Source organism: Monodelphis domestica, chromosome 6 (assembly GCF_027887165.1).
Source record: "Monodelphis domestica isolate mMonDom1 chromosome 6, mMonDom1.pri, whole genome shotgun sequence".
NCBI lineage: Eukaryota > Metazoa > Chordata > Mammalia > Didelphimorphia > Didelphidae > Monodelphis > Monodelphis domestica.
Genome location: NC_077232.1, coordinates 239,965,465 through 240,037,553, shown reverse-complemented (window position 1 = coordinate 240,037,553; position 72,089 = coordinate 239,965,465).

Genomic DNA, 72,089 nt, shown 5'->3' with positions numbered 1-72,089 from the left:
AAAGAAGAAAGCGATGAAGTTCAAATGCAGATTCAAACACACCATTTTTCATTCTATTTCTTCCATGATTTTTTTCAGTTAGAGTAAAATATCTTATTTCACATGATGAACAAGCATTATACATTTTATTATATGATAATGTGAATTGTATTATATGATATTATATGTACAGCCTATTTCACATTACATGACTTCTTGGGAATTTGGAGGACTAGGGGGAGAGGGGAAAAAAGAATAAGACAGATTTTTAGACATAGCTAATGTGAAAATTTGGTTCTCTTGTATGAGTATATTTATTATAATTTGTAACAAATCATGTATGATGCTATTATGTTATGTTATATTGATAAAATAAAAATAAAAAACTGTTAAGTGAAAATGTAAAAAAGGGAAAAAACTACCTCGGTTTACATTTACATTAATTTTCTTAAGACTCAGCAAACTCTCTGCAAGCTAATTGTAATAAAACTAATACCTTGTATCTTAGCCCTTAAGTTTAGAACAAAAGGATAATTATATCTGATATTATTGATTTAAGGGTCATGATTTGATTAACATGTGTTCATCATCTTCATACATAGCTATCACTAATAGATCTTTCACTGTCAAGCATTGTTCTAGACACTTTTTGATGATTTTCTCATTTGATTGTAAGTACAACACCTGGTATTAAGTGATATTATTTGCCCTATTTTCCATATTGGGAAACAGAGACAAACAGTTGATAAATTACTTTCCAAGGACACATAGCTAATAAGTGTTATGGCTGGATCAAAGGGCAGAAGTCATTTAAAGTCCAAATTGCCTTCTAGAATGGTTGGATTGATAATTCACACTCTTAAAAAATAATCAATAGGAAATTTATAGAGACTGGAAAGTTGAATTGAATATTGATTCTAAAAGTCTTTTTACTGACATGCAAATGAACTTAGGTGAAGAAAACTCCTCATAGAAAACCAAGTACATTACTTCTCCCCAGGTAGTATATTTCTGTGATTATTATGCATTTCTCCAGCAGCAAAATTTTGGTGATCTTCTTTTGATTCTCTCTCACAGAATTGAAGTACTATTTCTTTTTAGTACTATTAGGTGTAATCATTAATAGTAAAATGACTATATTCACAGAGTAATGAGAATTGAATTAGATAAAAACTAATTCTTCAGTGTCTTCTCCCAGAGATCTAGTCTTGACTCCAAGATGTTAATTTTTTAAAAATCTGTAACTTGTGGATGAAAATATAGATTAACTTGTTTATTAAATCTGAAAATGACAAAGTCAGAAGGAATAACTAACATTATATGGCAGAGTTTGGATTATATAATAACTTAATATGTTAAAATAATAGAATGAATATCATAGGATCTATTTATTATGATGTATACCAACTCAGAAATTCAAGGCAGTAGAAGGGTGGATAGATGAAAATTTGTCAGAAAAAGGTTTGGATGTCTTAGTGAACTGAATATATAAGAGAAAATGAGAGTGAGACATGTAAGCCAAAAAAATCAACCAACTAACAAATGAAAAATTAGCCCAATCTTACACTTCATTAAGAAAGGATTAGTGTTCAGGGAAAGGGTAGCAAAGATCTCAGGTTTTCCTGCCCTTGACAGATTGCATAGGGAAGTGAATTCAGATTGGATCAGGTAATTAGTGAAAGATTTATCAAATGAGAAATTTCCAAAACAGGATTATTAGCAGTTTGAAGAGACTATAAGGCATGATATAGAGTGATCCATTAAAGGGATTTGGAACACATAACCGAGAATAAAATAAGTATTTGCACGGTAGTCATGAAGAAAACAAGATTTGGCCCACAGAGAGTAAAACTAGGAGCCCTGGATTAGTATCTATCATAAATCAAGAAATGGACAGCACCACAAACTCCATTTAGTCCAAATCCTTTATTTTATGATAAAAAAAAAACTGAGACATTGGATGGTTAAATGAATTGCCCAGTGTGACACTGGTAGTATAAAGAAGTTATTAGACCCTGAGTCTGCTGACTCTAGAATAAATGTTCTTTACACAGTGAGATATTGAAGTTGAGAAAAAAATATCAAATTTAGAGTCAATGTCAGAAAAGGGAAAAAAAAAACCTTCCTAATAGTTGCAACAATCCCAAAGTGAAATGGGCTATCAACAATGTACCAATATTTTCCCCATTTATAACAATCTTCAGAGGTCAAATGTCCACCATTCAAAAATATCAAAGAAGAGATTTAGTCTCTGATACAGATGAGACTCATTCACCTCTCAACACTCTTCTTGCTCTGTGACATTAAGACAAGTTTAAAATATACCCCCAAAGAACTGCAATGACTTTCGTGTGAAATAAATATGCAATTGATATTTGAAGGGAATAAATATTAAATTCCAAGAATGCTCCTGGTTAACAGTGTGACAAATACTAACAAGATCCTTTTTTGAAATCGAAAGAAGCAACTTTGAATATAAAATAGACTTTTTTACTAAAATGAAAGCTTTTAAAATTCAATCCTTGAAGGGTGATTATGATTTTATCAAGTCCTTATTAACATGCAGAGTGCCATAAGCAAAATGGCACTATTAGTCCCAGGAGCAAACTTTGAGATAATGATACACATGTTGTTACTTGTGATGTTATTGTAAGAAACATAAATACTTATATGGGGGAGAGGAGACAGGCAGAGAAGGGGAGCTCCATTTGCTCATTCAAAAACTTGGGCAACTGTAGTTCTATAACATTATGTTGCAATTAAATATTTTAATAAATTAAGAATATAGCATGCTAATTATCCTTTATCCACTGAAAATGAACTAACCGAGAAACAAACAAAAATTTTAAAGCAATATAGATAATGAGTAGAGATCTGGTCTGAGTCAACATCATCTCTTTTGTGTGCTGCCTAGATAAAAAATGTCTTCCCTTTTAGTAGAATCACTTACCTTCTCAGTAACTTTGATAACTTTCTCTGAAAGGCAAATTCTAATATTTATTCTCAGAGGGAATTCGGCTATACAATAGCTTTTTATAACAATGAAACAAAAGAACTGATACCCATTTATTTGCCCCCAAAGGGTAAAAATATCCAAGTATGTCTTTTCACTTGATTATTCAAAAATACCTTGTTACCCTGATTGTATTAGTCATAGTATACTAATCTCAATATTTTTCAACATCTTTGAATTGTATTGTATTGTGTTCCTCAATCAATTTAAAAAGAAATGTGTTGATCTGGTTCAATTATTAGGATATTCTAATGTTTTAGCTCTGCTATACTATAGCCTTTTTATTTTCGTTCATCTAGACATAACCTGTGTCTATATTTCTTGGATTGGCTTACCTTTTCTATACTTTTTTCCAGGACTACCAAGATTTGGAATTTTTCCTTAATTTCCTCCAAATTTGCAATTAGAAAGATACCGAATAGAAAATGACTAGAAATGCATATTTTCCCTCTGAATTTCCCCCTCAAATGGAGCTAGGTCCATTTGATTCAATAACATATCACAAAATCTTCAACAATATATATATATATATATATATATATATTCATTTTTGGAGTAATTTACTCTTTAGAATTATCCTACAATTACTTAATAAAATTAGCTCTTAAGAAAACAGAAATTTTTATATCTAAAAGTCTTATAAGTAATAAACTTATAAGGACCCTTTTGAGAGATTTCAATGAATTTATTTGCATGATAAATAATGATTTTGAACATAAACTACAAAAACAAAACTGCTGCATGAAACTTGCCAATATGAAAATGAAATATTTAAGTAGCTAAATATCTTCTACAATAAGTTATAGTGGTGATTTGGGAAATATCATCTACAAGATAGAGCACTGCTATTGATTTTTTTTCACAGTATCAAAAGTTTCTTATTGCTAAATCAATATGGTACTTTAAAAGCCATTTAGAATATTTTGGGCAGCATACTCTGAAACAGATCCCATCAACCTCATATTATTGCCACTGTAAATTTGTTTATACATATTGAATTTCTTAGTATGCTATGGACAACAGATACCCATAACTAATAAAAACTCACATAGAATATCTAAACCACTAGTGTGGACCATATGGCAGTACAATAAAGACAAATAATATGATAATGTAGTAAGATTAAACAGCCACACTCAATTAACAGTGAATTCTCATCCCCATCAAAAGAATTTAAATCCTTTGACTACATAATCACAATGTTGTCAATAAGGGGTTCATCACTAGAAAATAACTTGTGGTATATCCATATTTCATTTTGCAGATGAGGAAACTAAGGCATAATGAGATGAAATTACATTTCTGTAATAGTACACTGATCAAAAGTCACAAAAATGGGATTTGAACCCATCATTGAATTCCAAATAAAATAGTCTTTTTGCTAAAGCACATTGACCCATTCTAACGCAGAAAGTGGAGTCCTAACTTAGATGATTATTAAATTATAGAATATCATATAAATTATATACAAAATATTAAAAGCTATTTTATTCATGTAACCTTAAGTGGTGGCAACAAAATGATGCATTCAGAAATTCAGAGCTTCCATGGATATATTAATAATCCATCTATTTTAAAGAAACTAATACATAATAAAAGCTCCATTTATAGTAAATTAAAAAACATAAAATTATCCCAGTTTGAACTGAGATTAGCAACTTTGCAGTGTTTGCCTAGAAAACATATGCCAAGAAAAATAATTTTGATCTAGGCATGTGGAAGACTTCGCCAGTCAAACTTTTATTGGTAATATGCATACATGCTAATGATTGAAGTGGAGTTATACTATATTCTGCTATTTTTCTATAGTTATTTCATTTAATTTGAATCACTTTTGTATTTTAAAAATTATCTTCCAGATTATATGTTGAAGTAGTTTTTAATGAATATTTTCTGACTTTTTGTGATCCATGGTCTCTCCCTCCCTCCTATGTCCCCTTCCTAAGAGGGCAGGTAATATAACAAAAGTTATACATGTATTATCATACAGTACATGTTTTCAGGTTCATTATGTTGTGAAACAAGATATATGTTGCTTAAACTAGAGAAAAATTCATGAAATAAATAAATGAAGAATACTATTTTTCAACCTGCATTCAGTTTCTGTCCCTTTCTCCTATGGTAGTAGATAGCTTTCCCTCATGTGTTCACTTTAGCAAAACCCTGATTATAAGCTATTCCCTTTTCTTCCTTTTAAATCTCTTGTCAAGATCTCCTCTTCAAATCTAGAGTTAATTTTTCTTATGACTAATATCACCTTAAATTTAATCTCCTTATTATCCTATTTTTCCCTCCCATGGATCCCTCCTATATCCCTGTTAAATTGATAATATTTTCTGCGCCAAACTTTGTGTGTGCTTGGTCAGAGGGAAAGGGGAAATTGGGCATGCATGCATCATCAGTACTTTACTTTCCTCTGGTCAATTTAGATGAAGGGTTGATTTGGGTTTCTTTTTGTTGTAAGCCTATCTTCCAAAGCTCTCATTTCTTTTAAACTATTAGCTAAATTTCATTGGGGAATTGTCATAAATGTTGGGAATAAATTGTACTTTATTTTGAGGTTCCATTTGTAAATATTTGTGAAGCTATCTTCTTCTGGGTTTGTGCGTTAGGTGTCCTGGGAATCATAATTGTTCTTTGTCATTCTTGCTAGTCATTATTTTATATTGGAACGTGTGGCCTTTATTATCAAAAGTACTTCTGCTACATTCTTTTGTATTTTATCACTGTTTTCTTCAAGGATTATAGCATTGCTTTGGACCTAGAAGTTGTCAACTTTGTGAAGGTCCTTTGTAGTCAGTTCAGAATGACAGTCTGATTGCTGCTCTTTTGTGCTCTCAAAATTTCAGACCCTAGATGTGGAAAAATAAGGAGATTAATGCACTATTGGAACCATAAACCAATTCAAGCAATTTGGAATTATGACCAGAGAGTAATAAAACTGTGCATACCCTTAGGCCAGGCAATACCACTGTTGGGTTTGTTTCCCAGGGAGATCAGGCAAATAAAGCAAAGAACCTTATATGTTCCAAAATATTTAGAGCAGTTCTCTTTATCATGGCAAAGAAATGGAAATCAAGAGGAAGTCCATCAATTAAGGAATGACTAAAGAAACTGTAGTATATGAATATAATAGAATACTTTTGCAGTAGAAGAAATGATTAGTTGGTTAAATGATTCATTTTTAGAGTTAATTTTACGCCTTAACCTTCTATCATGTATTGGCTCTAAGGGAAAAGAGTGATAAGGACTAAGCAATGGGGATAAAGTAACTTACATAGGTTCACATAGCTAGGAAGTATGAGATCAAATTGGAACCCAGGACTTTCCAATTTGTTTTCAATACACTGAGCCACCTAACTTCCTTCTGAGCAGGTTAATTAAAAAAGTGTTTTTGGAAAGACCTACATGACAAAATGAAGAGCAAAATGAGAACCAAGAGAACACTATATACAGGTAAAGAATTAACATTTGAAGAATAAGTTGTGAATGTCCACTTCCAGAGAAAGAACAAATAGAAACATGAAAGACATAATTTATATGTTGTTAGTAGTCTCTCGGTAACCGAGGATGACGATTGTCTTTGTGCGTTTTTATCTATGATAGATAAGTGTGCACAAAAACACTTGTGCGTGAAGGAGATTTAAGTAGAAAAGTTAATGCAGAGAGACAGTCCCACTCTCTCGGCATTGGAAGCCAGGGTCCAGTGGCATGAAAAATCTGGAGACTTCCTCAGCTGCATTGGACGGCCGTGTTGTCTTTTGTGCTCCAACATGCCCTAAGCACTCCACAGTGCTTTGCTGCGTCGCCATCTCAGCCGTTGAACCTACTTATTGGTTTCTTCTGTCTGTTTGGCTGAAGCAGTCTTCATATTCTAGGTGAGCAAAGCCTTAGTTCACCAGGGGTCGATGACCCGATGGCTACCCTCACAAGTTTTAGCCTGCCTGTCCATTGCTCGGGGTGTGGCTGCTGCTGCATGCTAGCAGCTATTGGGAGCCACAAGTGAGAGCTGGGTGTAAGGTGGGGGTCAGAGGCTGGAGAGCTGCCCTAGAAGGGCACGACAAGCCCTCCATATCAGAGATACTACCCCTCCCTGAACATCCCATACACCCCCATAATTTATATACACATATGTATTCACACACAATACATACATATAAATATATACCTTATATATTTTGGGGGTTGAGGAATCCCTTCTATGGTATGGAGAAGGGAAGGAGGGGATGCACTATCTGAGAATTTTAATGTAACCAAAAAACAAATGAATTAACAAATCATAATCCCTAAAAATATCTAGACCTTGTATTTTAAATAGACAATACAGTTGCAGAATTGCCCTGCTGGTTGGCTGAAAAACTCAGCAGGTGCAGAGTAACTCTACATCTGACTTGTCCTTGTTTTGGGACTCTGGATGAGCTCCAAACATACTCTGGGGAAACTTTTTTTTTCTTTTTTGCTCTATTATGGACCCCAGCCTAAGTTGGAAATTTGCTCTTAGAGATCATCAATTGCAGACCTCATACTGAATCCTGAATCCTGAATCCCTACTCAGAGACTATAAGATCACACTTCTAGCATAGTCCAGGACAGAATTCCATGGCTCACTCCTGGTTAGGCAGCTTTGTCCTGCTGGTACAATCCATATCTCAAACCTGAGGTTTGAGTCCACAATAGAGATCACTGGGGAAAACTCATGTTTTTAGCTGACCTGAAACTAGGGCTGAACTTTCTCTTTATTCATGGTGCACTTTGCCCCAATTTTGTTAGAAAACAGAAAAACAAAAAACAAGAAAAAAACTTCAGGTCTGAACTCCTGATCACAAACTGCAAGGAACCTTATTATATCATTAGCCTAAGATTATGCTTCAGTTAGCAATTTTGGTTCAACTCTGTTGCACACTTACTGTCTTGTTACTTCCTTGGGGTCAAATTGTGAAAAAGTGAGTTCTATCCCATGCTTTGGTTTACATTATCATAATGGTTGTAGATATGGTGTTACAGAAGTGAGTAAAGCCCAAGTTAAGGTTCAGTAGAGGATGAAATTTTTGGCAGATACAGAGAAATATAATCTTTATTTGATTGATGCTCTACTTTTCAGTGCAATATAAACTAAATAAAGAATATAAACTAAATTCACTGGATATTTCTAGCATGAAAAATAAGTGCTAAATTTTTAATATTATGGTCATAATACAATATAATTTTCCTTCCTACATGGGCATGACATGGTATACATATAATGTGATTATATGATCACAAAATTTGATATTATGACAAACAAACCAGAAATTATACAATCAAATAAATGGTATGCCTTAGAGACTGTTCAATATCCTTGGGAAGTTATATATTTAATACCCAACATTTCTGTTATTCAAAGAGCACTTTGAACTCCACTTTTGAAGTTGATTTCAGATATTGTTGAACATTTTCTTTTCTTTATTTTTTAGTCACAAATATCCTGAATCCTGACAAAAATATTTTTCCTTTGAGAGTTAATCTAGTATTTGGAAACCACTGAGTTATTTGAAAATAAATACAGTCAATAAAGTGCAATCAAGTTGAGTATGTCCATTCTTTTTTTTTTTTTAAATATATTTTATTTGATCATTTCCAAGCATTATTCGTTAAAGACATAGATCATTTTCTTTTCCTCCCCCCCACCCCCCATAGCCGACGCGTAAGTCCACTGGGCATTAGATGTTTTCTTGATTTGAACCCATTGCTTTGTTGATAGTATTTGCATTAGAGTGTTCATTTAAAGTCTATCCTCTGTCAGGTCCCCTCAACCTCTGTATTCAGGCAGTTGCTTTTTCTCAGTGTTTCCACTCCCATAGTTTATCCTTTGCTTATGAATGGTGTTTTTTTTCTCCTGGATCCCTGAAAGTTGTTCAGGGACATTACACCGCCCCTAATGGAGAAGTCCATTACGTTCGATTATACCACAGTGTATTAGTCTCTGTGTACAATGTTCTCCTGTTTCTGCTCCTCTCGCTCTGCATCACTTCCTGGAGGTTGTTCCAGTCTCCATGGAACTTCTCCACTTTATTATTCCTTTGAGCACAATAGTACTCCATCACCAACATATACCACAGTTTGTTCAGCCATTCCCCAATTGATGGGCATCCCCTCGTTTTCCAGTTTTGGGCCACCACAAAGAGCGCAGCTATGAATATTTTTGTACAAGTCTTTGTGTCCATTATCTCTTTGGGGTACAGACCCAGCAGTGCTATGGCTGGCTCAAAGGGTAGATATTCTTTTGTCGCCCTTTGGGCATAGTTCCAAATTGCCCTCCAAAATGGTTGGATCAGTTCACAACTCCACCAGCAATGAATTAATGTCCCTACTTTGCCACATCCCCTCCAGCATTCATTACTTTCCTTTGCTGTTATGTTAGCCAATCTGCTAGGTGTGAGGTGATACCTCAGAGTTGTTTTGATTTGCATCTCTCTGATTATAAGAGATGTAGAACACTTCTTCATGTGCTTGTTAATAGTTTTGATTTCTTTATCTGAGAACTGCCTATCCATTTCCCTTGCCCATTTATCAATTGGAGAATGGCTTGATTTTTTGTACAATTGATTTAGCTCATTATAAATATGAGTAATTAAACCTTTGTCAGAGGTTTCTATGAAGATTTTTTCCCAATTTGTTGTTTCCCTTCTGATTTTAGTTATATTGGTTTTGTTTGTACAAAAGCTTTTTAGTTTGATGTAGTCAAAATTATTTATTTTACATTTTGTGATTCTTTCTATATCTTGCTTGGTTTTAAAGCCTTTCCCCTCCCAAAGGTCTGACATGTATACTATTCTGTGTTTACCCAATTTACTTATGGTTTCCTTCTTTATGTTTAAGTCACTCACCCATTTTGAATTTATCTTGGTGTAGGGTGTGAGGTGTTGATCTATTCCTAGTCTCTCCCACACTGTCTTCCAATTTTCCCAGCAGTTTTTATCGAATAGTGGATTTTTGTCCCAAAAGCTGGGATCTTTGGGTTTATCGTATACTGTCTTGCTGAGGTCGTTTTCCCCCAGTCTATTCCACTGATCTTCCTTTCTGTTTCTTAGCCAGTACCAAATTGTTTTGATGACTGCTGCTTTGTAATATAGTTTGAGGTCTGGGACTGCAAGGCCCCCATCATATGTGTTTTTTTTCATTATTTCCCTGGATATCCTTGATCTTTTGTTCTTCCAAATGAACTTTGTTATGGTTTTTTCTAAATCAGTGAAGAAGTATTTTGGTAGTTCAATGGGTATGGCACTAAATAGATAAATAAGTTTGGGTAGGATGGTCATTTTTATTATATTGGCTCGTCCTATCCATGAGCAGTTAATGTTTTTCCAATTGTTCAAGTCTAGTTTTAGTTGTGTGGCGAGTGTTTTGTAGTTGTGTTCATATAGTTCCTGTGTTTGTCTTGGGAGATAGATTCCTAGGTATTTTATTTTGTCTAAGGTGATTTTGAATGGGATTTCTCTTTCTAGTTCTTGCTGCTGAGCTGTGTTGGAGATATATAGAAAAGCTGATGATTTATGTGGGTTTATTTTGTATCCTGCAACTTTGCTAAAGTTGTTGATTATTTCAATTAGCTTTTTGGTTGAATCTCTAGGATTCTTTAAGTAGACCATCATGTCATCCGCAAAGAGTGATAACTTGGTCTCCTCCTTGCCTATTCTGATACCTTCAATTTCTTTATCTTCTCTAATTGCTACTGCTAGTGTTTCTAGTACAATGTCAAATAGTAGAGGTGATAATGGGCATCCTTGTTTCACTCCTGATCTTATTGGGAATGCATCTAGTTTATCCCCATTGCAGATGATATTAGCTGTTGGTTTTAGATATATACTGTTTATTATTTTTAGGAATGACCCTTCTATTCCTATGCTTTCTAGTGTTTTTAATAGGAATGGGTGTTGTATTTTATCAAAGGCTTTTTCTGCATCTATTGAGATAATCATGTGGTTCTTGCTAGTTTGCTTGTTGATGTGGTCAATTATGTGGATGGTTTTCCTAATGTTGAACCAGCCCTGCATCCCTGGTATGAATCCTACTTGATCATGGTGAATGATCCTTCTGATCACTTGCTGGAGTCTTTTTGCTAGTATCCATTTAAAATTTTTGCATCTATATTCATTAGGGAGATTGGTCTATAGTTTTCTTTCTCTGTTTTTGACCTGCCTGGTTTTGGAATCAGTACCATGTTTGTGTCGTAAAAGGAGTTTGGTAGAACTCCCTCTTTGCTTATTATGTCAAATAGTTTGTATAGTATTGGGGTTAACTGTTCTCTGAATGTTTGATAGAATTCACAGGTGAATCCATCAGGCCCTGGGGATTTTTTCTTAGGAAGTTCTTTGATGGCTTGATGGATTTCAATTTCTGATATGGGATTATTTAGGAATTCTATTTCCTCTTCTGTTAGTCTAGGCAGTTTGTATTTTTGTATATATTCATCCATTTCTCCTAAATTGGTGTATTTATTGCCATATAATTGGGCAAAGTAATTTCTAATGATTGCTTTAATTTCCTCCTCATTGGAGGTGCTGTCCCCCTTTTCATCTTTAATGCTGTGAATTTGCTTTTCTTCCTTCCTTTTTTAAATTAGATTGACCAGTACTTTGTCTATTTTGTTTGTTTTTTCAAAGTACCAGCTTCTTGTCTTATTTATTAAATCAATAGTTCTATCACTTTAGATTTTATTAATTTCTCCCTTAATTTTTAGGATTTCTAATTTGGTTTTCTGCTGGGGGTTTTTAATTTGATCGCTTTCGAGTTTTTTCAATTGCATTTCCAATTGATTGATCTCTGCTCTCCCTTGTTTGTTAATATGAGCTTTCAGGGATATGAATTTGCCTCTGATTACCGCTTTGGCTGCATCCCAAAAGGTTTGAAAGGATGTTTCGCCATTGTCATTTTCCTTGATGAAATTATTAATTGTTTCTATGATTTCTTCTTTAGCTAAACGGTTTTGGAGTATCATATTGTTTAATTTCCAATTGGTTTTAGATTTGGTTTTCCATGTACCATTACTAATCATTATTTTTATTGCCTTGTGATCTGAGAAGGCTGCATTCATTATTTCTGCTTTTTTGCATTTGTGTGCTATGTTTCTGTGACCTAATGTATGGTCAATTTTTGTGAATGTGCCATGTGGTGCTGAGAAGAAGGTGTATTCCTTTTTATCCCTATTTATTTTTCTCCATATGTCTATTAATTCTAATTTTTCTAAGATTTCATTCACTTCTTTTACCTCTTTCTTATTTATTTTTTGATTAGATTTATCTAAATTTGATAATGGTTGGTTTAAGTCTCCCACTAGTATGGTTTTATTGTCTATTTCTTTCTTCAATTCTCCTAGTTTCTCCATTAGAAATTTGGGTGCTATATTATTTGGTGCATACATGTTGATTAATGATATTTCCTCATTGTCTAGAGTCCCTTTTAACAAAATATAATTACCTTCCCTATCCCTTTTGATCAGGTCTATTTTTGCATTGGCTTTATCAGATATCATGATTACCACTCCTGCCTTCTTTCTATCAGTTGAGGCCCAGAAGGTCTTACTCCATCCTTTAATTCTGACCTTGTGGGTGTCAACCCCCCTCATGTGTGTTTCTTGAAGACAATATATGGTAGGGTTTTGGATTCTAATCCATTCTTCTATTCGTCTACGTTTTATGGGTGAGTTCATCCCATTCACGTTCAAAGTTATGATTGTCATTTGTGGACTCCCTGGCATTTTGATTGCCTTCCCTAATTCTAACCTTTTCTTCTTCGGCTCTACCTTTTAGTCCAGTGATTTACTTTGAATCAGTCCCCCTTGTCCCCTCCCTTGATGTTTCCCTTTTTAGTCCCTCCCTTTTTGTTCCCTCCCCCTCCCCCCTCTCTTTCCCTCCCTTTTTGTTCTCCCTCTCCCCCTCCCCCCCTTGGTTTTCCCTTCTCCTTACCCTTGTTGGGTAAGATAGAATTCAAGATCCCAATGGATCTGGATGTTTTTCCCTCTCAGAGTTGATTTCCCTGAGATTGAGGTTTAAGTAACCCCCCCCCCCCCCTCTCTTCCTCTCCTTCTTATAGGAGTTTTCTTCCCCTCCCCTTCCCCTGTGAATCTTTGTGTGAGAACCATTATTCTATTTGGTCTTTCTTTACCCCCTATTTATACATTACATTTTCCCCACATATTAGTATACATAGGTTGATATAAATGTAGTCCTTATAGAAGAGAGTTTGAGTAAAAGAAGATAACATTTTTCCCCTTTCCTTAATATTTACCTTTTCAGGTATTCCTTGCTCTTTCATTTTCGGTATCAAACTTTCCACAGAGCTCTGGTCTTTTCTTTGCAAAAAGTTGGAAGTCTTCTATTTTGTTGAATGCCCATACTTTCCCTTGGAAGTATATAGTCAGTTATGCTGGGTAGCTGATTCTTGGTTGGAGACCCAGCTCTCTGGCCTTTCTGAAGATCATGTTCCATGCCTTACGATCATTCAGAGTAGAACTTGCAAGGTCTTGTGTGACCCTGATTGGCATTCCTTTATATCTAAATTGTCTTTTTCTGGCTTCCTGTAGGATTTTTTCTTTTGTTTGATAGCTTTGGAATTTGGCAATTACATTCCTGGGAGTTGTCTTTTGGGGATTTAGTGTAGAATGTGTTCTGTGAGCTCTGTCAGTGGATGTATTGCCCCCTTGTTCTAGAATCTCTGGGCAATTTTCTTTGATTCTATCTTGTATCACCATGTCCAGTTTGGTGTTTATTTCTGGCTTTTCTGGGAGTCCAATTATTCTTAAATTTTCTCTTCTCCCCCTGTTTTCCAGATCTATCACCTTGTCGGTGAGATATTTTATGTTCTCTTCTAATTTCTTGTTGTTTTGGCTTTGCTTTATTAGTTCTTGCTTTAAAGCCTGGTTTTCTTTTACAGTTTGGTCAAACTGGTTTTGTAGATGCGTGAATTTCTTTTGCATCATTTCCCACTTTTCCTCCCAGAGGGCTTCCATCTTTTTGGTCCTTTCTGATTCAAATTCTTCATGGGTTTGTGGAGAGTTTCTATTTCCTTTGGAGGATTTTGGAGAATTTTCTTGTATATCTTCTTCTATCTGCTCGGTATTTTGTATTTTGGCTCCATAGAATGTGTCCAGAGTCGCCCCTTTCTTCTTATTTTTCTTGGTATTTTGGGGCTTCGGTGCTTCTGTGGAGTTTGTCATCTCTGAACGTGGAGGATTGGCTTTTCTTGTCTTTGTCTGGTGATCAGAGGCTTTAGTCCTGGGCAGATGTTGGTTCTATGAGCGTTCCCTGGGTTAAACTGAATATGCCTCACTGGAACTGGAATGGAAGGGTCTGACCACGAGGCCACACTCTCCCCCTGGCTCGATTTCTGGAAGTTGCCTTCAGAATCGCTGGCCGTGAGGCTGTTTCGTCGGCCTGCGGTGGGATGGGCTGCCGCTTCCCCAAGCTCCGAGAGCACAGACTTTCACTGAGACTTGGATAGCAGGATCCAGCCCGTGAGGCTGTCTTGCCCGCCCTGAGGGTTGCTGTTGTTTTGACCAGCTCTCTGCAGCGGAGGCCCCAGGCAGTAACTTTCACCCGGACCGACCGGCTCTCTGCAGCGGAAGCCCCAGGCAGTAACTTTCACCCGGACTGGGACTTGGGTAGAAGACCCTGAGGGTTGTTGTTCCTCAGACCCTGCTCTCTGAGCCCGGCGCGGCTGCCGCTTCCGGGAGCCTTGGACTCTGCACTCCTACCCCTGAGGTCCGAGGGATCTCGGGTTCTGGCTTTTAAGGGGAGCCGTACCTTTTGAACCGGGTCCAGGTCCAGGAGGAGGGTTCCCAGGGTCTGTGCTGTTGATCGTTTTGAATTTCGGCGCCTTAGGAGCTTCTAGTTTGAGATCGGTCGGGAAGGGTTTTCTGGAGATCTGAACTTCAGCTTTCTCTAAGCCGCCATCTTAACCGGAAGTCCGAGTATGTCCATTCTTAAGAAAGTAAGGGACATGATTTCCTTGCTTGTTAGAAATCTGAATAGTGACACATGAAATGTTCTAAATAGTTTGACCAATGAAAGCATCATTGAAATCAATATTTTCCAGTGTTAAATTTAATCTTCACATCTTATATTTTGATCTCATTTGATTAAAAATTTATGTCAAATCACAAACAATTCTTATATGCCTTCTTTCTAATAAATTATATGTTAAACAGAATAGGGAAGGAAAGGAAGCAGGAAAAGGCAAGGTTTAGATGTATATAATCTGATATAGACTATGGCACAAAATGGTCCATCATAAATTATTGCAAAATATATTGCCAGAAAGTTAATATTAAAATCACCATATCCAGCAATATCACATCATTTCTGTCACTAATATTTCTACAACTATGAGAATTTGCTTCAAATGGATAAGCTAAAAAGGATTACTATTTATAATGGCCCTTATTACAATGGAAAGAAGGGAAGAAGTAGGTGAAAAATTATTAAATTCCTACTCTGTATCATAATTTGTACTAAATATTTATAGATATTTATTTTGATTCAAACAACACAGAGAGAACCACTTTTCAGTTCAGGAAAATGAGGTAGGTAGAAATCAAGTGCCATGACCATTGTCACGAAGCCAGTACAAGAAACTGAATTTGAACTCAAAAGTTCTTGACTCCTGGTCCAGCACTCCATCAACGATTACATCTGGTAACCTCACAATCATAACTTCAGTCAAAATATAGAGGCTGATGAATGTAATGAGGTATTAAGGAAGATACAGAAGATGCTTCACATGAATGTATGAAAGTTATTTAAAAATGTTTCTAGGCTAATTTGCTAAAGTGAATGTATGTCACCTATAATTTTCATCTTCCTTTATAAGGAACATGGTTTGATACTTAAAATTTGATTTGATTTGTTAGTGTCATTCATTATTTCTTTTTATTTTTTCACAAAACAGCAGATAGAATATTGAAAGGGACAATGGAAATTGAGAATCACCTCAATAACAAGAAGCTTGAGATTCCCCAAGCTTGCTTTCTCCAAGGTCAAAACCTATTAAACATGCAGGTTACTCCCTCATCTTCAGGTTTTCTCTGCATAGTAACAAATTAAAAGATGTCCTCTATGGATAAAATTGGTTTTGAAGCTGTTACCAGTGAAATCTATGATGTTTACAGAGCTTGTGGGTCTAGGAGAGAAGATGCTTTGAAATCTATTAGGTTTATATATATATATATATATATATATATATATATATATAATTAATTTTTTTAATTCTTTTCTCTTTTGAGTTACAAATTTTCCTTTTCCCTCTCACACCTCCCACACTCACTAAGAAGGCAAACAAAATTATATTAATTATATTTTAAAAAGGAGAAGGAAAGAGAGCAGGAGAATGAGAGAGAGAGGGATGGGGAAGGAAGGAAGGAAGGTAGGAAGAAAGGAAGGAAGGAAGGAAGGAAGGAAGGAAGGAAGGAAGGAAGGAAGGAAGGAAGGAAGGAAGGTAAGAGAGCTACATTTCAATTGCTATTCAAAGGTTATTGGTCCTCTCTCTGGAAGGTCAATAGCACTTCTTTTCTATCATGAGCCCTTTCAAATTATCTTGGGTCATTTTATTGATTAGTGTAGCCAAGTCTTTCCCTTTACAACACTGCTGTTACTGTGTACAATGATTTTTTGGTTCCTCTCAGTTAATTGTGTGTCATCCCATATAGGTCTTGTTATATTATATTTTTCCTGAAAATACTCATCTCATAATTTCATATAACACAATATCACTTATTGCAATGTAAAAATTAAATTTAATGTAAAATAATAAAAATGTTATTTTTAAGGGATTTATTAATGATCATTAGAAATCAAGGAATAAAGAGGAAACAAAATTAAGACTACATGCCCATGATTGATTACCAATTCAAAATCCCAATCCCCACCATCGAGCCAAGATGCCAAAAAGGCCAGGACCCTCCTTGTCCCCTCCTAATATCCCCTGTCTACAGGAAATACATGACAACAGGAAGTCAGTAGGCTCCCGGGAAATGTAGTTCTTTTTTTTGGGGGGGGTAACAGATTTTCAATTATACATTCCCCCATGAGATCCTTGGAAGATTGGTCTCTCCAATGGATCTTGTAAGCATAACCAACTTTTAAATTTCAATAATTTGGGGATAAAAGGAAAAGATAACAAAACCAATGATTGCTAGGTACATTGACAAAAAGCCAGTTAGGGGGCAGTCCCCTTCAGAGTATACATACAAAACAAATGCCCTCAACCTGACACAGTTCAAATCACCACATTCCAAAGTTCACTCTGGATCTTCTGGTGCAGCATGTGGTGAGTAAAGGTATCTTCATGGTGCCTTCTCTGAACAGTTCATTTTCTGTATTCAGAGAGGTAGCATGTTTCTTTACCTAAAATTACTCTCAAAAGGAACTTACGAATAATAAAGCTTTTTTATGGTCTTAAAAAAAAGGAACTTACACTTTGCAATTAAAAAAAATAATAATTATACAACCAAATGGGAGCAGAATTAAGACAAGGTAAGAAGAAAAGTATTTCCCAGAGGTGATCAATAGTGTCAAATTCCAAAGAATGGTCAAGAAGGATGAGAGATCATTGGTAACTCTGGAGAGGAATTATAATTGAATGATGAGGTCAGTTTACAGGTCTAATATTCATACTGCTCAGTCAAATAGTATATACAAATTTATGGCATTTGACACAAAATTCAAAATTGTACTTCAGAATGAATAGATTAATTAAAAGTTCTAATGGCAGTTTTTTAATCTTCTTACTTTCCTTCAATCTCTCCAGGACTGATCATTTCTAATATGTGGGTAATGTTTCCCAGAATTGTACTCATTTAAATTTCTCTAATCAATTGTGACAATTTTTCATATAATTATACATAACTTTAGATGTATTCTTCTGAAAGCAGCCAAGACTTATCCTTTGACCATTTGTCAATTGGAGAATTGCTCTTATTTTTATTAATGTGGTTAAGTTCCCTATTTATTTTTTTAAATGAGACCTTTATCAGAGATAGTTGCTCTTTCAGTAACTTTCAGTTGCCTCAGCAACATCAGTTTCAGTGATGCAGACATACACTTTTAATGTTTATATACATGGCTACTTGCAATATTTTGGTTTTGATCCTGTAGTATTGGTTATATATTCCTGGGAACTTGGGAGCTTGGGAGATTTGCAGATTTGGGGAACTCTTTCAGGAGATGATACATTCTTTCCTTTAGATCAGAGAAATTGAAACAGTTTTCTTTTATAATTTCTTGATATATGATTTCAAGGATCTTTTTTATTGTGGCTTTCAGTTCATGAACTGATTCTTAAATTTTCTTTCTATAACCTGTTTTCCAGGTCAATTGTGTAGCTTATGAGATATTTCACATTTTCTTTTATGTTTTAATTATTTTAACTTTATTGTTTCTTGACTGCTTATGAAGTCATTAGCTTTCAGTTATCCAAATCTGTTTTTTAGGACTTAATTTTGTCCATGAGTTTTTGGAACTCTTTTTTCCCCCATTTGACCACTCCTACTTTTTAAACAGTTTTATTTTCTTCAGAAAAATTTTGTGTCTCTTTTACATTAGACTAAGTCATTGTTGTAGAGTGTTATTTTCATTAATATCTGTGTTCTTCTTTTGCCAAGTTGTTAATTCTCTTTTCACAAAATTCTTCCATCACTTTCATTTCTTTCCCCAATTTTTCCCTCTACAATTAACAAATCTTTTTAAAATATTTCCAGGAATTCTTCTTGGGATTATGATTAAGGAGTATTTGTCTTTGAGGCTTTTATTGTAGCTATTTCCACAATGCTGTTCACTTCTGCATTTTATCTTTGTCTTCACTGACACCATAGTAGTTTTTAGTTCATTTTTTTCTGGTTGCTCAATTTTTTTCCAGCCTGTTCCTTAGGTTTTAATTTAATTTTAATTTTTAAAAAAAATATTTCCATGTTTACTTGTATTATTTTTAGGGTTATGATATGATATTATATTACATGAAATATTCCCTTCATGCTTCCTCCCCTCCTAGAGCCAACAAGCAATTCCACTGGGTTATCACTCAATACCTATTTCCATATTATTCATTTTTGCTATACAGCAAGCTTTTAAAGTCAAAACCCCAATTCATATACCCATATATACAAGGGATAATTAATAAGTCATATGTTTTCCTTTTCTGTTTATAATCCCATAGTTCTTTCTCTCAATGTGGATACCATTCTTTCGCATAAGTCCTTCAGGGTACCCTGGGTTATTCCATTGCTACTAGTAGTAAAGTCATTACATTGGATAGCTCCACAGTGTTTCAGTTTCAGTTTCTGTGTACAATGTTCTCCTGGTTCTCATTTCACTCTGTATCATTTCACTGAGGTTCTTCCAGTTCATGTAGAAATCCTCCAGATCATCATTCCTTAAAGCACAATGATATTCCTTCACTATCATATACCAAAATTTGTTTAGCCATTCCCCAAATGAGGGACACTCCCACATTTTCCAATTTTTTGCCACCACAAAGAGCATATCTATGAATATTTTTTGTACAAATGTTTTCCATTACTATTTCTTTGGGGTACAAACCTAGTAGTGTATTGCTGAATTAAAGGCCATGCAATATTTTAAAGTTCTTTGGGCATAATTCCAAATTGCCTTCCAGAATGGTTGGATTAATTCACAATTCCAACAAGAATGCATTAGTGTCCCAAATACCCAATTTTGCTGCATCCTCTCCAATATCTTTTTTTCCCCTTTATTTTAATATTGGTCAATCTGTTAGATGTGAGGTGATATCTCAAAGTTGTTTTGATTTGCATTTCTCTAATTAGGAGGGATTTAGAACCTTTTTTCATGTGGTTACTGATAGTTTTGATTTCTTCATATGAAAAATGCCTATTCGTACCCCTTGACCATTTGTAAATTGGGGAATAGCTTGTTTTCTTCTACAATTGACTTAGTTCCTTATATATTTGAGAAATTAGACATTTACCAGAAGATTTTGTAGTAAAATTTTCCCCTCCCCCAATTTGTGGCTTCCCTTCTAATTATGTTTTCATTGGTTTTATTTGTACAAAAATTAATATAATCAAAATTAATGTAAAAATTAATATAATCAAAATTATTCATTTTACATTTTGCAATGTTCTCTGTTGCTTGGTCTAAAATCCCTTCCTTTTCCATAGATCTGACAGGTATACTATTCTACATTCAAGTAATTTATAATTTACCATTTTATATTTAAGTCATTTACCCATTTTGAATTTATCTGGGTAGAGTATGAGATGTTGATCTAAACCTGATTTCTCTCTATACTGTTTTCCAAATCACCCAGCAGTTTTTGTCAAATAGTAGGTTCTTTTCCCAAAAGCTGAGAGTTTTGAGTTTATCAAACACTATTTTATTGCTGTTGTTTACCCCAAATCTCTTCCAATGATTCACCCTTCTTTCTTTTAGCCAGTATTAGATTTTTTTGATGATCACTGCTTTATAGTATAGTTTGAGATTGGGTACAGCTAAGACTCCATCCTTCACATTTATTTTCTTTAGTCCCCTTTGTAATCTTGATCCTTTGATCTTCCAGATGAACTGTGTAACAATTTTTCTAATTCTACAAAAATGTTTTTTTTATTGTTTGATAGATATATTTTATATATAAATTATATAAATTAATTTACATAAGATTGTCATTTTTATTACATTAGCTCATCCTATCCATAAACAATTAAAGTTTTTCCAATTATTTATATCTATTTTTATTTGTATGAAAATTGAGTTTGAATTTTAAATTAATCTCTGCTCAAATGTTTTCATGTTGATATTTTCATTTGTCATTCTCTCATCAGTGATTTGGAGCATTTTTATATGACTTTTGATAGTTTTAATTTTTTCCTCAGAAAACTTCCTGTTTATATCCTTTGATCATTTTAAAATTTGATAAAGGTTCATATTTTTATGAATTTGACTTGGTTCTCCGTATACTTGAACAAAGAAGCTTTATCAAAGACACTTGCTATGAATTATTTTGTTGTTTTATTTCCCTTCTAATCTATATTAAATAGTTTTATTTGTACAAAGTCTTTTTAATTTAATGCATTCAAAATCATCTATTTCATATTTCTTAATGTTCTCTTTAACTGGTTTGGTCACAAAATTCTTTTATCCTTTAGTCTGCAAGGTAAATTTTTCCTTGTTCCCCTAATTTATTTATGGAGTAATCTGTTATTTCTAAATGAAGTATACATTTTGATTTTTTCTGGTGCATGATGAGAGATGCTGATCTATGTCTAGTTTCTGTCATAATGTTTTCCAGTTTTCTCAGTAGATTTTTTCTTAAACAGGGACTTCTTTCCCCCCAATTCTACACTCTTCAGCCCTCTGAGATTTTTTTTTTACTTTGCCCTTTGAAAACTATGAGGAAATATTAGTCATCTCTTGATGAATTTATACCTTTGCCTTGAGTCAAAGTGAACAAAAGGAAGTTCCTTTTCACTATAATAGGTATATTTAGGGGATGGGATTAGATGGGATTATATGAATTTCTTTGGGCAAGTAAGAAAGGTTTTATACTGTGGGTGAAAAGGCAGCCTTGCCCAGGACAGAGGCTGGTCTAGAGTCCTACACACAGACCAATCAGTCACAGATTAGAAAAAAAAATAAAAACAAGTCACTGCAAAGTTGTAATTTATTCTTTAAGAGAGGTTTGAAAGGAAAAGGGAATTACTATCACTATTTTTCTAACTGATGACCCCAGAAACTACACCTTTGTGAAAAGGGTCTTCATAGATTTGGAGTCCTCTTATCACCCTCTCCTCTCTCACATAAAAATCCCAAATACTAGAACTAGCTATTCTACACTAATCCAAACATCTTTTCATTCATATTAGAGTATGTGGCAGATTAGACAGGAAACGAAGGGAAAAGATCCCAAGTATATATGGGATACAGATACAGACCTCCCACTCACTGACAGCTGCAGATGACTGGACATTATTTCAGGTGTTATTGTGATTTTAGTCTATTTTTAAATAGAGATCTAAAAACCATAACATTCAAGGAAAGTAAAATAGTGCATTTTGTGCATGATATTCTCCTTGAATCCCCAAATACTAAAATATGTCTCAGAGATAGCAAGATTCTTTTAATAGGATTATGTAAATATGGACATAAAATCACCAAGGCAAACATTACAGTGGATTTTGCCTTGAGTGCAATGGCTTGGATTTGTATCATCAGTGGGTTTCAAAAGTTTCACACAGAAAAGAATAACAGATATTTAGAAACTGAGTGTTCCTAAGACCAAAAGACAACTCAGAGCTGTTCTTGGAACAACTGGTTTCTGTAGGAAATAGATAGCTGAATATAGTGAATTCACAAAGTATCTAACAGATTTAATTGAGAATATAGAACCAGAACCTCTGAAACTAAAGCCTGAACATCTGCAAGCCTTAAGTAAGCTTAGAGAAGCCATTTTATCTGCTCTCACTTTGTGTATCCCAGACTATACAAAACCATTTCAACTGTTTGTAATTGAAACTAAGGGTATTGTTTCTGGTGTACTGACACAGACTTTAGGACAAAGTTATCATTCAATTGGATATTATAGTTGTCAGCTTGATCCAATAGCTGTTGGTACAGTTCTTTGTCTAAGGGGTGTAGCATCTATAGCTCTGTTAATCTAGGAGTGAGCAGACATAGTTTTGGGATGTCCATTGACTGTATATTGTTCACATCAAATAGAATCACTAATGAGGAAATTTCATATTCAAACATATTCAGATAAAAAAAAATCTAAGTCTGAAATTATACTCCTACGTAGAGAGAACATTCAGTTGAGAAGGTGTAGTTTATTAAATCTAGGTATACTTCTTCCTGATTTGCCAAAGAATGTCAAATCATTACATGAGTATGTAGAAATAGTAGACCTAGTAGATATGCCTAGGATAGATTTAAAAGATACTCCGATTGAAAACCCAGACTTGGTGTTATTCACTGATGCATCTTTATATTTGTATAATGGAATAAGATGTACAGGTGCTACAGGAGTCACAGAATTTGAGATATTTTGGTATGGATCATTACCTAGTAACCTTAGTACCCAAGGGGCAGAGTTAGTCACTTTAAAGCAAGTATATCTTCTAACTGATGGTAAAATTGTTTATGCTTATGCAGACTCTCATTATACATTTTCTGTATGTCATGCAACAGGAAAAATCTGGAAACAATAAGGTTTTATTATTGCATTGGGAAAACCAATTGCTCATGCAGAAATAATAAATGAGTTGTTGGATGCTATCCAAAAACCTAAGCAGCTAGCTGTGATCCATTTTAGGAGTAATACTTATGGCAGAGATTCAGTCTCTAAAAGAAATCATAGAGTTGATATAACTGCAAATTTTTAGCCAATAATGCTCCAGTATATGTAATGAATTTGTCAACTATTGAATCTGATGATCTAAAAAAAGCTTATGTTGACTCAGAAATTCAGAAATGGAAGGAAAAATTTGGAGCTAGGAAAGAACATGGAATATGGGTTACAGACACTGGAAAACTGCTGTTACCAAAAGACATATACCTATTTGAGTCAAGCCATCCACACAAAAGGACTAAAGCATTTCCATCAAAAACAAATACAGCTGAATTTGTGATAAAAATGGTGATTAAGGAAATTATTCCTAGATTTAGATTGCCACTTACAATAGACTCTGATAATGGATCTCATTTCACCTAGGATATGCTGAATGGAGTTTATGAGAACCTAGGAATAACACCCAAATATTATGTTCCTTATCACCCACAATTTCAGGTCAAGTGGAATGTGTAAATAGGGAACTCAAGACTATGATGGGGAATATCTGTGCTGAAACTCATATAAAATGGCCAGATATTCTTCCCATAGCTTTGTTTTACTTACATATGAAACCAAGAGCAGAGTTACATATATCATCCTATGAAATGCTCTTTTGACATGTTCCACTACAGGCAAACACTTGTTAGACAGTCTCTATATCTCTCTTACAAGAAAATTGTCAACTAGCTTCATACTTAAGTGGTTTACAATGTCTGAAAGAATTACATGATATTGGAATATTGATCCAAGCTAGTCCATTGGATAATTCTCTCCACAATTTTAAACCAGGAGATATGGTGTAAGTCAAAAATTTTGCTAAAACATCAGCAACACAAGAGAGTTGAGTAGGTCCTTATACAATTTAGTTTCTACATTTTCAGTAAAAGTTTTAGGTAGAGATTGATGGTATCATTGTTCACATATAAAACTAACAAATGGTATTAATAATGAAAATGTACAAATCATTAAAGAAGAAATTGAAGAAGAATAAATTGTGGAAGCTGAGAATCATCAGGCAAATTGAGTCTGCAGACAGAAAGATCACTAAGGAGAGGACCATTTCATGTGGAAGAGGATAATACAGATGAATAGGAGGATTCAGGAAATTAATGGATATTGTTAAAAGACTGGAAGGACTTATAACTATTGAGATAATGACTTTGAAAGGAATTTATAATGAAAAGGATCAAGTTATTAATGGACTAATGGATTACAATGAGGGTAATGTATTATAACACAAAATTCCAGAACATATGTTCATACAAACATAAATATTTACTACCATGGTGTTGAAGAGTAAAGAATCTTCAATCAAGATGAGATGAGAAGAAAAGGAAAATCTGAACTTATGGGAAATATATTACATACAACAGTAACATAACACTAACATAACAGTAACACTGACATAATTCTAGCAAAACAACATAGCAAAAATAACAACATAACAAACACTTAAACACAAGTATATAAACATGATTAAGTTACATTGATTCACTATTTGAATGAGTGAAACAGTGTATAGCTAGGGTACTAACAATGTTATAACTACTTATAAATTAGCTAGTTGGTAACAAAAAAGTTAGATACTTAATGTAGTACAGAAATATAGGTAGACAGGAGAATTTTAAAGATAAGATTTTAGTAAGATAGGATTGAAGTAGATAAGATAAAGTAAGATACTGACTTGCATTACAAAAATACATTACAACTTACCTAACAACATACATTACATAACACAAATAACATATAACTTTACATATCACACAAAATTATAAATACACATGTAAATATATGTAAATAGTGTGCATAAGATTGTAAAATTAACTGTATTATAGTGTATGTATATATGTAACATGTGTGTTATATGTATAAACATAATGTGTATATATGACATAGGTGTATATATTGTATGTATGATGTGTATATGTAGAATTTATGTAAATACATCACTTATGTATAATTTTAGCTATTGTTACATATATTTTGCATAAGATAGTTTAATGTTTTGGTTTAATTTTCTTTGTAAAACATGTAATTATTTTATTGTAATTTTCAAAAACTTTCTCTAAGTTTGATGTTAGTGCATTACAATAGTGGTAGAATGTTTTGTATTAGATAATAAGAGTAGTAGTTTATGAATTTAATGTTTCACATGAAAGTTGTGTTTATCTTTTGTTTTTCATGTGATTTGCTTGTTGTGCATTTGCATATGTTTGTTCTGTGTTTGAAATTTGTAATTGTTTATTATTTAATTCCCTTTTTTTGCTTTCCTTGATTAAATTCCTAGAATAGGATAGTTTTTGAAAGATTAAGATAGCTGAATGAAGGATGTTTGTTATTTTGGGTAGATATTTTAGTTTAAATAACATGTAAGTAAGTTAGTTAATGCACAAATGCATATGATTTAGACTTCGTGCAAAGCTGGGGGGGTTTGGGGGGAAGTAGCAAGGGAAGGTAAAAGCTGTGAAAATTGGCTTGGTGAATCAGTGAAACCTTGTAGAAGAGGAGTCCATGTGTACTATGTTTTTTTTTTTTTTTTTACCATATAAAAGCAAAGATCTTTTGAGAATCCTCATGAATTGTTATAGAGAAAAACACAGGATAAATCTACCTTGGTTAAATATCCTGCCTGACTTGGATTGGAAGAAATTATAGCTCTGGCCTCAGTACAATAGGATGTGTCTTTACCACATAATCATTTATGGTTTTTAAATCCTGTATGAATCTACATATCACTTTGCCATTTTGATCTAGCTTTGGCTTTTTGATTGTAAGTATAGGTGTATTATATTCTGAGAAGGAAGTTATTATGATCCTTTATTAGATTAGGGATTCAATGTATGGTCTGATACCCTCTATTGCTTCTTTAGTTAAGAGATATTGAGGTACATAAGGAACTGCTCCTTCCTTAGTCCTCCCCTTATAGGAGTAGCTGATTTCAATAGACCAAGATCTGTGGAAGATTTTGAACATAAACCTTCAGAGATATCCTCACATATAGGATAGATTGAATTCAATTCATCCTCTATACTGACTGAATCTAAGAACCACAATGCAAAAGCTTTCAGAGATTCGTCTGGTAGATGTAATGAAATATCACCAGTATCAGTACATTGGTTTGTTGCCTGTAATTTCCATAATAAATCCCTATCTAGAAGAATCTTGGGACAATCTGGCATACAATGAAATGCATGTTCCACAGATAAAGGATGTAAAATCATCATTTTAGGTTGTAATTTTGCTACTCTCTTGTGAGAGACCATGTGTGGGGAAAAACTTATGACCAAGAACAAGATAATTGTCAGAGACCATGTGTGGGGAAAAACTTATGACCAGGAACGAGATAAGGGTTTCTGAGAATATGAACAAATAGGTAACCTCCTGGAAACTGGCTTCGTTAAGACCAACGGCCACAAACCATAAAAATTCTTCACATTCCCTTTCTATTACAACCCGTCCTTAATCACCACCCCCCCTGCTACCTTAAGTGTATTCTCGCCCTGCGCCTGCAATAAACGACCCTTGCCACTATTAGACAGACTCTGTCTTTCTTGTGTGCTTGGTCTCCCCTCTCTCCCCCTATGGTCTTTTAGGTGGCTGCTACATGGACCCCACAGTTGTATCTGGCGGAACCCGGATACTCTCTCTTGTTTTCCAGTAGCTCTTATTACTTTCATTTTACCAACAGCTCTAAAATTCTTAGGAAGACTTTGAAAAACTGATTTACTGCCTCCAGTATCAACCAAAGATCATAAATTTGATCAACTATAGTAACAGATACATATGATTCTGTACTCTTTGGAAGTTGAAATATTTATAATACTGGTGTAAGCATAGTAACATCAGAACCAAGATCTGTTATTTCCTGTCAATCCAAGTTTACATCTGCTTGAACTACATGATATTCCCAGAATTTTGCATCTTTAACTCCATCATCAGTTTTTTCACTCCTCCCTTTGGTCCTTATACTCTCTTCCTTTTTTCTCCTTTACATTGTTATCATTTACAATCTCATTATCATTATCAAGTTTATATTCTTCACTATTTTCCATCATTTTACATTCATCAGAATTTTCTACTAATTTTACACTATACTTTTTATTTTCCTTACAATTATTAACATTAATTACATTATTCTTTGATTCAAACAATTTCATCTATAGTTTATTAATCTTACTACCATTAAATTCATTTTCATTTACTCTCAATTAATTATCCCATGATTTACAGACAGAAGGACAGTGTGGAAACTTTCATAAGGAACAAGCCTCTTTGCTCTGATCACCCTTAACAACCTGACTATATTTGGGCCTTGCTCCAGACTTAACCCAGACCTGCATTATACTCAAACCTAGTGCTTGAGCTCCCTGACAGAAGGCATTCTGACATACATATTCATCATTTCTTCTTGAATTGTTATTATTATTCTAGCCATTATTGTTATTATTCAAGATATTATTGTTGTTCCAATTATTTTGCCTATTAAATCCTTAATACCTGTTCAATTGTCTGGAAAATGGACGTCTGTATCTACATTCCTTTACAAAATGACAAATTCTGGTGGTGTCAAGATGGTGGCCTAGAAGAAGCAGAATTTCAGACCTCTGAATACCCTTCCTTACCTATCACAAACTGAATGATTCTAGGGGACTGAAAATCAAACCTAAAAACAAGATAGAGCAAATTAACATTCCTGCTGGACTCAGTTCAAAAGGCATGCCCACCCTCCAAAAAAACAGAATCTAAGAACACTCAGGTTTAAGAGGAAAGCAGAAGGAAGGTCCCAGTACCCATCCCCCCACCCACCTAGACCTCTGAGCCTCCAGCAGCAGCGGGAACCTCTGGGGAGGGAAAGGTGCTGGTCTGGAGGGTATACCTTCTGGGCAGGGCTGTGCCAAGTTCAGAGTGGTGAACACAGACAGTGGGGAAGGAGATGGAGAGGGAGAATAGAGTTGGCAGTCTGGCCAGAGTTGTGGAGATTCTCCATATTTGTTCTAACCTTCCAGGAGGTTTTGGCCTCACAGCACACCCAGCTCAACCCAGCTGAGCTTAATCCCATCAAAAGTCTTCAGACCTCAGGGAAGACCAGGCTCCACACTACTCCCTCATAGATTCCTGGACTTTAATCTAAATCTAAAGCCTCCAGAGTACAGGGAAGCTCAAACCCCAACAACCTCCCCCATAGACCTCACTGAGAAATCTTCTGTCAAAGCTCCAAGAGGGGAGATTGACAGAAGCCTCCAAAACTAAAAAAAAAAATGAGAGGAGCAAGAGCATAGACAAATATGGGTAGCAAACAAGGGGAGAATATGAGCAAAGAACAGAAAAAGAAGGAATAAATTACAATAGACAGCTTCTATACAGAGAACAGAACAAATGGGGAAGGATCAGCAAACAAAGAATCAGAAAGCCCAGAGAATTGGATACAAGCTTTGGAAGAACTCAAAATGCAATTAAAAAAAAAAAAACAATTAAGAGAGGCTGCAAACAATTGGGAAAATAACTTAAAAACTAAGATAAGTCATCTGGAAACAGAGGCACTTGAACTAAAATAAGAAAATAGTGTCTTGAAAGTCAAAATCAACCATCTGGGAAATGAGGCAAAGGAGAAGAAAGATGAGGTAAAAAGGATGAAAGATGATCTCCATAGAAAATCAGACCAGAAAGAGAAGGATGAACAAAAATCCAGGGATGAAATCCAGTATTTAAGAACCAGAATACAACTAGAATTAAGTGACCTCAGAAGGAAGCAGGGCACTATAAAACAAAACCAAAAGAATGAAAAATTGAGGAAAATATGAAGCATCTCATTCACAAAACACAGGATTTAGAAAATTATTCAAGGAGAGACAATTTAAGAATCATTGGTCTACCAGAATACCATGACAAAAGAAAAAGCCTGGACACAATACTACAGGAAATTATTGAAGAAAACTGCCCCGATATTCTAGAATAAGAGGGAAAAGTAGAGATTGAAATAATACACAGATCACCTCCTGTACTTAATCCCCAACTGACAACACCCAGGAATGTTATAGCCAAATTCAAAATCTATCAGACCAAAGGAAAGATATTATAAGCTGCCAAGAAGAAGTTATTCAGATACCATGGAACCATAGTGAAGATAATGCACGATCTGGCTACATTGATACTGAAGGACTAAAAGGTATGGAATATGATATTCTGAAAAGCAAGGGAACTAGGTCCACAACCAAGAATCAACCACCCAGCAAAACTGACTATATTCTTACAGGGGAAAGTATGGTCATTCAACAAAATAAAAGAATTCCAAGAATTTGGAAAGAAAAGACCAGACGTGAACAGACCTAAACAAAAAATGACAATGATGAGACATCCTTTCAAAACCTATGGGATGCTGCCAAAGCAGTAGTCCGGGGGAAATTTATATCCTTGAAATCATATATTAACAAATTAAGAAGGGCAGAGGTCAATGAATTGGGCATGGAAATTAAAAAAACTAGAAAGCAAACAAATTATAAATCCTCAGATGAAGACTAAATTAGAGATCCTAAAATCAAAGGAGAAATTAAGAAAATTGAAAGTTAAAGAACTATTGATTTAATAAATAAGACTAGAAGCTGGTCCTTTGGAAAAAAAACACATAAAATAGACAGAGTACTAGTCAATCTAATTAAAAAAGGAAAGAAGAAAACCAAATTGAGAGTATCCAAGATGAAAAGGGAGACTTCAACTCTAATGAAGATGAAATTAAGGCAATCATTAAAAACTATTATGCCCAATTATATGGCAACAAATATGGCAATCTAGGTGATATGGATAAATACTTACAAAAATATAAATTGCCTAGACTAACAGAGGAAGAAATACGTTACCTGAACAACCCATTATCAGAAAAAGAAATTGAACAAGCCATCAAAGAACTCCCTTAGAAAAAATCACCAGGTCCAGATGGATTCACAAATGAATTTTATCAAACATTTAAAGAACAACTAATCCCAATATTTTACAAAGTATTTGACAGAATAAGCAAAGAAGGAGTTCTAACAAATTCCTGTTACGACACAAATATGGTTTGAATTCCAAATCCAGGCAGGTCAAAAACAGAGAAAGAAAACTACAGACCAATCTCCTTAATGAATATAGATGCAAATATCTTAAGTAGGATACTAGCAAAAAGACTCCAGCAAATCATTACAAGGGTTATTCACTATAACCAGGTAGGAGTCATACCAAGAATGCAAGGATGGTTCAGTATTAGGAAAACCATCTATATATTTGACCATATTAACAAGGAAACCAACAAAAATCACATGATTATCTCAATAGATGCAGAAAAAGCCTTTGATAAAATACAACACCTATTCCTATTGAAAACACTAGAAAGTATAGTAATAGAAGAGCCTTTCTTAAAATAATAAACAGTATATATCTAAATCCATCAGCAAACATCATCTGCAATCAGGATAAACTAGAAACCTTCCCAATAACATCAGGGGTGAAACAAGGATGCTCATTATCAGCTCTATTATTTAACATTGTACAAGAAACACTAGCAGTAGCAATTAGAGAAGAAAAATAAATTGAAGGTATTAAAATTGGCAATAAGGAGACCAAGCTATCATTCTTTGTGGATGATATAATGGTTTACTTAAAGCAGTGGTTCTCAACCTTTCTAATGCTGTGACCCTGCAATACAGTTACTCATGTTGCAGTGACCCCAAACCAAAAAGATATTTTGGTGGCCACTTCAAAACTGTAATTTTGCTACAGTTATGATTTGGAATGTAAATACCTAATATGCATTTTGTATTCTCATTGCTACAAATTGAGAGGTTGAGAACTGCTGACTTAAAAAAATCTTAGAGAATCAACCAAAAAGCTTGTCTAAACAATCAACAATTTTAGCAAAGTTGCAGGATAAAAAATAAACCCACATAAGTCATCAGCATTTCTATATATCTCCAACCCATTTCAGCAGCAAGAATTAGAAAGAGACATTCCATTTCCCTAGACAATAAAAAATATTTAGAAATCTATCTGTCGAGAAAAACACAAGAACTATATGAACACAACTACAAAACACTCTCCACACAAAACTAGGTCTAAACAATTGGAAAAACATTGGTTGCTCATGGGTGGGACGAAGTGACATAATAAAAATGACAATTCTACCCAAATTAATTTGCTTATTTAGTGCCATACCCATTGAACTACTAAAAAACTATTTTACTGAATTAGAAAAAAATTAACAAAGTTCATTTAGAACAAAAGATCAAGGATATTCAGGGAAATCATAAACAAAAATGCAAAGGAAGGAGGACTTGCAGTCCCAGATCTCAAACTATACTATAAAGAAGTGGTTATCAAAACAAATTAGTACTGGCTAAGAGACAGAAAGGAGGATTCATGGAATAGAATTGGGGTAAATGACCTCAGCAAGAAAATCTATGATAAACCCATAGATCACAGTTTTTGTGAACAAAACCCACTATTTGATAAAAACTACTGGGAAAATTAGAAGATAGTATGGGAGAGATTAGGTTTGGATCAACATCTCATACCCACACCAAGATAAACTCAGAATGGGTGAATGAATTGAATATAAAGAAGGAAATTAGGCAAACACAGAATAGTCTACTTGTCAGATCTTTGGGAAAGGAAAAAACTTTAAAACCAAGCAAGAGCTAGAAAAAAATCACAAATTGTAAAACCAATAATTCTGATTACATCAAATTAAAAAGGTTTTGTACAAACAAAACTAATGCATCCAAAATTAGAAGGGAAGCAACAAATTGGGAAACAATATTCATTACAAAAACCTCTGACAAAGGTCTAATTACTCAAATGTATAAAGAGCTAAACCAGTTGTACAAAAAATCAAGCCATTCTCCAACTGATAAATGGGCAAGGGACCTGAACAAGCAACTTTCAGTTAAAGAAATCAAAACTATTAATAAGCACATAAAAATGTTATAAATCTTTTATAATTAGAGAAATTCAAATCAAAACAAGTCTGAGGTACCAGCTCACACATAGCAGATTGCCTAACATAACAGCAAAAAAAGTAATTAATGTTGGAGGGGATGTGGCAAAATCAGGATATTAATGCATTACTGATGGTGTTGTGAATTGATCCAATCTTTCTGGAGGGCAATTTGGAACTATGCCCAAAAGTTGTTAAAAGTGTATCTGCCCTTTGACCTAGCCATAGCACTGGTGGGTTTATACTCCAAAGAGATAATAAGGAAAAAAGACTTTTATGAGAATATTCATAGCTGTGCTCTTTGTGGTGGCAAAAAAGTTTGAAAATGAGGGGATGCCCTTCAATTGGGGAATGGCTGAACAATTTGTGGTATATGTTGGGGATGGAATACTATTGCACTCAAAGGAATAATAAAGTGGAGGAATTCCATGGGGACTGGAACAACCTCCAGAAATTGATGCAAAGTGAGAGAAGCAGAACCAGGAAAAACCTTCTACACAGAGGCTGATACACTTTGGTACAATTGAATATACTGGAGTTTTCCATTAGTGATAATGCAAAGACCCTGAACTACTTGGAGGAATCTACCAGAAAAACGACCTTCCACATCCAGAGGAACCCAGTGGGAGTCAAAACACAGAAGAAAAACAACTGCTTGAATACATGGGTCGGAGGGATATGGTTGGGGATGTAGACTCTAAATGAACATCCTAGTGTAAACAACAATATGGAAATAGGTTCTGATCAAGGACACAAATAATATCCAATGAAATTGTGTGTTGCCTGCAGGAAGAGTGGGTGGAGGGAAGGGAGGGAAATAATGTGTTTATTGGAAGCAAGGAATAATGTTCTAAATTGACTAAATAAACTTATTCAAATGGAAAAAATGACAAATTCTATTGCAGAGGAAACAACATTGGGGACCTGATCTATCCATATGCTTATAATAATTGTTATTAGGTTTCATAATTCTTAATGCAGCACTGCCTTAACCTCTTTAATATCACTTTCTCTAACTTTTCCTTCTGCTTCCTTTAATTTTCTTTTAAGATCTTCTATCTCTGTATCTCTCTCCTCATATTTATCATCAATATCTATGCTTAAGTATGTAACCTTTCTTCTAATATCTTCCAATTATATCTCCTCCCAATCAGGATAATTGTTTTTGAATAATAATTTTATCTTGGGTATAGCATTTTTAACAAAGATCCTTTTTATATGTGCTATTGTTCCCTCTTCAAGAACATACATGTTCAGCTATGTTTCAGCACCTTCAGTGATTCGGTCAAGGAATGATATTGGTGTTTCAGTAGCTTTTTGTTTCATTCCTTCAATTTTGGACATGCATTTGGTCTCTTAGTATGTCTACCCATAACCTCGAGAATTGCCAGCCTAGCTTCCTTCATCCTGTCATACTGAACTTTGTTGTTCATGTCAATGTCATAATAATTTTCCAACCATGGTGTTAACAAGGGATCCTGCCTAGTTTCCTCTATGAACTTGTTTCTTTCCCATTTTGTTAAAGTTTTTTTCATTTACAGTGAAAAATCATTGTAATCAGGGGCAAATACCTCTCCTCATTTCTTTAACTACCTTATAAACTTCATCTACAAAGGCAGCTATAATCTTTTAATAGATTCCAAGTCTTCATGTGTAAACCTCTTGTGGGTTTTTACCTGGAATATCTCATCCCTTGAAACTACTGGGAGATCTCTTAATGGGAATATAGTAACCATTCCTTCAGCGTCTTCCTTCTGTAATCTATTTAGATTTCAAGTTATACCATTATTTTCTTTTGCCCAACAACCATATTCAGTATTCATAAATCTTTTTTCTTTCACATATATAATTCCATCTGATCTAGTGGTTGCTTCATGAGTGTGACCATTTGTTTAAGCTAAAAATCCTTAGTTTACCAAACCATTGAAGCTTTAAACCAGTTGCCAATAACAAATAACACCACTCTACACTTATACACAGCACAGAGTCAAATACATAATATAGGGATATGGGACAAGACAGTTTGCACTGTCATTTCCATGCATGGTTTCATCCAATGACAGTTCTATGATTAAAAATCTGTTACCCTAAAAAAGAATGACATTTCCCAGAAGTCCACTGACTTCCTGTCATTACTGACTTCCTGTAGATAGTGGATATTGGGCAGGGATGTGGAAGGTCCCACCTTTTTACTTCCTGTCCTGAGATTGGTGGTGGTAAGGCTGGGGTTTTAACTGGCTGATCAGTCATGGGCATGTGGTTTTTATTTTGCTCTCTCTTTATTCCTTGATTTCTAATGATATTTAATACACATCCTAATATAATGATATTTATATTTTATTATTGAGTTTTAATTTTAACTTTTACATCTATGGCAACCATTAGTCAGAGAAGAACCTCTCAATTTTTTAAGATAGCCTAGTTAAAATTTTTTTAAGCCACATTTCTCCAGCCAAGGCTTTTTGCCCACCCCACCCACCCTTGCAAAGTCCAATTCTCTTTGGAGCTGCTGCATTTTTCTTTACCTACTTTTTGCCTGGCTGCTTACTCTCCCTACTGGCCAGACTATTTTTATTGTGAGGACTCTTGGCAAAGAAGAAATAAATCACTTCTCTCATCCAACTACTTGTGTCCTTCCTTCCTCATTCCTCCTTGGTTCCTCCTTGCTGCTGACTCTGGCATTGCTGATACTGCTTCCTCCTGATCTTTTGGACCTAGATCGATTACCAGGCCCCAACCCCCAGCCTCCAGATATCCTCCTCCTGATCTCCAGCTCCAATCCTAAATTGGCCTCTGCCCTGACCTGACCCTATTTGCTGTTGCTGCCCTGATGGGCTGATTGCTGCCACTGAGGAACTAGGAATCCTTGGAGTCACTCCTCAGGGTAAATGGTAAAAAACAAACAAACATGAGTGTCTTTTACCTTAGGCAATGATTAGTCCCCTAACTCCTTCTGGGGAAACCAGCATTTTGTCTCAGGAGGGATGGGGAGAAGGGAGAAACTCTTCCAAATAGGAAATTGATTATAATCATGGCATATTCTATGAAAGATCACTGCAGTACCTATTTCAAACAGCTTCAAGCTTTAGGATGTTTTTTTTTTCCTTTCTACCACTGATCTTTTCAATTATCTTAGTTGAGATACAGAGGAGTAATTCATCCCCCTACAACCCTTTGCCATTTGGGCCTGCCCATTGTGATAGAGACTGGCACTAGAGAAAAAGTGCCAGACTGAAGAGTATATGAAATTGATCACCTCGATGGGGGAGGGGTCCCAGGAGTGAATTCGGAGGAGAGAAGACTCTGGTGAGGAGAACAGTGAGGGTCTCTCTGTCTTGAGCTGTCCAAGAGAGAAGGTGGATAAAGACTTTCTCCTAAGGGGTACCCATTTTTCCTTCTGGTGACTGGAAATCTTTCCCCCCAACACTTCACAATTGAAGGGAGTTTCTGAAGAGAAACCTGAGCAGATTTTACCTCAGCTCCTATTGCCCAGGGGTGAGTTAACCTGACTTTCTCTCAGGGGGCTCAGGCTGCCAAGGTCCAAGTCCCCCCCACCAACTCGAGGAGGGAGGGGAAAGGGTTTAGATAGAGACAGGGACCCCCTTTTCCCACTTTCCTTTTCCCATTCTTCCCTGCTTGTTATTCCTTTTGTATTATCTGATTGAGTCAACATTAAAGTTATCTGTTCCCCAAGCTAAGTGTGAGTGAAATTATCAAGGGGAGACCTTCGGGTCTTGAGTAGTGGAGGGGGGACAAGAGGGACAAGAGCAAATTGGGGAGAGCAGCTTTAGCTAAGGAGGGAAGGCAGAAGGGGGAAAATCTACAAATCCCCTCTCCTCTCTCTGAGCCAACCTGTTACATCTGCTGTCTCCCCTAAATCCCGCTTTTGAGAAAGGGGGGGTTTCTCCTCTCCTTCCCTTTCTCCAAACCTTGGGATCCAAGCCTCCCCCTCAGGGTACACATCCCTTCCCTCATCTATTTTTATTTTTTAAGACACTATTCTCTAAGATTCATCCAGTTTGAGATTACTCAAACCCATGTTCTCCCTCTATGGAAGATTCCATAGCGAAATTATAGAAAAATGAACTTTAAAGGGCCTGGAGGTGAAATTTTAAGCGTTTTCAGACTCCTTTTTTTAATGAAAGTCTCTGTATCTTATTGTATTTTGCTGATTGTTTTGTTTAAGATTTAATTTAGTTGTTTTAAGTTCATGTATTAATGTAGTCAATTCTGTTCTGTTACACTGAATCATTTTAATCTACTGTGTTTTAACTATTAGATATATTCTGTTATCTTTCCATTATGACTACTGAACAAAATATTGTAAAATAATTTAAAAGCCCATAAAAAGCATTTTTTCCTTTTTGCATTTGTTAATTGTTGCATAGATGATGGATGGACTCAACCTGGCTAACGACCTTTAGAGAATTTAATAAGATAAGAATTAAATTGTAATATTAAGGAGTCTTCAGAAGTAATTTTAATTAACTTGTGGTTTCTGAATGGATTTTTTTTATATTTATGTTTTAAAGAATGTTGTATTACAGGTAGAGAAACAAAGAAATGTTCCTTTCAAGGTATTTATATGAAGCATGAAGCCAAAAAGAGCTCCTGCAAAATTCTTCAGTTTAATTTACTTCCAACAGAACAATCTAGATTTATTGGTGATGTTCTAGACCCAAATAAGTTTTACTTAAAATATATATTTGCCAAGGTTGAAAGATTTGCTATATTTGTAAAAATTGTGACAAATATCCATCAGTTCATAGGTTGTTGTTTTTTTTTTTTTGTTGTTGTTTTTTTGTCATAGAGCAACTTATATGAAATATGATAGTGGGTTTGTTTGCTATTATAATTAAATGGGCTATTATAACTCTGGGGATATTGATACTTTTTGAATGTGCATTACATGTTGTACTATTTTTTTAATAAAGAACTGTTACTTTGTGAAAATAATTTGCTTTGCACTTACAGTGGATCATGGCCAGGTATGAAGGGGAAATGGATTTCATTTTTGGTGAGAAACCTTGTATTCTACATTTCCTTAGATGACACAGTGTGTCAATGATTATAAGCTATATATTTTTTTATTTTAAAAATCTCTTATTATTATTTTGCTGACATGTGCAACATACTATTTCAGTTTTATTTTTTCTTTCCTTTTTGTATTTGAAGAACATGTCACCAGTATTGAGATTTTCTTTAATTTTTTTTATTTTGCAGTAATATAACTTTAAAATATATTTGCTATAATGTCAATGCATACCCAAAAAGCTTTAGATTATAAAAATGTTGCCACTGATTGTTTAAAGAAAAAAAAATTATGGGACTTTGCTTAATGATTCTGTCTGATTCCAGGACAAGAGAATACAAAAAGAGCCATTTAATAGTGCCAAAGAAGCACAAAGCTAAAGTGCATAGTGCCAATCAAGCACAAGGTCAAAGAGACCAAGCATTCTGATGGGATTCATGAAAATTTTGAGCCATGACAAGAAGATTTGAACTTGTTTGGGGTTTGAGGTTGAGGCTGTTTAAGATGTGTTAAAGGCAGGTCTTCCTTGTCCCACATTCTACCAAGTATCTACCTGACTCCTAAAATTCTAATCCCTATTCTGTCTTTCATAATGTGGCAACTTTCTGTAATCCTGACTACTGATTGGGTAAATGCTTAATTGTTAAATTATTTTAAGTGGGCCCTGATTCAAAGACCTGTTATGGATTTATTTTTCCTTTACTTATATTTTTACACATAAAACTTTGAGTCTATATTTCATCCAGAACTTATTTTTTATTTGGATTATTTTTTAATATTTTTATTTCTCTTGTCAATTGATTTATATACCTCATAATTCAGCCATGTATCCCAAAGTGATCCCTGTGTTTTTCAAAACTCTCTACAGCAGGGGAATGTATAATTATTATTTTAAATTGCAATTTTTCAATTCTTTTTTAGAGAAATTTTAGGTTACAAAACATGCTACCTCTCCAAATCCAGAAAATGAACTCCTCTTAGAAGGCACCATGAAGATGCCTCCACAGACCACAAGTTACATCAAGAAGATCCAGAATGAACTTTGAATGTGGTTGATTGAATTGAAGGTTGATTGAACATTTAATTTGATTATATACTCTTATGCCAAAAGGGGATATCCCCCTAACTGACTATTTGTCAATGCACCTAGCAATTATTGGTTTTGTTCTCTTTTACTCTTATCCTCAAAATATTGCAATTTCAAAGTTGGTATATTTACAAGACCCACTGGAGAGACTAGTCTTCCATGGGTCTCAGGGGGGAAAATGTATGATTGAAAATCTGTTACCCTGAAAAAGACAACACGGCCATCCAATGCAGCTGAGGAAGTCTCCAGGCGTAATGATTTTTCATGCCACTGGACCCAGGCTTCTAACACCGAGAAAGTGGGACTGTTTCTGTGCATTGACTTTTCCACTTAAATCTCCTTCATGCACAAGTGTCTTTGTGCACACTCATCTATACACCATAGATGAAAACACACAAAGACAATTGTCATCCTCGGTTACCGAGAGACTACTACTACTACTACTACTACTACTACTACTACTACTACTACCACTACTACTACCCTGAAAAAGAACTACATATCCCAAGAACCCACTGACTTCCTGTCATTAAATACTTCCTGTAGACAGAGGATAAAGGGTGTGGGCTTTGGAGGCTCTCTGATGTAGAATCAAGAGTGATGGTGGTGAGTGTGGGGATGGGTAAAAATGGCTAACCAGCCAAGTGCACATGGTCTTTATTTTGTATCTCCTTCATTCCTTGATTTCTAATTATCATTAATACATTTCTTAAAACATAATTTTATTATTGAGATTTAATTTTAACTTTTAAACAGTCCAGAACCATATAACATAGTTTGGGAAAAAGAATGAATACAATATATGGGATATACAGAACACATTCCCATAATACAACCAAAAGATCCATTACCATACCCCCAGACATGTTTAAATTCATTGTTAATTGTGTATATATATAATGGAATTTGTGTTGTTACAATCCACTGTGGTCACCTTACTTATATACAATTAAGGAAAGGGAAAAAAATTTTTTTCAAAAAAAAATCTAATATGGCCACATAGACCATGTGGCAGAAGGTTATTTAAAAATTAAACGTCTCTTCCAGCTCAGTGAGAGTCCCAGAGTTCCATTGGTCCCCCCCTGTGGAATTTTCCATTTGATGAGTGCTAGTTGGAATCTTCTATTCTTACTGATTTTCCTTATATAAAACTTAACTATTTTTCTATATAACCTAAGGTTTCTTAACCTAGCTAACTCTGCCAAACTGTTATTATGATTTTAGGAAAGGGGAAATATTTATATACAAGGGAAGAATCACATATTAATAAAATGAACTTATTAACAAATAAAGGAAAGTTGTTGGGAATGGAATAAGGGGGGAGTAGCATCAGACTTTTACCCACTATATTTAGCACTCTGCTTCCATGGTCTAACTATCTTGACTAAAGACTATTAAGAATGAATCCTACAGTAAACCCAGAATTCTCACATACACAAGAGTCAGATGGTTGGTAAGACATCAGGAATCCAAGCTGTGTTCTCCTCAGATGGTCTCAGCAAGGTAGGGGTCTTCTCCCAGTCTATCTGTCCACCAGAAGACTGGAGATTTCCTCTCAACCTCAACCAGTTTATCCTCAAAGGATAAGATGGATTTTCATGAAGGCTCACCTATACATCTTCCTTCTTCACCTCTTAGCTCCAGACTGCATCAGTTGGTAAACTGTTCCTTTGAACTTTGACCCAATAAGCTCAGGAAATATTCTAAGTCTCAATCCCTGTCAATCACTGGCAACTTTTACCTTCTCTTGCTACACAGGCAAGCTTCAGGTCCAAAGATCTTCTTCTAAGGGAAACACAGTTATCAACAGCAAAGACAGGTACAGGAACTCCACCAAGTATTTGACAGCAAATCCGTCCAGGTGCTTGCAGCCAGAAAACCCCCAGAGAGTCTACCAGCTCCTGAGTTCTCAGGTCCATCCTTGCTTTTCAACATTCCAGAATCTTTTCCTATTGGTCTCATGTCTCTTTTCTCTGCAAACCTTCATTTTCCTTATAACATCTGCCTCCAAAAAATGTCTAGCAACCTTGTTTTGCAGATTTTAATGGTAAAGAGAGGAAAATGATAATATCACTTAATTCCCAGGGATAGTAAGTGGATAAGATGAATTCATATTTATAAAATGGTTTGCAAACTTTAAAACATTACAAAATTATTATGAAGTAGTAGTAGTAGCAGCAGCAGCATTTGTTTGATGACAAATAAATAAATAAAACAGAGATCATATTAATTTTTCTTATTCAACAAAGATTTAACAGTCTAAATCTGATATCCATGAAATGCTAATCAGCTTTGAATATAATTTGGCACTTTTTTAAAGGTATTGTCAGGGAAAATCTGTGCTCCCAGGCCGGATATTATCCTTGATATTCTTAATTCACATTCACACCCCATATCTGATCTGTTGCCAAACTTGTCATTTTTACCTGGGCACCTCTCATATTTATCCATTTTTCTTTATATGTGCTGATGCTTCACTGGTACATCCACTTACTTCATCACATTTTTATTATCACAACAGTCTTTTGCTTTGTCTACATACATACCTCAAGTATCTTCCCATATTAGTCTCTCTTCTATCCAGATAACAGAAGAATCATCCTGAAGCACAGTTCTATAACTAGAACATATGCTTACTCAATAAACTCAATTGGGTCTTATTTCTTCAACCATTAAATGTTTTCCCATTTAACCTTTAAAGCCCTTAATAACCCAGATCTTTCCTATCTTCCCAAGCTTCTTATATTTTATGCCCCTCTCTGTATTTTATGATCCAGAAACACTGGTTTTCTTGCTGTTCCTTTCCCAAGACATATTATCACTACAGTGCTTTCCCTGGCTGCTCCACCATGCCCAGAAAGTTCTCCATCCTCATTTCAACTTATTGGCTTCCCTGATTTCTCTCAAGTTTCAGCTTAAATATTAACTTCTGCCAGAGATCTTTCTTATTTTTTCTAAATGGTGGTGCCTTTCTATAGAGATTATTTCCTATTGATACTGTACATAAATTAAATATATGTAGCTATTTTTATGTTGCTTCCCATTAAAATATGAACCTTTCAAGGAAATGGACATTTTTTTCTTCTTTCTTTGTATCCTCAACACTTAGTAGAGTTTCTAGAACATAAGTAGTTATCCCTTGATAAATATTGATTAACATGTTGACTGATTGGTTCTTACCAAAGAAATGGATCAGACAACATCCATAGTATCTTACTTTTTAAAGTTCTATAGACTCTAATCACTATGTAATCAATCATATAGCACAAAAATATTCAATCTTATTTGATGATGATATCAAGAATTAATATCTTAACAAATAGTTACATTTTGATATTATTACTTAAAGGACATACAACATTAAATACCTTTAAGGAGAATAAATATTGATTGTTTTACAATTATGTAAAGATGAATATTCAAATGACTTGCATTAAAATATTTAAAACCCATAAATCCTTCCCCCAATTGAAAAAAATCTTTCTACATATCATACAATTCATCAGGATACATTTTAAGTAATTTAATTTCCAAGAATGAATATCACCTGTTTAAATTTCTTACTTAATATTTCCTACTACCTATAAATTTTCATTTTGTTCACATCCAGAGAAGGGGACCTACTACTGTGAAATTTTATGACCTTTTACAAATGTGAGATGAAATTTTACTAATATTCAGAGATAAAAACAAAAAAAATTGATATAATTCTTTCAAAGAAAAACTGTAGATACGTTAATAAATCTACTGATATATCCAGTATTATGACTTGAGGAAAATGAACAAGATTAAATGCCAACTTATGTTCCAATAAAGACCTCCTAAGAAACCCAAAATTCACCTATGAAACATGTCAGGATATTCCACATAAATATTTGTTTGTCCTGAATGGGGATACAAAGGCTTTGAAGGGGCATAGTAGACACCTAGTTGTTTGAAGGGAAACTTGATTCTCTCATGGCTAACTATAAATCTATGGAAGTTTGTCGTGGCATAATGGCATGAATAGATATGTAAAAATTCTCTGAAAGAACTTCAGAAATTCAATCTGACCCTCTGCAAAATCATCCATTTTATCACTATGAACTAATAACTTAGAGAATGAAAATCAGCAAACAGAGAACAGGTGTTCCCTAATTTAGGACAAATGGTTCACAAAGACCTCATACCAGAGAGATAATTAGCTGCTACTGCACATAAATTCCAGCTACTGACACATGAATCCAAGAATCCTAAAGACTTATGAATGTTGCACTGTGGGATGGTATGAATGGTTTATCATTAGGAAAAATCAATGGCATTCAACCCTTTATAAACTTGGTTCTGGTGTTAAGATGTTTAAATATTGCTTTCCATTAAACTAAAACCAAATGTTGCTTGTTTAAAAGAAGCAATACAATTACATTCCTTTCTACTTTTTTAAATAAAAATTAAAATGCTAAGTAATTTGTAGTCTTTTTTTTTCTTTTTAAATCATGAAGTTTATATTGATGAACTTCTAATGCCATAACAAATTGGCACCCTTTCTGCAACTTAGAATTTTGGAGAGATGCCTACAGTATTAAGAAATTAGCTTACCCAGGGTAAGTATGTGTCAGAGGTAAAATGTGAATATAAATCTCCCTCACTCTAAGGTCAGTGAATTAACCCCTATTACTATTGTGCCATAAATAGGGTGACTAAATATTAGTATGTAGTATTCAGAATTACTGTCATATTAAATTCAACATTCTTGGGGGATCTCTTCCATTTTTCTCACAATATTACATTTAAAGTCTTCAAGAACTTCAAGAACTGACCAATTTCCATTTTTTTTTCTGAAGGTTTGGGTGTGTTTAATCATTTGTCATCTTCTGCTGTCTCTTCTTTAGTCTTGGATTTTTCTGCATAAAAATTATCAAGGGTTAAAGTTTTCTTCTTGGTTTTTTTTGGTGCTTGTGGATTTTAGTTCCTGGGAGTTGGTGGTCATTGCTTTGTTTTTTTTTTTCCTGGTCAGATGTCTAAGTGAGGAATGTGGGTGAACTTTGTATTGGGCTCTGGAGAGGTTTTTGCCCTGAGGACATTTTCCTAGTCCTCAGTAGTGTCTAGCTGCTCTTATTGGCAAGTCCAACCCCTAAGAACTTAAAGATTGCTTTGCAGAAGTCAGGTTGTGGAGTGTAGCCAAGTCTCTGTACTGAGTGTTGGAGAGGTTTTTATCAACAGGCTATTTTTTAGGTCTCTGTGGTGTTTTGCTTTGAGCCACTTATCTCTGCCCAAGCTCTGTGCCCTATTTCCATATTTCCTCAGGCTCCTGGAGTCCTTATCTTGTGACTTTTTTATCCTTTGCGATAATACAGACCTGTTTAAAATATGTGACTTCTGCACCCTGTGAACTTACATTTGAGGGCAAGGAAGCCACATAGTATCAAATTCATTAACTATCGCAGCTCCTATGTAATGCACACCATCCCTCATAAATGAAGAACCCCCTGAAAATAAATTAAATCTAAATTATCCAAAAGGGTGTCTAACAAATCTTTACAAGGTTTATCAACAGTGGACACTAATGATGTACAATTGTGTAAAGATTCTCCGGAAACTGGTAAATGAGGAAACAAGGTTTCAGGACTAAGAACTCCACAGGATTTTAGTGTGATATGTTTATTATTTAATAGGGTTATCTCATACCTAGCAATCCTTTGGTCAGTAAATGCCCATGCTCTATGTCTTAATAACAATGTTCCAACCTTGTGTGGGCACATTATGGTCAGAGGGCATCACAATACCAGATTGGGAGATTTGGTATTGTGAATCTTAAAAATTACTCAGACTCTACTTTAGAAGATTTGATTAAGGTATTCCCCATTTTTAACAATTAAGATACTAAATCAGGAATGTATTGGGAACTTTTAAAATTACTCCACCCACATAAGACAGTGCCTTAGGGGAAGATAAAGTTGAAAACTCCTGATTAAACAATGAAAAGTCTCCAACTCATACCTTATAGTAAAGCTAGAACCTTAAACTAGGTCTATTTTTAGATCTAATACAAAAAGGTGTCAAGTACCTATAAAGGTTAAATTAATCACTAAAAGTTCAAGCAACATAAAAAGACAAGCTTAACCAAAAAAGGTGTGAAGTACTCAGAGAATTTAATCTAACCAGAGAAGGTGAGAACCAAAGAAGATTAGAACTAAGAATGGGCAGTCCTGGGGAAAAGCATCTACTGTGATTGGTAGATGTGAAAATTTAGGGGAGGTGACATAAGATAAAATTTCTTTAAAAGGGGACTTCCGGTCAAGATGGCAGCTTAGAGAAAGCTAAAGTTTGGAGCTCCAGAAACCCTTCCTTACCGATCTCAAATGGAATACTCCTAGGGCATTGAAATTCAAAACGAACAGCAGAATAGACCCAGGAAAAACTCCTCCTGGACCTGGATCAAAAGTTACGGCCCCCCAAAAGTCAGAGCCTGAGATCACTTGGATCTAAGGGGAAGGCAAAGGGAAGGTCCCAGGACCCATTCCCCCCCAACCCAGAGTGCTGAGTCCAAGGCAGTAGCAGGAACCTCAGGGCAGGCAGGGGGGCCTCGGGAGCCAGCTGTTATGAGGGCCACCCCCTGAAAACAACCTGAGCCAGTCGCAGGGGCACCCAGATAGCAGGGAGGCATTGAGAGACGGGGAGAGCCTGTAGACCCCTGACCAGAACCTTCCATCTGGGTCTCACTGAAGGTCGCTGCTGAGGGCATACTCAATCTGAGGTTAATCCTATCACCAGCCCTCAGGGCTCCAGGAATCCACGGCACCTACCCCCTCAGAGTGCAGGGTCCTCTGAAATAACAGTAACCATCAGGGCTGACAAAAGGGCCTCGGAGCTGAAGGCCAAATCCTGAAAACAACCTGACCCAGTCCAGGGGGCACCCAGACAGCAGGGAAACAGAGAGAGACAGAAGGAGCCTGTAGCCACCTGAACAGATCCTTCCATCTGAGTCCCACTGAAGGTCCTTGCCTGAGGGCATACTCAGTCTGAGGTTAATCCTATCACCAGCCCTCAGGGCTCCAGGAATCCACGGCACCTACCCCCTCAGAGTGCTGGCACTTCAGGCTTGCTGAGGCACAGAAACAAGGCCTAAGCCATAGAACAAACAATCTGCCTAGGGCTAAAACCTCTGAACACCAGACAGAGATGAGAAAAGCCAATCCTCCCCACTCAGAATGAGATGGCAAACTACACTGGAGCACAAAAGCCCCCAAATTCCAAAAAAAAAAAAAACAAGAAGAAGGGGGCAAATTTGGACACATTTTATGGAGCAAAAATACAAAATACAGAGGAGATAAAAGAGGAATGACAAGCAAATGCTTCGAAACCTTCCAAAGGAAATGGAAACTCTCCACAAACTCATGAAGAATATGAATCAGAAATGATCAAAAAGATGGAAGCCTTCTGGGAGGAAAAATGGAAAATAATGCAAAAGAATTTCATGCAACTACAAAACCGGTTTGATCAAACTGAAAAGGAAAACCAGGCTTTAAAGCAAGAACTAATAAAGAAAAGCCAAAAGACCAAGAAATTAGAAGAGAACATAAAATATCTCACTGACAAGGTGACAGATTTGGAAAATAGAGGGAGAAGAGATAATTTAAGAATAATTGGACTAACAGAAAAGCCAGAAATAAACAGAAAACTCGACATCATAATACAAGATATAATCAACGAAAATTGCCCAGAGATTCTAGAGCAAGGGGGCAATATAGCCACTGACAGAGCTCACAGAACACCCTCTACACTAAACCCCCAAAAGACAACTCCCAGGAATGTAATTGCCAAATTCCAAAGCATTCAAGCAAAAGAAAAAATCCTACAAGAAGCCAGAAAAAGACAATTTAGATATAAAGGAATGCCAATCAGGGTCACACAAGACCTTGCAAGTTCCACTCTGAATGATCGTAAGGGATGGAACATGATCTTCAGAAAGGCAAGAGAGCTGGGTCTCCAACCAAGAATCAGCTACCCAGCAAAACTGACTATATACTTCCAAGGGAAAGTGTGGGCATTCAACAAAATAGAAGATTTCCAAGTTTTTGCAAAGAAAAGACCAGAGCTCTGTGGAAAGTTCGATATCGAAAAACAAAGAGCATGGAATACCTGAAAAGGTAAATATGAAGGAAAGGGAAAAGGAGAAAAATGTTATCTTCTTCTTTTACTCAAACTCTCTTCTATAAAGACTACATTTCTATCAATCTATGTATACTAACATGTGGGGAAAATGTAATAGGTAAATAGGGGGAAAAGAAAGACCAAATAGAATAATCTTTCTCACACAAAGATTGACATGGGAAAGGGAGGGGAAGGAAACTCCTATAAGAAGGAAAGGAAGAGAATTTTTACTTAAACCTTATTCTCAGGGAAATCAACTCTGAGAGGGAAAAACAACCAGATCCATTGGGACCTTGAATTATATCTTACTCAACAAGGGTAGGGAGAAGGGAAAACCAAGGGAGGGAATAAAAAGGGACGGACTAAAAAAGGAAACATATCAAGGGAGGGGACAAGGGGGACTGATTTAAAGTAAATCACTGGACTAAAAGGTAGAGCTGAAAAAGAAAAGGTTAGAATTAGGGAAGGATACCATAATGCCAGGGAATCAACAAATGAGAGTCATAACTTTGAATGTGAATGGGATGAACTCACCCATAAAACATAGACGAATAGCAGAATGGATTAGCAGCCAAAACACTACCATATGTTGTCTTCAAGAAACACACATGAGGCAGGTTGATACCCACAAGGTCAGAATCAAAGGATGGAATAAGACCTTCTGGGCCTCAACTGACAGAAAAAAGGCAGGAGTGGTAATCATGATATCTGATAAAGCCAAAGCAAAAATAGACCTTATAAAAAAGGGATAGGGAAGGTAATTATATTTTGTTAAAAAGAGACTTTAGATAATGAGGAAATATCACTAATCAAAATGTATGCACCAAATAATATAGCACCCAATTTTCTAAAGGAGAAACTAGGAGAATTGAAGGAAGAAATAGAGAGTAAAACCATATTAGTGGGTGACTTAAACCAACCATTATCAAATTTAGATAAATCAAATGAAAAAATATATAAGAAAGAGGTAAAAGAATTTGATGAAATCTTAGAAAAATTAGAATTAATAGACATATAGAGAAAAATAAATAGGGATAAAAAGGAATAAAAAGGAATAAACCATCTTCTCAGCACCATATGGCACATTCACAAAGATTGACCATACATTAGGTCACAGAAATATGGCACACAAATGCAGAAAAGCAGAAATAATAAATGCAGCCTTCTCAGATCACAAGGCAATAAAAATAATGATCAGTAAAGGTACATGGAAAACCAAATCAAAAACTAATTGGAAATTAAACAATATGATACTACAAAATCATTTAGTTAGAGAAGAAATCATAGAAACAATTAACAATTTCTTCGAAGAAAATCACAATGGCGAGACATCCTTTCAAACCTTTTGGGATGCAGCCAAAGCGGTAATCAGAGGTAAATTCATATCCCTGAGTGCATATATCAACAAACTAGGGAGAGCAGAGATCAATCAATTGGAAATGCAAATAAAAAAACTCAAAAACGATCAAATTAAAACCCCCCAGCAGAAAACCAAACTAGAAATCCTAAAAATTAAGGGAGAAATTAATAAAATTGAAAGTGATGGAACTTTTGATTAAATAAATAAGACAAGAAACTGGTACTTTGAAAAACAAACAAAATAGACAAAGTATTGGTCAATCTAATTAAAAAAAGTAAGGAAGAAATGCAAATTAACAGTATCAAAGATGAAAAGGGGGACATCACCTCCAATGAAGAGGAAATTAAGGCAGTCATTAAAAATTACTTTGTCCAATTATATGGCCATAAATACACTAATTTAGGTGATATGGATGAATATATACAAAAATACAAATTGCCTAGACTAACAGAAGAAGAAATAGAATTCTTAAATAATCCCATATCAGAAAATGAAAACCAACAAGCCATCAAAGAACTTCCTAAGAAAAAAATCCCCAGGACCTGATGGATTCACCAGTGAATTCTATCAAACATTCAGAGAACATTTAATCCCAATACTATACAAACTATTTGACATAATAAGCAAAGAGGGAGTTCTACCAAACTCCTTTTATGACACAAACATGGTACTGATTCCAAAACCAGGTAGGTCAAAAACAGAGAAAGAAAAGTATAAACCAATCTCCCTAATGAATATAGATGCAAAAATCTTAAATAGGATACTAGCAAAAAGACTCCAGCAAGTGATCAGAAGGGTCATCCACCATGTTCAAGTAGGATGTATACCAGCGATGCAGGGCTGGTTCAATATTAGGAAAACCATCCACATAATTGACCACATCAACAAGCAAACCAACAAGAACCACATGATTATCTCAATAGACGCAGAAAAAGCCTTTGCTAAAATACAACACCCATTCCCATTAAAAACACTAGAAAGTATAGGAATAGACGGGTCGTTCCTAAGAATAATAAACAGTATATATCTAAAACCATCAGCTAGTATCATCTACAATGGGGCTAAACTAGATGCATTCCCAATAAGATCATAAGTGAAACAAGGATGCCCATTATCACCTCTACTATTTGACATTGTACTAGAAACACTAGCAGTAGCAATTAGAGAAGAAAAAGAAATTGAAGGCATCAAAATCGGCAAGGAGGAGACCAAATTATCACTCTTTGCAGATGACATGATGGTCTACTTAAAGAATCCTAGAGATTCAAAGAAAAAGCTAATTGAAATAATCAACAACTTTAGTAAAGTTGCAAGATACAAAATAAACCCACATAAGTCATCAGCTTTTCTATATATCTCCAACACAGCTCAGCAGCAAAAACTAGAAAGAGAAATCCCAATCAAAATCACCTTAGACAAAATAAATACCTAGGTATCTATCTCCTGAGACAAACAGAGGAACTATATGAACACAACTACAAAACAATCTCCACACAACTAAAACTAGACTTGAGCAATTGGAAAAACATTAACTGGTCATGGATAGGACGAGCCAATATAATAAAAATGACCATTCTACCCAAACTTATTTATCTATTTAGTGCCATACCCATTGAACTCCCAAAATATTTCTTTACTGATTTAGAAAAAAAACATAACAAAATTGATTTGGAATAACAAAAGATCAAGGATATCCAGGGAAATAATGAAAAAAAAACACATATGATGGGGGCCTTGCAGTCCCAGACCTTAAACTATATTACAAAGCAGCAGTCATCAAAATAATTTGGTACTGGCTAAGAGACAGAAAGGAAGATCAGTGGAATAGAGTGGGGGAAAGCAACCTCAGCAAGACAGTATACGATAAATGCAAAGATCCCAGCTTTTGGGACAAAAATCCACTAATCGATAAAAACTGCTGTGAAAACAGGAAGACAGTGTGGGAGAGATTAGGTTTGTATCAACACTTCACACCCTACACCAAGATAAATTCAAAATGGGTGAATGACTTAAACATAAAGAAGGAAACCATAAGTAAATTGGCTAAACACAGAATAGTATACTTGTCAGACCTTTGGGAGGGCAAAGACTTTAAAACCAAGCAAGACATAGAAAGAATCACAAAATGTAAAATAAATAATTTTGACTACATCAAATTAAAAAGCTTTAGTACAAACAAAACCAATATAAGTAAAATCAGATGGAAAACAACAAATTGGGGAAAAAAATCTTCAGAGATACCTCTCACAAAGGTTTAATTACTCAAATTTATAAAGAGCTAAATCAATTGTACAAAAAATGAAGCCATTCTCCAATTGATAAATGGGCAAGGGACATGGATAGGCAGTTCTCAGATAAAGAAATCAAAACTATTAATAAGCACATGAAGAAGTGTTCTAAATCTTTTATAATCAGAGAGATGCAAATCAAAACAACTCTGAGGTATCACCTCACACCTAGAAGATTGGCTAACATAACAGCAAAGGAAAGTAATTAATGCTGGAGGGGATGTGGCAAAGTAGGGACATTAATTCATTGCTGGTGGAGTTGTGAACTGATCCAACCATTCTGGAGGGCAATTTGGAACTATGCCCAAAGGGCGACAAAATAATATCTACCCTTTGATCCAGCCATAGCACTGCTGGGTCTGTACCCCAAAGAGATAATGAACAAAAAGACTTGTACAAAAATATTCATAGCTGCACTCTTTTTGGTGGCCAAAAACTGGAAAACGAGGGGATGCCCATCAATTGGGGAATGGCTGAGCAAATTGTGGTATATGTTGGTGATAGAATACTATTGTTCAAAAAGGAATAATAAAGTGGAGGAATTCCATGGAGACTCGAAAGATCTCCAGGAAGTGATGCAGAGCGAGAGGAGCAGAACCAGGAGAACATTGTACACAGAAACTAATACACTGTGGTATAATTGAATGTAATGGACTTCTCCATTAGTGGCGGTGTAATGTCCCTGAACAATCTGCAGGGATCCAGCAGAATAAACACCAATTATAAGCAGAGGATAAACTGTGGGAGTAGAAACACTGAGGAAAAGCAACTGCCTGACTACAGTGGTTGAGGGGACATGACAGAGGAGAGACTCTAAAGGAAACCCTAATGCAAATATTACCAACATAGCAATGGGTTCGAATCAAGAACTCATGTAATACCCAGTGGAATAACGTGTTGGCTATGGGGGGTGGGGGGAGGAAAAGAAAATGATCTTTGTCTTTAATGAATAATACTTGGAAATGATCAAATAAAATATTATATAATTAAAAATTTTAAAAAAATTATTTAAAAGGAAGGGGTAAAAGGTAATTTGGTAGTTGGAGTTTGGAGTTGAAGTGAGGACATTTTGAATGGAGTTTGCAATTGAATTCAGTGTGTAGTTAGAATGAACTCAGTTCAGGAGATTCGGTGGATGACTGGAGCTTGCTTGGAGATGATCTTGTGGTGAGTGATAATGACTGACTCGATCTCCCTTAGGCTCAGGCCTAGCCCATTTTGGCAGCTACCCCTTTGTGTTTATGGACATATAGGGTAATTGTTTTATCTTAATTTGGTATGCCTACAGCAGGGGTAGACAGGATAGCTTGTTTTTAATTCAAAAGAGCTGTTAGGTGTTCTGTTTCTGATTTAAAAGGTTTAGGGACTGAGTTTTTTGTGAGTGCTACAAGGGGCTTAGTGATTTCCACATAGCAAGGGATCCACTGCCAACAAAATCCTATTGCTCCAAGAATAGCTCTCAATTCCTTTTTAATGGTACGGACACTTAACTTTTTGATACTTTCAATATACTTGGGAGAAATTAAATGGGATGCAGCAGTTAAAATAAAGCCTAAATATTGTACCATTGGAAGACATCACTGAACTTTGTCCTTGGAGACCTTGTCTCTCATGTAGAGTCTAAGATGAGGTGTTTGCTATCCACTTGACCTGCTTCAACATTTGGTGAGGCCAAGAGTAAATCAACCATATACTGAACAAAACAACTGAATTTAAAATTTATGGCATCTGTATCAGCAGAAAAGAATTGTGTGAACAGAGTAGGGCTGTCCATGAACCCCAGGTCCCCTGGGAGTCCTTCCAGGTGAAAGCAAAGATATGCCTGATGTTCTCATGAACTATAGAGAAGAACTATATAGAAAATTATATAGAGAAGAAACCTGAGCACAACTCTACTACTGTAAAGTATGTAGCTGTGCTGGGAATAGAAGAAATAATAGTATTTATGTTGGAAACTACAGGGTGTCGCTTTTTAACATGATTATTCACAGCTCTTAAATCCTGGACTATGCAATAAAGATGCTTGCCATCGGGCCCCAGGTTTGGCTTTTTAACAGGCAGGATGGGCATATTGTATTCAGATTTACAGGGATTTATGATGCCTTGGTCAATCAGGGAATTTATTACTTGTGTAATGCCATTAATTGCCTCCTTCAAAAGAGGGTACTGAGGAATAGAAGGAGGTGGGCTAGAATTTGTTTGAATTTGGATGGTGACAGATGATTTAAGTAGGCCAACATCAGAAGATGATGTGGCCCAGAGAGATTCATGTATATCAGTTGGGATCTCAAAAATTGGAGTCTTCTTCTTTTCACGAATATCTGAAAGAAGTACATGAAGTAAAGTCAAGGATTCCTCAGGCAATTCCAGTGTCATAGAGCAATCTGGAGAGCAAGGTTTTGTGGCCCTAAGCTTGCACAACAGGTCTCTCCCCAGTAGATATAAAGGTGAACCAGGCATTATGAGGAAAGAATGTCCCACACTAAGGGGTCTTATGGACTCTATTCTAGGGGAAAGTTTGGGAACCTTTAGGGAGGGGTGTCCCTGATACCTCCTGACATTAACTGAGCCAATGGAACTGCAATATGAACCAGGTGTACTCTTCAATACAGACCAGGAAATTCCAGTGTCCAAAAGGCAATTATAATAGATGTTACCAACCTTTAATATTACATGGGGCTCATTAGTATGGGGGGGAGCAGTGGGTAGGGACAACGGACAGTAAGACATCAGGGTCTGGAAAATCAAAGGTTGTATCCTCTGATTTCTCTGCCCAAACCCTCACCTGCCATACACCTTCATAATCTTTGGGTAGTACCTTGGGCTCCCCTGAAGGGCAGTAGCTCCCTGGGTGGTTCAGGGCAAGCTCCACTCAAAATATACTGCTGTGGGCTCATTTGGTATGAGTTGTCAGGTGCCTGATTCATGTCCCTAGGATTATTATCTGTCCTAAAATTACTATTCCTGAAATCACCATTATAATTATCATTCCTATAATTGTTCCTATAAGAATTTCTCCGGTTGGTATAGTTCATCAGTACCCAGGAAAATATCCTACAGTTCATCATTATGTGGCTCTTCTTATGGCAGAATTGGCAGGTAAGTGACCAATAGTTAGGTTCTTGGGGAGGGGTTAGTGCAATTGATTGATCACCATGCCCTTTGTTTTGTTTATCAATCTTATTCTCCAAAAATTTGACTTGTTTTCTCAAGGTTTCTATGATATTATTAGGCTCTTCCTTTTTTTCCTTTTGGCCTTTAAGACATAAGAAGTGTTTCTCAACTCTTCAAGGTCCATCTGAGGCCACTGTGGGCAATGTATCTTAAAATAATCTTGGACCATCCTGCAAGAGTTGCTGACAAAATGTCTTCTTATTTGCTTAATATCTTTGTCTTTAGAAATATCAAGGTCTAGATATCGACCCCCAAGCTCAATGAGCTTATCCATGAATTGTGAGAGTATCTCATTATCTGATTATCTAAGCCTTTCAAATTTTGACCATGCTTCCGTATCCTTGGAATATTCTCGCATAGCTGTTATAATGGCATCTCTACAGCGATGTAATTACAACTGGTCCTCGGTACTGTTATAATCCCATGCAGGATCCTGAGCTGACCAGTGTGGTGCACTATGCTGCCAGACTTTATTAACATGAGAGATGATTTTATTTTTCTCACATTCAGTTAGAAAATCATTGAGCAATTTCTCAACATCCTTATAGGACAGATAATATTGATATAAAATATCAGTCATACTCTTGGTCACAACCAAAGTTTCGGGTTCAAATGAAGGTATACTGTGTTTCAGTTCTCTAATTTCTTTATGTGTTTTGATTTAATGGGGATATTCCACACTGGGAGTTACCTACCTGGGGTGGGGGAAGAAATCATAGTCTTTGTCCAAAAAAAAATTAAAGGTAAATGAGGAGACACTTCCCAAGTGCTAAGAGAAGTTATACAGAATTGAGCTCAAATTAAAGATTTAACAAAAGTGACAGGAATGCCTGTTTTCAATTACAATGATTTAAGCTTATTCTGAGCTAAAGAATAGGAAGAACCAGTATTGCTCTAAGATTTTAAGGATAAATTTTAAAACATTAGAAATTCAAGAAAAAATGGAAGAGCATGAGCAAATTAGTTCTAAAGAATATAGTAAAAAAATTCTGTCAATTAATTGATTTAGCATCAAATTTGAAATGTCTCTTTCATATATGGATTCATGAAATCTACCAAATATTTAGTACGCCATGTTAATTCAAAGTCTGTTCTTATGGAAAATCAAGTTTTGATTTGCCCTGCCATATCCAACAATGCTCAGAAAATATGATTTTATTGTTATGGATATTATCACCAAGTGTGGATAACTGAACACATACGAACAAAAATATTCATAGAAAAAATTTATGGTAATGAAAAACTGGAAATAGAGAGCAGTTTATCAATTGGGGAGTGGCTGAATAAGTTGAGGGATATGATTGTTATAGTGTACTATTGTGTTATGAAAAATAAAGAAAATTGTTTCAGAAAAAAATGTGGTAGGACATATATGAATTGATGCAAAATGAAGTGAGAAGACCACAGAGATCAGCTATAAGGTAATGATGATCAGCTGTGAAAGATTTGACTACTCTGATCAATACAGTGATTCAAGACATTCCAAAGGACTCATGATGGGGAAAAATTGCTTTACACTTCCCAAAAGAAAACTGATGAACTCTGGGTTCAAATGAAATTATAATTTTCTCATTTTATTTTATTTCTTTTTTCAATATGGCTAATATGGAAATGTGTTTTGTAAATATGGAAATTTGTTCACATGTATAATTTATATTACTTTGCTGACCTTCTTATTGGGTGAGGTAAGGGTACAATGGAGAGAGAGAAACTAACTCAATTTTAAAAGAAAAGAATATTAAAATAATAAATGGAAAGGGGAAAAGCAGATTATTGATCAAATTTTGTTCCCTTTTTATGTAAGTCCAGCTAAATATTAGCTTGTCACAATGGAACTTTGCTGGATCAACTCTAACCATACTTATTACTTCCTCTTCTGAAACCCAAAATTAATCTGTATCTTTTTTATTCTTTTTTTTTATAATTTACCTTTTAATGTAAACATGTCTTATATCAATAACAAGATTGAAAGTTTCTTAAAGGCTAACCTTGAGTATTATACTTCTTTATACTCTAAACATCTCTTATAGAGATGACTTAAAATATTTGTTAATGGGTAGAATTATATCTATTTTTAGAGGTAGTACATTTGTAGGATCTGAATTTGCATAAATAAGTGATAAGGACACAGTTTTAAATATAATATGTATTATTAATATATGTTAATATAATATATTATATATAATATAATAATAAATATAATATGTATTCTTTCCATCACTGTTTTATCTTAAAAAAAAAAACAAATAATGTAATCCCTGATACATTGTCTTTGTTGATATCCAAGGAGTAATACTAAAATTAAAAATTTAACAATCAATTCCCTTGAATCATCTCAATATACTTTTTGGAAACAACAAACTAGTAATTACTGAAAACAGTTCAATTTGATTGTTTTCTAGAAAAAGGAAGAGGAGAGAGGAAAATTACACAAACAAAAAGAAATGTCCTTTGGATGGCCTGAATTTGCCAAATTTAGATTGTGACTTTTATCTTTATGAAATAGAGAATGTGAGTTTAACTAAAGTTGTCCATAAGTTTCTAAATATTGGGAAGATGGAAAGAATTTGGGGTTGCAAATACACTAAATAAGATGTTCAACAAAAGATATAATACTGACAAAAAGACACACCAAAGTATAACATATTTTTAAAAATAGAGAAAGATGCAAAAGGCATGCATAAATATAATTTATTTTCTCACTCACCAGACTCATACATTGTAGAATTAAATGTATGGGCTTATGATACTCATAATACTATTTGCATTAGTGATATTTTAAAATTAGCAGGTAATTTTAATTAGTGGATAAATTTTAGCATGATCCCAAAATTTAAAAGAATGGAGTGAAATGTCTGGTATTATTTGTGATTAGGTCTCAAATTGATTATACTTTCTGACTTCTCATTCCTCATGTTTTTAAAAGGATTTAGGAATTCAATATTTTAAAATTATAATTAGGTCTCACAAAGGTAGACTTCTACTTCTCAAATCAACTTTTGACAGTTCCCATAAGGCACTATTCTTCTCTTTGACATAGTCAATCCTTCACAGTAACAATGAATGCCATCACGACTTCAGGTTTTTCTTGGACAGCTTTCAACTTGCTAGAGTTTTATCATTTTTCCCTGCCCTAATTTTTCCACCTCAATTTATTATTCATCACTGATTTTAATTAACCTCAAATAACACTCACAATCCAGCTGTCAGAGCCAGAAACTGGGTAATAGCTGAGGAGACAAAACAAAAGGCAAGCCAGTGAAGCCTTAAAAAGAAAAGGGTTGACAGATCATGAACAGCATAAGAGAAAATTCATGATACAAAACAATCCATTGGTGTTTTCTTCCAGTTTGAGATATACTCCTGAAAACATATTCCATATTTAATTCTGTTTGGCTATTATAGAAATCGCAGGCAACACTGCACAGAGATAACATATTGCTGAATGTTAAAGAAGTAATCATACATGTTGTATTGCCTCTTTTATACTGCCTAGTACACATCTGCACAGTGATAATAATAAGGCAATTAGACATTGTGAGTTTTACGCATACTTAATCCTTTAAATCAAATGTACCTTTCCTCCGAAATGCATACAACCAACTAAAGCCATGCATCTATCTCTAATTATTATGATTTTATGAGACACAAAAGAGCCGAGTAAATTGCCCCAGGTTCAAAGGGAAATTTGATAACAGACATGGAATTTTAATCCAGAAGGCCATTACCATTTACAAAAGAAGCTTGCTTTTGATGTTTGGATTTTAGAAAGATTATATGCAAAAATGATATTAATGAAACATGAACACAGAGATTCTAATATGCCAGCAGTAGGAAATTCAGTTTTGGTCTATACAAAACCTTTACTTATTCCCATCTTTTTATTATGAGTTTTTACCTATGAGGTCATTGATTTGTTGTTTTCCCTCCCTTTATTTCAGTAGACACTGAAGTCAAATACACCACAACAATTGGATGTGGTGTGAATAAATGTGTTTGTTGCCTCAAAAACTACTTTTAAGCACTGAACATGGAATCAGGAAGACCAGAATCTAGTTCCTATTTCAGTCACTTAATAGATGTGACTATCAGCAAATAATTTAACTTCTTGTAGTCCCTGCTTGCTCATCTATGAAATGGAGATAATAACATTTGCATCCTGGGGCTATTGAGATAATATAAATAAAATGCTTTGTAAATCTTAAAACATATTGATGTGCACTATTATCATTATGACTATTAATAATTATATTTGTTCTCTATTGATTTATTATTACTATTGCTGTTATTGGCTTATTATGAGGAGTTTTAAATTAAGCCTTGAAATTTCACTTTCAATTCACTGAAGCAATGACATTTCCACTATACAGAACTTTATAACACTTTAGTATTGCTAGCTGGAATTTTTGTGTCATTTTCCCCTTTAAAAATCAATATGACTTCAGATATATGAAAATAAAAAAGTAATTTCCTTTTTTGGCAGATACACATTTTTAAAAGGGGGAAATTAGGGCATATAGCAAGCAAATGACTAGCAAAAAAGCACAATTAATTTAATGAAGACCATTCAAATAAGAATCTAAAGCTTCTAACTCTCAATCTACTCATTATGTTTGTAGAAAAAGCCTCACTAGCACTTTTTTTTTTTAATAATTTGAGTTATCATAAAAAGCAATGCAAAAGATTAAAAATTTGGAGGAAGTCATATCAGAATACACAAATATGAGATGAATTTGTCATTTTGGAGGACTGGAGAGCTTGTAATGAGACTCCATTACTACTGCTCACTTCCAACCTGGTAGGTAGCCCTAAGTCTCTAAGAGGTTAAGGTTAAGCATTTATGTCTAAGGTTAAACAACAAATGTCACCAAACTCAGATCTTCCTGATTCTGTTATGTCTGTCTGTCTGTCTATCTATCTATCTATCTATCTATCTATCTATCTATCTATCTATCTATCTATCCATCTATCTATCTATCTATCTTTACCTATATATCTATAAATCTCTTTATGTATATGTATATATATATATATATACATATATATGTATATACATAGAGAGAGTGAGAAGATGCATATGTATACTCATAACCGGGAAAATCTATATCATCACTATTATTCATTGTTTTTTTTTTGTGTTTATTATGATGTGTGAATAAAGGGAGGATTTTTCTTGTATTCTTATGCCACATAATGAGTGAATTTTATGAGAGTTTTGTTGGAAATTAGATCTTAGAAATGAATCGCTGAATTTTACAAATGAGGAAGCAGAGCCCCAGAGAACATTAGATGACTAGAGTAGAGTTGCACAGGAGTGAGCAACAGAGCTGGGATAAGAGCATACTTTTGTTTCTCAAACCCATGTTCTTTTAATCCTATTACCATGTCACCTTAAATTCAATGCAATGGAGATTTACAGATATAAGAGGGAAAGAGGACAGGTTGTATCTTTTGCAGAAGTCTGATGCATGGCTTTGCAGAAGAGGACTGGCTTATGCATGGAACCAAACAGGAGAGATTCTATAGAGTGCGAGGGACATATATTAAAAGGAGGTTCACAGAGGCAGTTGAGAGGAAGTGTTTTTTTTTTCTCTTCAAGAGTTTGGAGGGATTACTTCCTGTTGTTGGTGACCTAACTTACTTTGGGAAACCATTTTCCCTGTCCTGTGAATCATCCACCCAACCATAGTGTCTTTGAGAGAGAGAGAGAGAGTTCCTGTCCACTAATTTCAACTGTTTCCATCAACCGAGTTCCTGTGAGCTGCTGTCATAAGACATTTCATCCTACCTAAGAAGAAGGCAACAATATCCTATTGACCTGTCTGTCTGCAAGTGAGGCCATAACCATATTGGGCTCAGGCCCATTAGGGTGACTCTGCTATTTACCTCACCCTACAAATTCCTAAAGAACTATAAATCATCCACCATCAATGTTTGGAGGGCCAATAGGTCAGGAACCTATATAGGGTCTGGGATTTCAAGACAGAGAGTGTAAGAAAGGGAGCCAGAAGACAAAAAGAGGATTTCATGAGAAATTCTTAGGCTGGAGGGAGGAGAAATAGAGGAAAATAGATTAGGGAAACCATTCTCTGGCCCTCCTACCCTTCCTTGTGTTGAAAATAGTTAATAAAACAATGTACTGTTTATAAGATCAAGAAGCAGTCAGACTGTGTTAAACCCCTTAACATCTACAGGTGTAGCCTACCACACTGTCCTACAGTCTGTTATCATCTAGACAGGTTACTGTACTGAACAAACATCTATCATCAGTAGAGATCCAAATATTCCCCTTATTTCACAGAGAACTTACTATAGGAAAGATATTCCCTCTCCTCCTTTCCAAGCCCAATCCTGGTATTGGGAACACAAAGTAAATTGGGCACTTAATGAAGCAAGGTTTGATACTGTGTTATTCAGCACTTGTGAAAACCCCTGACATACATACAAGGCTCAAGCTTTAGTGAGTGAACTTTAGTGACTCTTACAAAGCCATGTATAATATTTCTTTATCACCTAAAATCAGACAGAGTCCTTTTCATTCTTTCCTTGACTGTATCCTCTTGTTTTATTACTAAACATTCAGTTTTTCTTGAAGCTGTTTCAAATGCATTTCTATCAGACTGTGAGCTCCTTGAGGGCAGTGACTGTCTTTTGGTTCTTCTTCTATCCATGAATTTGGCACAGTGCTTGGTACATAGTGGGCACTTAATAAACTTTACTGACTTTGAACAAGATATGTTTTCTAGGAAACCCAATATGAATTCAGCTTTGAATGACTTAGCTATTCTAAGCAATATAGATTGAAGATAATTCTAAAGGACTTATAATGAAAAACTTCTGTCCTCTATCAGAGAAAGAACTGATACAGATTGAATCATATTTTTATCTTTTACATGTTTTTTTTTAATTTTTGTTTTCTTTATATGACTAATAAGTAAATGTTTTGTAGAACTGCACATGTATAACCAATAGAAAATTATTTGCCTTCTTAATGAGAAGGGGACAGAGAAAGAAGGATGATTTTAAACACATTTTTTAAATGAAAAGATCTATTTCTAGTTATTCAATGCATCCTTCTTAACCAAATGATGACCTCTGGGTGGCCTGGAATAAAAGAAACTAACTTTTTTTGTAGTATATTCCACTGAGTATTGGGTAGAACTATGAGATGTTTTCCCTGAAGTCTTGGATCCACTCTAAGAATATTAGAATAGCTGAATGTCACTCTTTCCTTGCCCTTTTTTCTGGATGACCAGTGTTATGTTCCTGTATCATTCTATGAAGGGTGTTTCTAGTCTCCAATCAAGTATCCCAGATCATATATCCCCATGTGCTACACTATGCCATTTATCTCTGTATTATCACCCATGTAACTTTTAAGATAATTTACAAGAACACTAAATAAAGATTTTAATCAGAATAATAAATGTAAATTCTAGCATATTGCTACCAATATTCCCAGTATGCCATTTCCCAGCTCACAACTCTTTCCATTTCTTCTAGTGTCAGTTATAGCAAAAGCCTACAAGTTTCCCATTGTATAGTAGGCAGCTAACAAGGGCTTACACTCATGGTTTTTCAATAGCAATTCATCAGGGTGAATCAGCTTCCCAATGACTCTCTGAGGGAATTTTTAGTGCCTTAGAGATTGATCTTGTATAAGTTAAATGAACAGATTGTTGCAGAGTATTGGGTTTTTTTGCAGTTGTATTTTAGCTCTAGTTTTCCTTGCTAACAGGGGTTTACCTTGACCTTATACTAGTAGTGATAGCAATTGCCTCTGCTATTATCCATTTCTAAGGGTCCTTTTCCCCATTACTTGATGTCTTTCTTTTCTCTTTAAAATTTCATTCTAGCCTCAGGTTATCAGTAATTCCTACAGGTGTCATATTTCCTACCAAGCCTATGTTTAGGAGAGAAAAAGAGAATAATTCTCTCACAGTTTATCCCTGATAGGGGTATGAAACCTTCTAAAGTCATCTCAAATAGGCTCAGTAGAGCCAATGGTTAAAATTTCAGTGAATAAATTCAATATATAGTAAGTAGTAAAAGAAAATGTTTCTTGAGAGGGAAGATATTAACTGTTGGGAAATCAAGAAAATTCAAGCATCACCTGCTTAAAACGTATGTGCTAAAGGAATAAAGGGACTCTACAAGGCTGTGGTCAGAAGGGACTAAATTTCAGGTATGTGGGACAACTAGTACATAAGGATAAAGATGAGACATTAGGTAACCTTTGTGAGGAACAGAAAGAAGGTCAATTGGCTAGTTTACAAAATGCAGGACTGAGAATAATATACAATAAGTTAGAAAAACTAATTCATGCCAGGTTTTATAGAGCTTAAAAGTTAAATAGTGGAATTTATATTTAATCTTAGAATTAACATGAAGTCATTGTAAATGGTTGAATAGGGGAGTCATCTGGTCATATCTGAGCTAAATTAGAATTAATTTGGCAACAACATAGAGGGTGGATTTCAATAGGAAGATGACAAAATAAGGAAGCCAATTGGGAAGAAGCTGCAATAATCTATGTGAGAACTGAGAAGAATTGAACTAATGTGGCAACTAAGAGAGGAGGTAGTAGTGTTCAGATTCAAGAGATGTAGTTAAGGCATAAATGGCAAGATTTGGCTACTGAACAGATACATGAATTGAGAGCATGTGAGAAGTCCAAGATGACACTGAGATTACAAATATCAGAAATTGAAAGAATGCTGGTTCATTCAAAAACAACAGGAAAATTCTAATGCAAAGAAGGTTTGAGGGTAGGGTTGAGTACACCTTTAGTGTGAAATCTCCTTAGGAAACTGGTGATGGATAACTAAAGTTCAGGGAAGATATCGGGACTGGATATATAGATCTAGAACTAGAAGTCTTTTTCATAGAAACAATAGTTGAACTCAAGGATATAGGAAAACTACCAGGACAGATTGTACATACCAAAAAGAGTGCCTAAATAAGAACTTTGTGGACTATCTAATTTTAGTGGGCATGATATCCATGTATAATCCATAAAGGAGTCTACAAAAAGCAGCCATTAAAAGAAAGCCTAGAATCACTGTTTCTTTCCCCATCATGTCCACATATAAGTGGAAGCAGAAACACGAGCATAAATTCCTGACCTGATCTTACTTAGTAAAGATAATAAAAATTTCTACTAGAACAGATCCATTTGTCTACAAGTTAGTCACTTCTTCATTCACATTATCCATCTTTATCTTTGGAATGAAAAAGGAAAGTATAAATGTCTCTGGTAGACTTTAGAGTTTATTTTAAATGAGTATCTACATAAGAAATCTGATTTTCCACTCAATACTCAAGCAAATTGGCATTTCATTTGTCCAAAGTTCATGCGTGGGTGTGAAGGATCAGAAACATTTCTCCTGGTCCTTACATCCTTCCCTTTGATCAAAGGTGATCCAAAGCAAGCCCCAGATCCATAGTGTTATGTGTAGCACATAGAATGGACCATAATGATAATTAATATGTAGGTGGCTTTGGTAACTGTAGAATCAATAACAGCTTCTTCTAACTTTCCTCACTCAAATATAGGCCTGATACAGTTAGAGGGGGTGTAAAAAATAAACTCGAATACAGGACTACAATCCCCACGAGCTTTTGCTCTACTTCCCCAGAATGCCTTGTAATCTCACCTGGGCCGAGATCAAGAAGGTATTTAAGCTGATTCAAAAGCTTTTGAGGGCTCTCTCTCTTTTTTGGACTTCCGTTTTGGAGCAGAGGCATTTCTTCCATGATGTGAGGTTATTTTGTCTAGGTCTCTGGCCTAGGCACATGTTTCTTACTTGTATATTCTTTAACCATTTAACCTTTAATAAACCTCTAAAAAATATAATACTCCTTAAAGTGAGACACTAATTTCTACCTGCCTCAGTCTCCCCATATATTTCTAAATTTTAATCTTTACAGGGGAAAAAAAAATTACCTGTATCTGCACTTGGTGTTATGTGGATAAGTCATAGTGTCTTGAGTCAAAAAGAAACCTGAGTTTAAATCCAGCGTGAGAAATATGATTAGCTTTGAGACCCTGGGCAAGTTACTTTATCTATCATTTTCCTTATCTATAAAATCATGGCAATAATAGCATCTACCTCCCAGTGTTATTTAAGGGTTGAATAAGGTAATAATTTTAAAGTACTCAGCAAAGGATATGGCACATAATAAATTTATCTAAAGGTTTGTTATTGTTGTTATTCAGATTAATTTAAAATTTTAATTTAATTTATTTTTCTTTAATTTTAATTAAATTAAGCCTTGTACCTTAATTAAGCACTGTGGATAGAGAACTAGACCTTGGAGTCAGTAAAACTCATCTTTCTAAGTTAAAATCAGGCCTCAAACACTAGCTAGGTGACCCTAGACAGGTTACCTAACACTCTTTTCCTCAATTCCTCATTTGTGAAATGAGTTGGAAAAGGAAATGGCAAAGCACTCCAGTATCTTCTTAAAAACAACCAATCAACAACCAAACAACAACAACAACAACAACAACAACAACAACAAAAACCCAAATGGAGTCAGACCCAACTGATACAAATTAATAATGATTAAAAAGTTAATTAAATTAGTACTATAATTAAATGGGGATAATTGGAGTAATGCACTCATGCATTACTTCCTGTAGTTTGTATTATGTCATCCAAGCCTTTTCATTAAGTGATTCCTTTATGACAGCCTGCTTGTATTTTCAGCCCAGAGAGCAGGATTCAATACCATGACTAGGTGTCCAATCACATGTATACAGTAACACTGCTTTGGAAAACACACATCTGCAGTAGTTTTTCTTTTTGTCACTTTTCCCCCCAAGTAGTTTATATCTTTAGTATTTAAATATTATCTATTTAACATTACTTTATCGAGTTTCACCAACCTGACACTTAGTGGACCAGAAATGAAATTTAAGGGCCAAATTCTCAGCTTGCTCTGGACTCCCATTGAGATGATCTAAACCCAAAGCACCCTTTGAAGTCAATGGGAGCTCAATGCTCAGATCAGGTCTATAGGAGGTGCCTAGTGAGATGAGAATCTGGTGTAAACTCTCTTTTTTAAAGGTATTATTATCATTCACACAAGAAAGCATTGTATTTTCATCCATAAAATCAAATTGGACATTTAAATGGAATGCTGGCTAGAAATCTTCAAGGAAGCACAACACAAATCTGATTACGAAAATAGTGAGACTTTTTTTAATCATACAAGACAAATGATAAAAAGCCTCTCTACTCAAATATTTTCTAGTGCTCAGGGACTATGCCCTCGTCAAAATTTTATACATAGCCAAGTTAGCCACAGTAAGCTCAATAAATAAAAATAGCAAAACTTTTCCTTATGAAGGAAATTATAAAGAGAATAAACCTTGAAGTTTCCATGGGTCTACAATATTATGTGTCTAGGCTTTTGAGTTGAGTGCAATTCTTACCCACTTCCTTTTTAAACTCCCCTTTGAGAATCTATGCAATGAATCAACTGTAAACTATTGTAGAAAATTATTTATAAAGGATTTTCTTCTGGTTTTCTTCAAATATTCTATTATATATTCATAAACCATTCTAATTATGACTTTATGAAGTCAGTAGATAAGTATAGAGATAATTGCTATCATCTTGTAAATCACCTGTTCCATGTTAATATAATTCATCATCTCTTCTATTTACCTGGAATCTTCCTATCTATTGGATATTTAAACAATGCTATTAAAGTTAGATATTATTCCTAGAAAAAAAGAAACATTTGTTGCAATCAAAAAGGACTGAATTTCTATTACTTATCCCAGTAATCCTTTTACAGCTACATTTAAAAAAATGTTTAGAAAAGAATTAAAATTAAAGTTACTATAGAGACAGCAACATAGCTGAACTCTCCCAAAATTCTCCTCTAAAAAACTTTAAAATGATTCCGAAAAATCAAATTCTGATGTAGCAGAACCAATAAAAGGTCACAGTAAGACACTTTTCCTGACCAAGACAATATAAGAAATTGGTAGAAGTCCTTAACACTGTGTCAGAGCTGATCTGGAGGGAGCATGCGCCAACACCAGCTAAGGACTTTGGGAGAAGGTAGGGGAATGGCGTGGCAACAGCAGTTGCAATTCTCAGTCCAGGGATAATAAAGAGGTAAGATTTTCTGACACCGGGTGCAGGAATTGGTGCTATTTGGGAATTCTATTGTTTATACTCAGGTCTGGGACACATTTCCAGAGCAAAGAGAAGCATTAGAGTTCAAGGCTATAGGACACCAAGGGATCTGTTCCCATTTACACAACAGAGCAGAGCACTAGAGCTTGAGGCTATAGATTGGGTTCCTTCCTGAATTAAAACCATAATGTAGAAGAGGAGAATAGTAAATGCACTTCTTTCTAGATGATATTACTATTTAAAATGACAGCATCAAAAACTTTTAGAAACCCCAAACTAACTGAAAATAAAAGCATAAAAAAAGCTGAAAATGCCCCCATGCCAGGTACTGACTAGTGTTTCTCCCCTTTCCTGACCCCTTTTCTGTGTTCTTTACCTTTTTAGACTGTAAACTCCGTGAGGGTAAAAGTTGTTCTTTTTTAAAATTAAATCCTCAGAAATAGGCACAATGCTGAACACATAATTGGTTCTTAATAAATGTTTATTGACTTGGATTGAACATAGTCCTCTTTTTCCTAATAGGAGTGAGTCATTGTTCAAAGCCTTAGTAGGTTCTATAAATTTTGGGTCTAATCTCCAGGGATAGGGAATAGAGAGAAGGATAGGGCTATCTGAAGAAAAGGCCTTGATCAAAGCCAAGATAATGGCCAAAGACAGGAATGATCTGAAAGGACTTAGCTACTCTCTAACTCTCATATAGCAGGGGAGAAAGGGACATTCTGCAGTTGGATGCCCTCCACAGTAATAAAATTAGAACATAAATGTGACCCAATACACTGAGCATTTTGCTCATATTTCAGTCCCCCACAGAACTATAATCTCAAAAATGCAAGGATTCCCTTCAACAAAACAGTGGCAACCCATCTATACTTGCCATCTAACCAAACTCTTACATGTGTTTCTCTTAAAAGTTAATCATAGATGGTGCATGTGAGTGTTAGAAATCTTTATCAAGTTCTTTTGACATTAGGAATGCATCAAAAGAGTACATGGAAGATTTTGTACAAACAAAACTAATGGAAAAAAAGATTAGAAGGAAAAAAGAAAGTAGGGAAATTTTTTACAGTAAATATTTGATAAAGGAGTCTCATTTCTCAAATAACTGGAGAATTAATTAAATTTGTAAAAATATGACACTTTCTGATTGATAAATGGTCAAAGGATGCAAATAGGTAGTTTTCAGATGAAGAAATCAAAATCATTTGCATTCATATAAAATTCTCTGAATCACTTTTGATTAGAGAAATGGAACTTAAAGCTACTCTGAGGTTTCATGTCTATCAGATTGGTCAAACAGAAAAGGAAACTGATAAATGTTAGAAGCAATGTGGGGAAATTGGGACACAAAAGCACTGTTGGTGGATTTATGATGTGATCCAATTATTCTAGAGAGCAATTTGGAGCTGCAACCAAAGAGCTCTAAAACTGTGGATACCTTTTGATTCAGGAAAATAACTACTAAGACTATAGTCACAAAGATAAAAAAAGGGGGGGGGGATGATCTATTTGCATAAAAATATTTATTGTCGCTCTTATTATAATAGCAAAGATTTGGATATTGAGGGAATGGCCATCAGCTTTTTTCTTTCTTTTTCTTCCTTTTCCTCTTCTTCATTTGAAATCTCTTCCACAAAATGACTATTATGGAAAAATGTTTTATATGATTATACTTCTATCAGATTGTTTACTAACTCAAAAGACATAGGAGTGGCAGGTAGTGATGGTGGGGAGATTTGTAAAGGGGGAGAAATTTTGAACTCATTTTTAAAAAAAAAGTGAATGTTAAAAAAATTGTTTTACATGCAATTAAAGGAAATAAAATATATTTTAAATTACACAAGACATCCACTGATTTTTGTCCCTTGATCTTGGCATGAGCCATATCCATCTTCTTTTGTGGTCATATATTTCTAGTAAGGTTTTAATAAAGATTGAATTGAATTTCACTGAAGTACTTTCCCTCATCTTTGGTTAGTAGATAAAGAACAATCTTTTCTTTTAGTTAAAGAAAATGGAACGTTAATTCAGCAAGCAATGCAGTGTAAGATTGCAATTATATTTGTGTAATGAAAGGAAGGTATTATTGTATGCAAGTCATTTTGGAAAGCAATAGAGAATAACTTTGATAAATAATAAATGTTATAGGTTGTTCAATCAGAGTGAATGTAAAATTAAAAGAAATCTTAATAATAATCTATCCTGTTATGCATGATATAAACTCATTACACTTTCCTATGAGATATATATATATATATATATGCCCATTTTAATTACTCCCTGACCTTGTTAAAGCTCTATGTCACCAGAGTAATTATTTTTAATATACACATATGTGTGGACACACATCTCTTTTTTCTGTGTCTGATTTTTTTGTACCTGATGACAATGAGAATGATAGAGACACACACAGAGAAATAAAATAAAAAATCAAAATAACAATGGGTTAAGTTACTGGGCCAATAACAAATGATTTGTTAAGAGCAGAGCTAGAACTAAAGATCTACTGACTTCCTTCCAAGTGCCCTTTTCTCTCTACCATTATCTACTGCTCACTCAAGTCCTACCATGTGGAATTTGTATGATAAGTTTGAATTATATGGACTTTCACTCACCTCATTTATATCCCAATAGAAAGAATTTTGAGATGGGAATCACATAAAATTTGGGGTTCAAATCTCAGCTCTGATCTTTGCTAACTGTATGATAATATACACATTATTTTTTGATTCTCAATTTTCTCATCTGAAAAATAGAGATAATGATAATTCTAGTATTTACCTCAAAAGGTATTGAGTTGAAATTTATGCTGAGTGACCTCATTATGCACACTTCTGCTTATTTTCTGGATGTTTTTTAATCAGTCTTCGAGGTAGTATTTTAGCCTACAGGATGTACTTTGAAGCCATGCCAAGACTTTTATAATTACTGCTATCCAGCAGGTAATAGTTCATCTTATACCTGGTAATCAGTTTAGTCATTCCAGCCTCATTATATCTAATTTCATTTCCCTATCATGCTGTAATGGAAGAAGAGCTGAGATGCAAAAGCCTGTTCCCTTTTGATGGTGTGTATTGATCAGAATTGCTTTCTTTTATTATGAAGTTTTCTTTTAAAATGTTCTGGTTTATAATCCTGAGGCCTGATCCTGATTTAAAAAAAAATCTTTACCTTCCATCCTAGAATCAATACTGTGTATTATTACAAGACAGAAGATTGGAAAAGGCTAGGCAAAGGAAGTTAAGTGACTTGCCCCAGATCACACAGCTAAGAAATATCTGAGACTAGATTTGAACCGAGGACTTCTCATCTCTAGGCCTGTTCTAGTTGTCTCCTACCTTGCCATTTTTAATAATCTGCTATTAATTTTATTTTCCTGAGTTTTGCCTCCTTAATCAGGGCTAAAGCCCAAACAAATGATTTTCCTTTTAGCAGTGGGATCAAAAGCAATCATGTATGTAAAGTATTTTCTAGATTAGTTACAAATGTTGCTACTATTCTTTTTCTCCATCAGGTCCTTTTTGTAGATTGGGAGAATCAAGCACATATACCATATTTTCTACTTAATAGCTATATGTGTGACCTTAATCAATTCAACCTGTGTGAATCTCAATTCTCTCATCTATAAAATCATATTGATACTGATGACTTTTAATGTACATCTAGTTTGGAACACTATAATTCTTTCTAAATCCAATACCCCAAACTGAAGTACTTTCATGTATACTATCTTATTAATCTATATAATATTTTTCAATTGGGTTGACTGTGGAAAGGAAAAGATCCATCAGTCAACATGAGAAGTGGAAATCTGAAGAAACTTGTTAAGAATTAATTCAACACAACACTATTAGACACAAAACACAAAATCATAAACTCACATATTGGGAGACCTTGTATAAATAAACAAGTGTCTGGAATTGGACTTATTGCAAAATGTAAATATGTATATAGTTAGTTCCATAAGGTCTTAGGCAAACAGAAAGATCAATAGATATTTCTATTTGACTGACGTCAAGATGTGTCCATTACGTTTGATTATACCACAGTGTATCAGTCTCTGTGTACAATGTTCTCCTGGTTCTGCTCCTTTGGCTCTGCATCACTTCCTGGAGGTTGTTTCAGTCTCCATGGAATTCCTCCACTTTATTATTCCTTTTAGCACAATAGTATTCCATCACCAAAATAAAACACAATTTGTTCAGCCATTCCCCAATTGAAGGGCATCCCCTCATTTTCCAATTTTTGGACACCACAAAGAGCGCAGCTATGAATATTCTTGTATAAGTCTTTTTGTCCATTATCTCTTTGGGGTACACACCCAGCAGTGCTATGGCTGGATCAAAGGGCAGACAGTCTTTTATCGCCCTTTGGGCATAGTTCCAAATTGCCCTCCAGAATGGTTGGATCAGTTCATAACTCCACCAGCAATGAATTAATGTCCCTACTTTGCCGCATCCCCTCCAGCATTCATTACTTTCCATAGCTGTCATGTTAGCCAATCTGCTAGGTGTGAGGTGATACCTCAGAGTTGTTTTGATTTGCATCTCTCTGATTATAAGAGATGTAGAGCACTTTTTCATGTGCTTATTAATAGTTTTGATTTATTTGGCTGAGAACTGCCTGTTCATGTCCCTTGCCCATTTATCAATTGGGGAATGGCTTGATTTTTTGTACAATTGATTTAGCTCTGTAAATTTGAGTAATTAAACTTTTGTCAGAGGTTTTAATGAAGATTGCTTCCCAATTTGTTGCTTTCCTTCTGATTTTAGTTATATTGGTTTTGTTTGTACAAAAGCTTTTTAATTTGATGTAGTCGAAATTATTTATTTTACATTTTGTGATTCTTTTTATGTCTTGCTTGGTTTTAAAGTCCTTCCCAAAGGTCTGACATGTATACTATTCTGTGTTTACCTAATTTACTTATAGTTTCCCTCTTTATGTTCATGTCAGTCACCCATTTTGAATTTATCTTGGTGTAGGGTGTGAGGTGTTGATCTAATCCTAATCTCTCCAACACTGTCTTCCAGTTATCCCAGCAGTTTTTATCGAATAGTGGATTTTTGACCCAAAAGCTGGGCTCTTTGGGTTTATCATATATTGTCTTGCTGAGGTCACTTGCCCCAAGTCTATTCCACTGATCCTCCTTTCTGTCTATTAGCCAGTACCAAATTGTTTTGATGTCTGCTGCTTTGTAATATAGTTTGAGATCTGGGACTACAAGGCCCCCTTCCTTTGTATTATTTTTTTCATTATTTCCCTGGATATCCTTGATCCTTTGTTATTCCAAATGAACTTTGTTATGTTTTTTTCTAAATCAGTAAAAAAAAATTTTTGGAAGTTCCAAGGATATGGCAATAAATAGATAGATAAGTTTGGGTAGGATGGTCATTTTTACTATATTGGCTCATCCTACCCATGAGCAGTTAATGTTTTTCCAATTGAGCAAGTCTAGTTTTACTTGTTTGGAGAGTGTTTTGTAGTTGTGTTCATATAGTACCTGTGTTTGTATCGGGAGATAGATTCCTAGGTATTTTATTTTGTCTAAGATGATTTTGAATGGGATTTCTTTTTCTAGTTTTTGCTACTGAACTATGTTGGAGATGTATAGAAATGCTGATGACTTATGCGGGTTTATTTTGTATCCTGCAACTTTGCTAAACTTGTTGATTATTTCAATTAGTTTTTTGGTTAAATCTCTAGGATTCTTTAAGTAGACAATCATGTCATCTGCAAAGAGCAATAGCTTAGTCTCTTCCTTGCCTATTTTGATGCCTTCAATTTCTTTTTCTTCTCTAATTGCTACTGCTAGTGTTTCTAGTACAATGTCAAATAGTAGAGGTGATAATGGGCATCTTGGTTTTACTCTGATCTTATTGGGAATGCATTTTGTTTATCCCCAGTGCAGATGATATTGGCTGATGGTTTTAGATATATACTGTTTATTATTTTTAGGAAATACCCTCCTATTCCTATACTTTCTAGTGTTTTCAATGGGAATGGATGTTGTATTTTATCAAAGGCTTTTTCTGCGTCTATTGAGATAATCATATGATTTTTGTTGCTTTGCTTGTTGATATGGTCGATTATGTTTTCCTAATATTGAACCAGCCCTGCATCCCTGGTATAAATCCTACTTGATTATGGTGGATGACCCTTCTGATCTATATCCTACTTAAGATTTTTGCATCTATATTCATTAGGGAGATTGGTCTATAATTTTCTGTCTCTGTTTCTGATCAGCCTGATTTTGGAATCAGTACCATGTTTGTGTCATAAAAGGAGTTTGGTTGAATTCCCTCTTTGCTTATTATGTCAAATAGTTTGTATAGTATTGGGATTAACTGTTCTCTGATTGTTTGATAGAATTCACTTGTGAATCTCTTGGGCCCTGGAGATTTTTTCTTAAGGAGATCTTTGATGGCCTGTTGGATTTCATTTTCTGATATGGGATTATTTAAGAATTCTATTTCTTCTTCTGTTAGTCTAGGCAGTTTGTATTTTTGTATATATTCATCCATATTACCTAGATTGCTGTATTTATTGCCATATAATTGGGCAAAGCAATTTTTAAT